The sequence below is a fragment of the Rhinoderma darwinii genome, chromosome 8 (genome assembly GCF_050947455.1).
Source record: "Rhinoderma darwinii isolate aRhiDar2 chromosome 8, aRhiDar2.hap1, whole genome shotgun sequence".
In the NCBI taxonomy this organism is placed as follows: Eukaryota; Metazoa; Chordata; class Amphibia; order Anura; family Rhinodermatidae; genus Rhinoderma; species Rhinoderma darwinii.
In genome coordinates, this window is record NC_134694.1 from 110,511,909 (window position 1) to 110,583,997 (window position 72,089).

A 72,089-nucleotide genomic window follows, 5' to 3' on the forward strand; every position below is an offset into this window, starting at 1 on the left:
TAAAAAAGATTAGAAGTGCTTGCACGGACGTGAAAAACGGATGCCCCACACAAAGCACACTGATGCCATACGCAACGTACACTGACGGCACACGGACATGAAATTCAGGAAATACGTTTTGTTTTTTGCAAAATGGACACGCTCGTGTGAATGTAGTCTTAGGTCTCATGCACACGACCGTGTTCGATCCGTGATATACGGACCGCATGTCACATATGACGCTGCGAGTCACTGCCTCCCGGTGGGAATACTGTCCCGTACTGAAAACATGTTTCAGTACGTGACAGCATTCCTGCGGGGAGGCAGTGACTCACAGCGTCATACATAACTATGATGCTAGGAGTCCGGCTCCCTGAACTGTGTTTGGTCCGGGAAATGGGGTCAACATGCGGTCCGTATATCACAGATCAAACACGGTCGTGTGCATGAGGTCTTAGGAGCCACTGGAAACTGATATGTGTTTGTTTTGTTTTTTTGTTTTTTTATAATATGTGTGATTTTTATTATCCCTCTATACTGCTTGGAGACATTGCTGCTGGTTTCAGAAAAACAACAAAGAAGCAGCTATTCAGACAGAAATTAATTATTTCAGAATGCAAGAATATGTCAAGCAAATATAATCCTAAAATAAATAATTGTACAGAATATGATCAGTCCATTCAATTATCTTTGCCATTTTCCATAGCTTGGAAACATCAGAAAAAGTCTGTGTTATGGCAGTAATACAGTATTAACACTTTTAAATGAGGAAACGTTTTGATCTTTGGGGGACCCCCATCGATCTAAACAAGTGAGCGCTCTGCCGCTTAGTTTCGAAACGGCATTCCTCAGAGAGCCAAGCGAGCGGTGTACGGACTCATAGACTTTCTATTGAGCCCGTACACCGCTCCAAAGAGAGTCGATCAGAAACTAAGTGGCACAGCGCTCACCTGAGTGCTTCTGCTGCTTTGTTTTAGCGATCGGTAGGGGTCTCAGTGCTTGGACCCCCACTGATCAAAACTTCTATGACACTATGACATGTCCAAAGTTTTTCAAAAGTTTAATTCGCCTTTAAATTTTAGTAGGAATTTTGTGGGTTGACCAAAAGGTTTAGTTTCAAACTTAAATTTTCTTGCAATTTTTGAAAAAAAATAAATAAATGATGCAAAGTTGCATGAAGGTGGGTCTTTTAGCTAGCTAGGGAAATAGATGTGTAATATTTTTTTGGTGTTTTTTTTTTAGCTGGAGGGTGTTGTAATTATCATTATTGTACAGTTCACAGTAATCATTTAAAATTAGCTACAGCCGAGCTATGGGGGTGCAGGGGTAACAGTCATAACCGGGATTTGGTGCCTGAGGGGACCTAGAGGCCCCTCTGTCACACAAAAAGACACCAGTATTATAAATGGCACATGGTAGATCTGGGATCTGTTACAGACGTTGCATTGGGGCCCCGGAGATTTCAGCTATGCCTCTGCTTTTGCCCAAGATGTTCTGACAAAAAAATAAAACAAAAAGGCTGGTTCCCCACTCTAATGCAGTTTTAAATGCACGTTGTTACTTTAAAATTCAGTAGGACATCTTGTGTCAGGAAATGTATTGGGGGGAGTCTTTAACCACTGTTTGGGAGTGTAAACCATATTTTTTTATTAGCACTTTATCCAATTCTGCCAGTGCATGTACTTATATGTTATATATGTACACCCCATCCCCACACTATGAGCTGTTTACTTTTGGAATATTTGCAATGGGCACATCTTCGGTTGGATTAGTGTTTATTCACAAACTTAAACTTTTTGGGGTCTTTTTTTTGTTTTTTACGTATATTTTTGTCTAAAATTGATTTATGGTGTAGTGTGGAAAAAGTACATACAAATACCAAATGTACATTTTATCACATGCATGTAAACCAAAAAGTTGAAAAACAAACAAGAACCTTCAACAATGTTTGCTCCAATATTCACAGAACATCTTTTACCTAATGATAAATACAATTTTACAATGAATCCCAATGGTCTTGTTGGATTCTTATTTTATAAACCTCACCGTGATGTCCATGTCTATTAAATGTAAGTAAAAACATAACTGTGAAACCCGCAAGCCGAGGGTCTATAGTTCCATAGTATAAAGCCATAGGGACTCATCGTACCCCTGTACAGGATCCATCCATACACCCCGGCCATATGCATGTGTCCCAACTCAGTGATTTATTTAAATGTACACAAGATACTATTCTATGACAAATGTAGCTCTGCTATGTCTGTATATGCGAAAAACTGTTACTAGAAATATGCGGCGTATGATAATAGAGCAATTACATGAGAATACCTGTTATAGTGTCCTGGCCGTTTCTACATAATACGTCCATCATGTTATTGTCAGTAGTGTATGTGCCTAATTATAATAGGTACCTTATCTGACCTGGATACAGAGCATACGAGGGAATCGGTGGGAAAAATCAGTCAGGATGCTGCACGAGGCTCTGAACATTTATTATCCTTGTGTCAGAGAAAACATATTAATAGTTTGTTTTCCCATCTGGGAATAAGTCCATAGTGGGATCTAACTACAATCTCAACATACACATAGGACTTGAAGCTCTTATCAATTCTACAACAATGAAGCTCTGATAAGACACTGTTCACACCTGTGTAGGTTTAATAGCAGGTTCTCACGAACCACAGCTTAGTCAGGAGGCTTAGTACATAATAAAATACGGAGGTATATATGGAGTTAATGAAGAGGTGCATAGCACCTATGTTCCAGCATACAGTGGCACGGTCTTGCCATGTTGGGCCCACTCGCATCCCTGGAGCGCCTTGGCCGACGCCATGATGCTCTGTATTAGTTGTGATACTCTTTTCTGCACATATATATATTTTTTGTATCTCTTAATTCATAGCTATATACATATTTTACTGTGCGTTCATTTTTTTGTCCAGATATGTTATAAGTGGTATTATCTGCACAATTGGAATTGCTCATACCAAGTCCCGTTTTGACTGTAGAGATGCATTTTCTTTCTTGCCATCTAGTCCACTCTGTTCTACTTACCTTTTTAATTGTCCCTCTTTGATATGATTATTTATATTCAATAAGGGTAATATTGCTATATATTTTGAGCTTTTTGTTCTAGTTTTGGTTAATTTATAGGATGCATTTTGATGCAGATATATGACGGGTCCTTCATGGTTTAGTTGAAGGTAAATGTAGGTTATGTGTGGGAAGAGCAATATAACCTCCGGACGACAGGAACAGTAATGGGGGCAAAATTCACCCCCATTTATGGCAGTCTGTTGGAGAAGACACAAGTCTTAATATTGCCACTAACAAAATTATGGTAGGGTTGTCAAATATAGTTTTAAATGTTATCTGGCTGATTTGAATAAAAAACACATGGCATATAAAACTTACTGGGAACATAAGTAAAAGCAATGTGAACTTGGATTTACCTATATTTGAAAATAATGTACAAAAACATGTAGAAACGAAAAAAAAAAGCAAAATTGTAATAGCTTTATTGAAAGTGGAAGCTACTACCCCCGCCTCCCCCACCATATTATGAATGTCCCCAAAAATCAGTTTCTCTGAATAAAAAAGTATGAGAATTTAGGTCTTTGAACGACAAAGTATAGTTTTGGGTAAAAGATTTGAAGATAAATATTATTCCCAAAAGATAATCTGCACAGCTATAGAGGAGATTAGAAAGGTAGTAAGAGTGGATATGCACTTTTTTGCAGGGTTTTAAAAACGCTAAAATAAAAAAATTCTTTCTATTGAAGAAAAGATAAAAAAAAAAAATATGAGTACAAGAAAGGATTTACTGCAATACAAAAAACCTTGTAGATCTGCTTGAGTTTAGATGTGGATATCGATACGTGGGTCGGACGGGGAGGAAGTTGGAAACTAGATTAAATGAACATCTAAATAATATAAGGAAAGGTTGTCCCATAGTGTGTCTGTCCATTTCCGCGAGAAACATAAATAATCCAAGCAAATTTTTGGCAATGGGAATGTGCCGTGTGGATAAAGTTGGAGAGGTGGTTGACATAATTAGATTTTTATTGCAAAAAGAAATGGCTTGAACAAAGAGTAAGATATTAACTTTTTTATTTAATTGTTGTATATAAAAAAAACAAAAACATTTTACTTGACCTTCAGTGACCTAGAAATACAATGCAGGGATATTTAAATTATGTAACTGGAATCTGGTGGGATGACCCTTAAGGAAGCTGACATGGCGAAACTGGTCAGGAATTATCCACATTTTGCATGAAACTTTCAGATATGATGACGCGCTTTTAAACAAGTTTTTGTCTCATAAATGCAGTAAAAAAAAGGCGTATACAAAGTGATATAGACAAACTGATTTTATTCCTTTTTATATAAACTTCATCAACTTCATCATAACCCAAAGCAGAGGCATAGCTAGGTTCTCCAGGACCCGGGGAAAAGATTCAGTTTGGACCCCCCCCCCCCCGAACCTCTGTCCTGACATCTCCTTCCCCCTCGCCATGTTTGTTTTGTCTACCAATCAATGAGGTGAAATTTTTTCCACATTTGTTTTATGTAACTCGAGCATAAAGCCATTTGTACATTTTCCAAGCAATATAGTTCTATATACAACACCAGAACCAAGCTCACTACATATATACAGCACCAGAACAAAGCTCAGTACATATATACAGCATATATACAGCATCAGAACCAAGATCAGTACATATATACAGTGCCAGAACCAAGCTCAGTACATATATACAGTGACAGAACCAAGCTGAGTACATATATACAGTGCCAGAAAAAAGATCAGTACATATATACAACACCAGAACAAGCTCAATACATATATACAGCACCAGAACCAAGCTCAGTACATAAATACAACCCCAGCACAAATACAGCTCAATTTAGTGCAACCCATGCTGTATAGGTTTGCACTAAATTGTACAGCATATGGCTCCAAGCATGGCCCAAACAATGTTAAGGATATGCTGGGAGTTGCTATTTCACAAAAAAATAAGAAATCATACCACCATCATCTCGCTGCAGATCATAGAGTGACTACAGTGCTGATTAGAGGCACATAAACCTTTACATTAAGTGACTCACAGGGGACCCTCTCTAGTTGTTCTTTTTCTCTTTTCTTCTCGATCCGGTCCAGACATTTGTGACGACTTCTCCCGGCCACAGCCCATTTCTGCAGTTTGCAACTCAGATGTCTTCAGATTCCACTTTTCAAACATTCTCATGGTGCCACACACTGTGCCCTAAATATAATAGCACCATACACTGTACCTCTAATTATAATAGCACCACGTACTATCCCTGATTATAATAGCACCATAAACTATATCTCTGATTATAATAGCGCCATACACTGTGTTGTACACACACAGACACAGACACACACACACACACACACACTCTGTGCTGCCTGTAGTGCCCCCATAGAGCCCCCTGTATATAGTGCCCTACATAGATCCCCCTGTAGTGACCCCCATAGAGCCCCTGCAGACAGTGACCCACATACAGCCCCCTGTAGATAATGTACCACATATAGCTACCCCTGTAGATAGTGCCACATATAGTCACACCTGTAGATAGTGTCCTACATATAGCCCCCTCTGTATATAGTGTCCCACATATAGCCCCCTCTGAGAATAGTGCCCCACATGTAGCCCCTGTAGATAGTGCCCCACATATAGCCTCCCTGTAGATAGTGCTCCACATATAGCCCATCCCTGTATAGTGTCCAACATATAGCCCACCCCTGGATATATTGCCCTACATATATCTCCCCCTATAAATATTGCTCCACATATAGCCCACCACTGTACATAGTGCCTCACATATAGCTCCCCCTATAGTGCTCCATATTTAACCCACCCCTGTAGATATAGCCCACCCCTGTATATATTGTCCAACATATAGCCAACCTCTGTATATAGTGCCTCACATATAGCTCCCCCTATAGTGCTACACATATAGCCCACCCCTGTATACAGCCCCCTGTATATAATGCCTCATGTATAGCTCCCCCTATAGTGCTCCACATATAGCCCACCCCTGTATATAGCCCACCCCTGTATATAGTGCCTCACATATAGTTCCTCCTATAATGCTCCACATATAGCCATCCCTGTAGATAGTGCCCACATATAGCCACCCCTGTTGATAGTGTCCTACATATAGCCCCCTCTGAATATAGTGCCCCACATATAGCCCCCTCTGAAAATAGTGACCCACTCTAGCCCCCTGTAGATAGTGGCCCACATATAGCCCCCCTGTAGATAGTGCTCCACACATAGCCCATCCCTGTAAAGTGTCCAACATATAGCCCACCCCTGTAGATAGTGCCCTACATATATCTCCCCCTATAAATATTTCTCCACATATAGCCCACTCCTGTACATAGTGCCTCACATATAGCTCCCCCTATAGTGATCCATATTTAACCCACCCCTGTATATAGCCCCCCCAATATAGTGTCAAACATATAGCCCACCCCTGTAGATAGTGCCCTGCATATATCTCCCCCTATAAACAGTGCTGCACATATAGCCCACTCCTGTATATTGTGCCTCACATATAGCTCCCCCTATAGTCCACCCCTATATATAGCCCACCCCTGTATATAGTGCCTCACATATAGCTCCCCCTATAGTGCTCCACATATAGCCCACCCCTGTATATAGCCCCCCTGTAGATAGAGCCGACCCCTGTCGCGCAGCTTGAGTCGTTGAAAGGCGCTGAATGGCCGGGCATAGGGCATACCTGGCCATTCAACGCCTATAGTGCAGGAGGGGGTGGCTGGTTTCAGTGGCGCCGCCACCGTCATGGACGATGCGGCCCTGGCGCCCCCCCACCTTCCCTCTTCGTTGCGCTCGGGGCACATGCCCCATCTGCCCCCTGCCTTAAGAGACTAGGAATGTATATGTATTGTACATACTGTACATGAGAAAGTATCTCTGCATTACCAGTTTGCATTGGGAAACCTTCCTACATATAGATGGACTGTTGTTCAAAGGGGTAGGCTCTATTTAATTTCAAAACTAGAAAACAGAATTTTATATATTTCTCTATGCTCATCCAATAATCCAGAGCCACCATCAGGCCCTGCAAATGCCTGATTAATTCCAAAAACCTGAAAAATGTTGCCACTCATACCGGCAAAAAAACAAACAATCCTTCACCAATGTTCACCAATCATCTCCTCCCTCTCTGAGTCTGTTAGGGTATATAATCTTTTAAAAAAACTTTTGACATGTCATATTTAGAAGTATTAATAGGTGGGGGTCCGAGCACTGAGACCACCACGATTGTTAAAATGAAGCGGAAGAAGCTCTGTGCCGCTTCGTTTTGCTTTTCTCTGCTTTCCTCGGAGCGGTGTACGGGCTTAATAGAAAGTATATGAGTTTGTACACCGCTCACTCGGCTTTCCGAGGAAAGCAAATCAGAAACAAAGCAGCAAAGCGCTCACCTGAGCCCTTTTGCCGCTGCGTTTTAGCTATCGGTGGGGATCTCAGTGCTCGGACCCTGAAACGAATAAAACTTCTGACATTTCACTATGACATGTCAAAAGTTTAGTCACCCTTTAAGACTCATTTATCGAACAAACAGCCAGTTATTTGAGAAAACCTGGTTAAGTAAAGTATCCATACAAAGGGAAAAAGGGAGCAATATACCAATCTACAACTCTACCACATTTCTGAATAAAAGGTGAAAAATTGTGCACTCATAAACAATAGGGTTATCACTGTTTTTTCCTATTGCCATTGGGGTACATAGGAAATGAATTAATCTCAAACACACACACAGAAAAGTTTGCCATAACTAGGTAAACTTTGTGCTGGTTTGGCTCATTTCTGTATTAAAATGAACTTTGCATAATGTAGATTTTTAAAGCCTATGTACACCTGAGGGCTTTTTTATTTTTTTAATAAATAGATCAGTCAGTTTGTTTTGTGTAACTTTATAATTAGTTTTTATTAAAAGTTCATTTTAGGCCTCATGGCTCCGGTGTCACCCGTATTCCACCCGTATTTACGGGCACGTTTTTGGCTGCAAAATTCAACTGCACTAATCGGCTGCCCTTCTCTCTACCAGTGCAGGATAGAGAGAACGGACAGCCCTTTCCGTAATAAAAGTAAAAGAAATTCATACTTACCCGGCCGTTGCCTTGGTGACGCGTCCCTCTCTTGACATCCAGCCCGACCTCCCTGGATGACTCGGCAGTCCATGTGACCGCTGCAGCCAGTGATTGACCTGTAATTGGCTGCAGTGGTCACATGGGCTGTAACGTCATGCCAGGAGGCCGGACTGGAGGAAGAAGCAGGGTGTTCTGGGTAAGTATGAACGTCTTTTTTTTTTACAGCTTTATCTATATTGTGATCGGTAGCCACTGTCCAGGGTGCTGAAACAGTTACTGCCGATCGTTTAACTCTTTCAGCACCCTGGACAGTGAGTATTTACTGACGCCGCCTAGCAGCGCTCCCGTAATTACGGGTGCACACACGTAGTCACCCGTAATTACGGGAGCCCCATAGACTTCTATGGGCTGCCAATGCCATAATTACGGCCTGAAATAGGACATGTTCTATCTTTTTCAACGGCACGGGCACCTTCCCGTAAGCATACGGGGAGGTACCCGTGGCCAATAGAAGTCTATGGGCATTACGGGAGTTTTTACAGTCGTGTGCATGGGGCCTTACTTTTTTAGATACAGCTGTTCTATATTCTCTATGCAGAACAGCTGTATCTAGCGCTAAATCCTGTTCCAGTCAGGTCCACGGGACTGACGGGTTCAGTGAGAGAGGGTTCTGCGTGTCGTTTTGAGGGAAGCAATACCGTAGTCGACTTCAATATAGCCCTTTAATGACCGTTTCTTTTTTTGCCGAATCAATAGCGTAGTCGACTGCGCTATTGATTTTCCAAATAAAACGGGAACCTTACAGAGAAAAACAGAAACCATTAGCAACGGAAGCATTACCATTGAAATCAATGGTAATTCAAATGAAAGTTATGGTTTCCGATGTGTTCCTCCGATGGAAAGGTCTGACGGAACCCATTCTACGGAAACCAAACCCTGAAGTGAATAGACCCTAAGCCGAATTTTATTACTATATTCACTATAGAAAACAAGCTAATTAGAGACATTATTACAAAACATTGGCACATTCTTCGTCAAGACCCGGACTTAGTTAAGGTGGTACCTAGAATACCTTAGATCATGTTCAAAAAGCAACCACATATTGGCTCCTAGCCATCTAAAAACTTAGGGAAAGAGTCTCTCAAAATTCCATGTTTCTCAACATTTCGTTGTAATAAAACCAAAGTTGCGGTATTAACCAATACGGACAAAAAAAGTTAACGTCAAATATGAGACTAAAGACATTCACAATCAAATCTTTTATTAACTGTTTGTCTAATTGTGATCTACTTAATGGAAGAGATTAAAAAAAGACACATGTCCATCAAGTTCAACCAAGGGAAGGGAAAAGGGAAGGAAATGCCTTTGTAGACTCCAGTATGTAGGTCGTATGCCACAACAGCTAAGAACAGGGATGAACACCCATAGGTGCAAAATATAATCAGCCTTCTTCCTGAACAGCACATCTCTGTTCTTTTCTGCACATCGTTGACCAGATCCCTCTGTATTAATACTCGCTCCCATAGAACAGATATAGGAACATGGCAACAATTGGTTAGGACTTTTACAAAAATAAAGAACTACTGAGAAAAAAATATCTAAATTTCTGGATTTGAAAGCTTTTAACCTTGACGTCAAATAGGCTAAACGAAATGATTAAAAATGTTTTGTTTTTGTTTTTTAGACCTGCATCTATCTGAGATTTATGGCATATCCTGTGGATCTGTGTAAAGGTTCAGATAGCACCAGATACGTGGAAGGGTGAGGTTTTGCACGGATAGGGGCCGAACCCAAACATAAATATAAAAGAGTATCCGGCACACCAATATAGAAAAAAAGGTATTTTTTTTATTTTGTTTCTAATGCCAGTGGCAGAGTGCGACGTTTCGGTCTATGATACAGCGGCCAGCCGCTATCAGCACCACTAGCGCTCGTCAATTCAGTTGCCCAGCACGGCTCAGTGCCTGATGAAGGTCACCTAGACCGAAACGTCGCACTCTGCCACTGGCATTAGAAACAAAATAAAAAAAATACCTTTTTTTCTATATTGGTGTGCCGGATACTCTTTTATATATCCTGTGGATCATCACAAACAGTAAAGCGTAAAGTCATCTCCTGCTGGGTGGTTGACCAAGTGCTTCAAGCTAATTCTCTGTCTCAGCAGTCATTTAGTGAGATGTTCTTTACATGTCATTATTACATCGAAAATTTCCAAATCTCAAAATATTCACGCACGAATTTATACACCACGAAATAATTTGGAGTCTTTGCGATGCGGTAGTAAAGAAAGTCTCATCCTCCTTCGAAAAGCGGCTTTGACATCTTTATTTTTTAAGCTATAAATCAATGGGTTTAATATGGGTAGAGCAGCCGTGTTAAATAGAGAAATAAGTTTGTTTGAGTCTAAGTTGACCAAGGAATGTGGCCTCATGTACTGAATGGCAAGAGTGGTGTAGAGAAGAAAGACGACTGTGAGGTGTGAGGAACAAGTGTAGAAGGCCTTACGTCTGCCGGTGGTGGAACGGATCTTCAGTATTGTTGCAATAATAAAGACGTAGGAAACAAATGTCATAAGAAAGGGAGAAAATGCTGAAATGATTACTCCAACAGTGAGTATGTAAAGATCCAGAAAATGAGTATCACTGCAGGACAACTTCAGCACTGGCATTATATCACAGAAGAAATGGTTGACCCTGTTTGACTTGTAGCAAGAGAATTTCAATAATTCCCAAAAAATTGGAATACTTTCCACCGTACCCATAACCCAGCATACGATGGCCAGTAGTCCACATATTCTACAATTCATGATCATGTGATAACGCAGAGGGTTACATATAGCAACATATCGATCATAACTCATTGCAGCCAGAATTAAAAGTTCACTACACGTCAAAGACAAAAATATAAAGATCTGTACGATGCATCCGAGAAACGAAACAGTGTTATCCCCCGATACAAAAGATATAAGGACATTATTCAAATTGTTTGTCGAACAAGTGATGTCCAAAATGGACAAGTTACATAGGAAGAAATACATGGGGGTGTGGAGCTGCTGGTCCAAGCAAACCACAAGGAGAATGCTCAAGTTCCCACCAAGAGTGAGGAGATAAATGAGAAGAACCAGGAGGAAAATGATGAAGTGTATCATAGGGACGTCAGAGATTCCCGAAATGATGAAATATTTTACCACACTTATATTTGCGTGATCCATTACTTTGGAATAAAATTATATTGGAAAATGAATATTCTAAATTAAAAAAATTTAATTCATGAAATAATAATAATAAAAAAAAATTAAAGGAATTATCCAAAGGAAACTGAAGTCGACAAAAGAGAAATCCAAAAGAAAAACAATAAACCTGATGTTTACTAGGACACATGTCTAATTCATCTAAGCGCTCTACTCAAGTGAATTGTTAAATACAAGCAGCCAATCTCCTGAGAGAGTTCCCCTTGGGTGTGAAATACTGAAATGTATAAATTTCCATTTACTCAATGCAAAGTATAAACCAATTCATGATTAAATATTGAGATAAAGTTTAAATAATACACATTTTAATAAGTCAGTTTAACCCCTTAAGAAACCTGTAAGCAGTTTTGATGCCTCATAGTGGAGGGGGATATTATTTTAAACGTTAACCTTTGTTCTCCGTCATGCAAGTTTGATCGAGAAACTGACATTCGATTCCTGCGGCGAGGCAGTCACTAGTGCTACTCTCTGCTCTGATTTATGGTTGTATTAAGCTTGCCAAAGTAAGAGCTCCTCTTTGCAGTGGTTCTCTTCTCTGGCAAATAGAGTGGTACCCAGAGCAGGGGATCTCCTCCACTATGATGTCCCTATGCCTTATTTTAGTTATTGCTGTGCTTATTGGTAATAGAGTGCAGGGGCTCCTGGGTTGATATAGCATCACGTCCTTTGGGTTCCTCATTCAGGGGATGGTGGGTTCCAGTTAGCTTCTCCTTCCCTATTGGGCAGAGGTTTATGGAAGAGCTACAGGCTATTTTAATGCGAAGTTAGATCTAACCACATATGATCTTTGTACCTGATTCTCTCCAGTAGGACTGCCATACTCTCCTAAGTCTCTTCCATATCCACTGCATGAGCCAAGGAGATTATAGGTAGTTTTTTTCCAGTATGGAGTGGAACTGCTATCCGGCTAGTGTTAGAGGAATCAATAAAAAGCCGCCATTGCCACTGGCTCTACTTTGTGGCAATGCACTCCCCCTCCCCGGGACTTCAATCCCCCAGCTTGTTTCAAGCTTGGACTGTGTCTGGACTCACAAAGGTTCATCAGTTCTTGACGCAGGTGTCAAATCTTTCCCGCTATTACAAGAAATATATTCCCTTTCTAGTAAAGAGCATTTCCGCTATCTGCAGATCAAGCACTTAAACACTGGACCTACTCCTCTAGCACTTACTCTCTTTGAAATGAGTTGCCGTCAGAGCCCACACTCCCCTGGCACCATCTCTCTTTTAATTACTTTCTTATCTCATCCTAATCTAGCCGTCACCTGACATATGTGCGTAGATGGGAGGCCAATATGGGCATGGAGCTATCTGACCCCAGTGGGCGAACATTTGGTCTTCCAGTTCCAGGGGTCTATGTAATAATCTGAAGCGCGAAACCAATATTAAAATCATCACGAGATGGTACCAGACTCTCTTCTATATTGCTAAAGCTGTCCCAGCTAAGAACAACTAAATTCAATAATTAAGAGCTGTGTCCCAATAGTTTTGTCCATATAGTGTATATACTGTTTTACCGCTATATATAGGATTTTGTTTGTCCTGTAAACCTTCTCCCTTGCATGTATTACCACCACATCTATCTTCTTCTAAGTTCCTGGTGGTCTACTTGCAATCCTTTCTATTTTTTTGTTCTTAATCAGTGTCTGACTTGGGTTCAACAGAGGAAATGATGCGCGTCCATTTATAATTGCTTCGTAAACTTTGCAGTTATCATTGTACTCACAGAATGTATCTTCAATAAGATCTAATATGTTATTTGTGACTCACCCATATGAAATAGACCCAAGTGACTAGTGAATGGCTCCAAAGCCACCACCAAATGTGGTTTTCATCTGCTGGACCTTCGGGTCCCATTATTGTGTCAGGGTGTGGGCCCTCCAGATGATCCTCCAGTACTCTGGTAGGCAAATCTGCATCCCTGATCCATTTTTTTCATTTATTCAAAAACTTCATCACTAATCTTATGCTTTACTACAAAAACTCAAATTCGTTCTTGTTCTTCAATGTTTGGTCATTTAGGAATTCTCAATTGTCTACTAAAAGTTATTTTCCCATAATTTTTTTTTAAGTCCATAGATCAGGTCATTTAACACAGGGACAAGAGCTCGAAAAGGTAACCAAACTTTTAAAAAACTTTTGACATGTCATCGTGATATGTCAGAAGTTTTCATCGGTCAAGGTCCGAGCAATGGGACCCCCACCAATCGCTAAAACGAAGCGGAAGATGCGTGGTGCCGTTTTGTTTCTGATCGGCTTTCCTTGGAAACTAGTTTTGACGGAATCAATAGCGTAGTCGACCACGGTATTGATTCCATCAAAACGACGGAACCCCTGCACAACTGAGACAAACGGAAACCATTGGCACCAGATCCGTCACCATTGAAATCAATGGTGCTGGAAATGGAAACCTTCGGTTTCCGTTTGTGTCAGTCAGGGTCCCGTTCCGACGGAAAGCTCAGACGGAACGGGACCCTAGCGCAGATATGAACGAAGCCCAACAAAGACAATAAACGCTGGGCTGTAAAACCATATAAAAAGTACCAAAATATCAACTATTACTAGAAAATGGTGTACTAACCGCAGAAAAATATGAAATCCATAAAATTGACAGATTATATATATATTTATATTTATATGCTGTATATACAGTATATGGGCTTGTCCATACGTAACAATATTGCTGCTTATTTTCCGACCCGGAATTGCGGACAGAAAATATGCAGCATTATACAGTAGCAGCAAAGCGGGCGTGATTTAACAAATGTCATCCAAACGCTGCAGAAAAATTCTATCCAGAAATTCACCTGCGGTGCCTAATTTTATTCCCGCAGCACGTTAATCATAGCTGCGGAAAGTGGACTGATTTCTTGCGCTTTTTCCACATAGAAATCAATGAGGAACAACAATACTGCAGCAAATTACAATGTACTGCGTAATTTGCTGCGGAAACGCTGCAGAATTTATACATGAGGTGGAAATGACATAACAGGAAGAAGAATTATCACCATCATCATTTATTCAACAGCCCTTAAAAAAACGCACCATAAAAACGCACCAAAAATCGGCACTATTTCCCACAGTAAAATGAAAATCCAGGCTTAATTCTGCAGTAAAGAACGCATAAAATGGTGCGGATGTTACGCAGCGGATTGTCTGCTAGTTAGGCCCCATGCGCACGACCGTAAAAAAATCTCCGTAATTGCGGACCGTAATACGGACCTGTTCAGTTCTATTGGCCTTGGACAACTTTCCGTATCGCTACGGATAGGTGTCCGTGCCGTAGAATTGTGCCGGGAATTATAGAGCATGTCCTGCTTTTCGTATTTTTGCAGGCCGTGTTCCCATACTTTGTATGGGAGAACGGGCTGAAAATGCGGGCTGCGGCCCGTGGCTGTCGGTGGCCGGCCATGCCCGCAATTGCGGGCCATGATTGGGGATACGGCCGTGTGCATGAGGCCTTATGTGTAAATGCTGTGGAAATTTTCTGCAGCAAATCCGTTATGTGTGGACAAGCCCTATGTGTATATTCAAGCTGTTGTACTGCTGTACTGTTGAAGTTTGTTTGTTGCATTCATTTCTGTAAAAAAAAATTATCGCAACAATTGTCTAGTCATTTGTCGCACGTGCATCTTACAAGAGCACAGGCAGGTTTTCCCTAATCTTCAGCAAACTTCGACCCTTGGAGGACATTCTGGCATAGAGATTTGGGGCATCGGTTGAGGGTCCTTCTCCCTTTGGAGTGGTCTTGTGTTACGGACGTTAAAATAACGGCCGTCACACAAATATATGTAATTCAATGGGGCTATTCAGACATGCGTTGTTATTCATGCAGCTTGTGTCCGCTGCGTGAAACTTACTGCAGGTCCTATTTTTGGGTGTTTTTTGTGCACCACGCAGCCCATTGAAGTCAATGGGTGCGTGAAAAAACGCACAGCACACGGACGTCATCCGTGTGCTGTCCGTGATTCACGCAACAGTTGCTAAAGAAATGATGAGGAAAAAAAACACTGCCTTCATGTTTTTTTGCAGATGTAAAAAACACATGACATACGCACGTACAAAACGCAGACGCACACACGGATGCCACACGGAACTGCAACGCAAGAAACACATTTTTGTGTGAATCTAGTCTTACGAGCACTTTTTCTTTTTTGTTTAACTTGGGTGGAGAAAGCAATTTAAAATAAAAAAAATCCTTGCTCATTTGGTATTGCCCCCTCTGGCAGAAACAACCTCCAGCTGGCGGTTCTTATAACAGTCTACCCGTCTCCGACATCGTACGGGAGAAATTTGTCCCCTCTTCTGTGGAGAATTATTTTGGCTGTGCAATGTTTGAGGGATTTGTTGCATGCACAACCTGTTTCTAGTCTTCCACAGCATCCTGATCAGATTTAGACCCGGACTTTGATTTGGCCATTCAAGAAGCCACCATTTTTTAAAGTGACTTTAGGGTCATTGTCATGTTGCAAGGTCTTCCAACTTTCAATGACGGCAGAAGATTTCCTCTGGCAGAGGGGGTCAGGAGGAATGCCCAATATTTCTCTGTATGCAGATAATTGATAAAAGTGATCTAAAGCAGTTCTTCTCAAACTGTGAGGCGGGCTTCAATGGTAGGGCGCCCCCTAGTTGTTGGTGAGCTGCAACTGAAGAGGGAGTTTTGACAGGAGTGATTATATTTTGCACAGGGCGTTCTATAGTTGCCCCATTCTCTGTTTTAGCAACATAACTAACTCCTTGTATGCGTCCTTTAATGTTTTACTGGGTTTAGGAGACCAATAATAAGGTTAATTGAGCTACAGATGTAGCCGTCTTTATCTTGACGTTTAACACATTAAATAAACAATGGCTACATCTCTTATCTTGACTTTTTCAATGACTTTTCAATGGCTTTTGTTGTGTGATATAACGCTGCAGCAAGTTATCAGAATCAAAGATGGCTACATCCGTACAGATGTAGCAATCCTTATCTTGACTTTGATAACTTGCTGTAGTATAACATCTCACTTGTTTTTTAAGCTGTTTTTGGTATTTTTTCTCTGCTTATTCCTTCCTTCCAAAAATTGCAACTTTTGGCCTTTTTGCAACACCCTCGCCATTTTTGTAGAAAAGTAGCGTGGCTTATGGCAAAGGTGCGTGGCCAACCTGGCCCAACAAAGTTGTTATCATTTATGCCAGAAAACTGTGGAAATTTAAACCAGCTCCCAGCTGGCGTAGATGTCCCTTTATGGGGCGTAGCAAGGTAGAATCCCCCCCCCCCATTTGACTAACATCTACCCCCCTAATGGACAATTTAAAAAAAAATAATAATGATTAAAATATAAAAAAATAATTCTCACCTCAGCGCTCTTCTTCTCCCCTCTGGCTGCCTCATCATTCCTGCGCGGCTCATACAGCGTAATTTCGACGGTTAACATCAGGATGCATCGCATATAATGTCCTGACCCTGCTCGGTGTCAGGACCTTGTAGGAGCCACGATGGAATGATGAAGGAGAAGAGGAGCGTTGAGGTGAGTATGTGTGGTTTTTTATTTTATGGGCGACGGGAGGGGAATGTATATGGCACAGATGTTGCGCCACATCTGTGTATGAAACGCACTATCATGTTCACTGCTAACCTGAACTACAACGGTGCCAACATTAAAATCTATAAATGTAATATAAAATATGATTAATAGAAGAAGTAAAAAATTGGAGCCCTCGTACTCTAAAGTAAAGAAAAACTCAGACAAAAGTGTACACTTCCAACTCATAACTACCTACCGGTACCTACCATACATACATACCACTATTGAATATCTTGTACTCTACTTATCTCAAACATAATTTTTTTTATCCCTGGCTATAAAAATGTTGGCCCTGTCTGCATATAAAGCTTATTAAAAACAATATGAAGTTCCTTGTCCTCAGGCACTGTAGCAACATCAACCCGGATGAATGCAAATTTGGCATTTCCATGCACAATTGAATCAGTATTATGCTGGTGTGAAATTGGCCTTAGGGCACAACGTGAAATGAAGAGTAGTATACACTTTCCTGTATGTGACGGCGGTACAACTGTAAGGATCACTCTATTGTGAACCAATCTTCCAGGTTAAAAATTGAGAATAAATCACAGTTTACACTCCCCAGACACCACCACCTATAGAGATCTGGTTGATAGAAACCCAAAATTTATACATATTTTATAGTCTGTATAGACCAGGTATAAGCTGCCCATACAACTACAATAGCGGTTGGCCAATAGCTATTCTTCCTGACTCCCCCATTTGCATGCTTATCTCCCATGGGAATCCAACATGCACGATCCCTTATTCCCCCCAATATCTGCCGTTGGAGGGGGCTTGGGATACACCCAACCACATTAGAGAGTGGGACGGTCTGGCCCAAAATTGGCAGAATCAGACGACTACTCCCCTAATGTGCATCATCACCTTAGCTTTTAAACTTAAAAACTTTGGCCAACATTCATCAAAGTGTTTGCATGAGTTTTCGACAAAAAAATTTGACTTTTAAAAAGTCCCAGAGTTGTAAGGAGGGTAAACCCTTTATTCCCCTTACACTATAGACATATTCTATTAATATGCTGTAGTACATGCTTGTATGTAGTACAATGTGTAGGCATTAGTAGTTGTAACGGCTGCGACCGCCGCCTTCCCTTACCTCCCGAAGGCTGCGACCGCAGACTTCTGACTTCTTGCCAGTGTCTCCCTTTTCGGAGACGGCAGCACACGTGGCCTTACTGCTCTGCAGTGTCCTCTAGGGTGCGAGCGCTCGTCCCCAGCCTTAAAGGGCCAGCGAGTGCACATGCAAAAAGTTACCTAATCAATCCCCAGATCACCCTAAGCTATAAAAAGATCTCTGCCCTTCCACTCCTTGCTGGAGTATTGTTGTTATCTACCCATGTTCGTATTGAAAATGGTCCCTTAGTTGCATCCTGCTCCCAGTGTTCCAGTATCCTGCTTCCCGTTTCCTCTATCCTGTTGCTGTGTTTGTTCCTGAGCCTAAGCCTATTGTTGGAGTCGTGTGTGCCTCATCTGCCACGTCTGCTCTCATCTGCCACGTCTGCTCTCATCTACCACGTCTGGTATCATCTGCCACATCTGGTGCCATCTGCCACGTCAAGCCTCATCTGTGCCATGAACCATGTGTGCCAAAGCATCTGCTACACCTCATGTCTGTCTGGACTCTTACAGGTCTGACAGTAGTGTAGTCACTAATGTTACTGTTGCTATCGACATATATACAGCTGTCTTCCAAAAAGTGGCCAGTCCAGCATTGGATTGGGGTTCGTTGGGCCCACCAGAGGAGATGATTTTGAGGGCCCACCCTCTATCTATTTAGAACATGTCCACTTTTTATTTCATCATAGTCCTTGTTGTTATTATTATACACACCGGACATATTATCAGCAAGGTCTAATATGTAATTTGTGAATCAACTCACGAGAAATAGACCCTAGTGGCAAGTGATTGGCTCCAAAGTCCTCTCCAAATGTTAGAGCCTGGGCCCATCGGAGGATCCTGTGGTTCTCTGGTGGGCCAGTCCAACCCTGGGCCAGTCTGTGGCCAAGCAACATGGTGTGAAGAGGACCCTGTACGGAAAGAGAGACAAGATCTAGGCTGGAGACATAGAGCAGTTCCCTAAGAAGGAGCCTGATAAAATGAGAAATCACAAGGGTCTGGAAGGATGCTGCAGCTGGAGAAGGACATGTCAGAGAGGTAGCGGTTGCTGCCGGATCTTACTCAGAAGATGGGAGGTGATGGCGCACGAAGAGAACTACCATGTGAACAGTGGACTGCAGTCTGAGTGACATACTAAATGTGATTATCTGTGTTGTGAAGGTACAGTCTGGTGTATGCTGCGTGTGTGGGGTGTACATGACGTGCTGTTTGTATAAGTTGTGCATGTTGTGTCATGTGCGCGCCGTTCAGGCAACTTGTGGATCTGGTTGGTGGTGAGAAGGTGGGTCGTTGTACTTGACCCAGTAAAAAAAAAGTCAATGGGTTCAGTCGGGCTATGTTTATGTCCGTCATTCGACGGATCCGGTGCTGTCGCTTTTCAGTTGTTCTGCTCCTGGGACAGAGCAAGAACAAAAAAAGCCTGGCGCTGATGTGAACAGGCCCTTAAGTGTAATTTTGAACACTCGATGGAGCGAGATTGTATCAAACTGTTATTATTACAAATTGTATAACTTAAAGCAATTCAATACTGCCCATGTTTCCCTACATACAATTTAGAAATTAAAAACATATCAGCCTCAATTTGGAACAAAAATAAAGCCACGTGTTCAACAAAAAAAGAGAAAAACATTTGGGTAGACAAAGAAAAATTCACCTTCAGAATGCAGAGTTCCAAAAGGTAAAATAAAGGCCCAAAAAGACTCCGGGTAAAAAAAAACAAAAAAAAAAAACAATCACAATATGGGAAACCTGGAAGGAAATAGTTAACATTCATTCATGAAATACTTATGTGGAAATTTGCTGTGTGTACACATGAAGACCTATTGGTCTATATTACACAATCAAAGGCCAACGTGTGCCATCATATGGTGCCTTCATGGAAGAATACCTCGGTAATACGGCATGTAATAGAGAATCTCATGATTTTGTTTCTCATGAATTCGTTTTGAATCCAAGAGAAAAAAATCTGTGTGGCCTCCATGTAAGATCCGTGGAATTATAGTTTACAGCTCGAATCTCAGCTTTTCCTACTTGTTCAGTGTCTATAGTACAGGAGTAACCACAATGTCAGTATAGGATCTACTTTTTGTGGAACCTGAGTCAGATGATCTACCAAGCGATCAGGCACAGGCACACGTGGTGAAGAAAGGGCACCACCGCAGTTTTGTTTGCATGCTTGTGGTTGACATGAATGACGCTGTTTCTGGAGATGATTTAGTGCCCCATATGGCTATGTTCACACTGAGTTTTTGACAAGTTTTTGAACGTGGAAACCACGCCAAAAAACTTGTCAAAAACGGATTGAAAATGCCTCCCATTGATTTCAATGGGAGGTGGAGGCGTCTTTGGACGTTTACGCCTCTGACCTCCCACTGACTTCAATGGGAGGCAAAGAAAGCGTATTTCGCTGCGTTTTATGCCCACGGCTATCAATGGCCATGGGCGAAAAACTCAGCGGAGAACGCCGCGGAAATCGGCATGCAGGGAGGGGAAAATCTGCCTCAAACTTCCAAACGGAATTTTGAGGCAGAAATTCCGCCTGCAAAAAACTCAGTGTGAACATAGCCTATAAAGGATATTAACCACAGTTACTTATTGCACTTTCTTTCTGTGCCTTCTTTGTACACGACTATGTTTATCCTCTTCTTTGTCCTGCTCTTTAGAAGAGTGTATATGAGCCCTTCGGAACTGTGTGAAACCCTCACAGATTAATAGAACTGGTTGAGACCCTATATGGTTTGTCAATGGGCCTTCCACTAGAAAAGGATGCGAACAGACACACTGAAAAACAAACCTACAAGAAGGCACTTTTCCCACTTCTGTGTTGAAGCCATCAAAGTGCCTTAACATCAAGATCTACAGGTCCCTGCTCTATGGTCCACCACTGGATCACAATTCACTATTTAGTCTCTGTTGCTATACAGCATGACCTTATGAATTGCATTCTGGGAAGTAAAAAATGTATGTCAGGCACCATACAGTAATCTTTTGTAAGAAAAATCTGTCTTGCAGAAAGCACTGCAAATTCTAGGAGCTCAAATAAGATGTTAGGTGTTTGTCGACAAATTGTAGACTGATTCCAGTAGCAACCAGCAGAATTTCGAAATACAGCATCGAGCTCAAGATTTCAAGCTAAGTAGTAAGATTAGAGAAAATGTCTCATTTTTTTTGGTCTGGTATTGTAGTTCAAATAATTGCGTTTGACATGAATGACGTTTCTGGAATAAAGATCCTTTATGCTAAGCGCAACCTTTTTAGCTTTATGTAGGTCTTTATGAATATATAAACTATAAAATCTTGTTCTTCTTTGCAACATTATGTTTACTGACAATGCACTGACACACATACCTGTGGAAGGTTAAGTCGACATTTTAATAGTTTTAGGGTTTCCATTATAGGTTTATGCATTGGGTAACACTACAGCAAACCTTGTTCTTCTCCCTATAGCTGCTTTCACGTCTTTATTTTTTAAGCTGTAGATCATTGGGTTCAGGATAGGGACAGCAGCTGCGTTTAACAAAGAGAAATATTTATTGGAGCCTAAATGAATGGATGAAGTTGGCCTAAGATACTGGAAGACAAGAGATGTATAGAGGCAGACGACAACTGTAAGGTGGGAGGAACAGGTGTAGAAGGCTTTACGTCTACCACCGCTGGAACGTATAGACAAGACGGCGGCAATTATAAAAATGTAGGAGGTGAATGTAAGGGCAAAGGGGGTAAAACCACAAATGGAAACCCCTACAGTGAGAATATAGAGCTGGAGAAAAGATTTGTCACTACATGACAGCTTCAAGACAGGCACAATGTCACAGAAGAAATGATCTATCTTGTTGGACTCATAACACGTTAATTTCAAGAGCCCCAAAAAAGTCGGTATGCCTTCAAGAAAACCACAAACCCAACACACAAAGGACAAAAGGGCACAAAGTTTAAAATTCATTACAGAATGATAATGTAAAGGGTTGCAGATAGCAACATAGCGATCATAACTCATAGCTGTCAAAAGCAAAAGTTCATCACAAGTCAATGACAAAAAGGCAAAAATTTGCACAACGCATTCAAAAACTGGAACAGTGTTAACACCTGATATGAAAGAAATAAGTATTTTATGGAGAGTTATTGTAGAACAACTAATGTCCAAGATAGACAAGTTAGCCAAGAAAAAGTACATGGGTGTATGAAGATGATGATCTAGACAAACGAGAAGGAAGATGGTCACGTTACCTCCAAGACTGACCAAATAAACCAGCAGAACCAGGAGGAAAACAAAAAATTGCCACAAAGGTTCCTCTGAGAACCCGGTAATAATGAAATAGGATGTTGTGCTTACATTTCTATGATCCATTTATATTGTCGTCCTGCTCACATTTCTTTGATGTATTTATAATGTAAAAATATAAGACAACAATGAAGTATAAAAAAAAGTCTATAAAAGACACTTTTTAAAAAAAAAAAAGGAGAACTTGTCTTAATCTCACGAAAGATTACACAAGTACTAGGATTAGAAGGCAAGTATGTAATGTGTAGTAAAATAGACTCGGCATCCATCCCTGCGTTTCATTGTAGTATCAAAGAGAGTCAACTTGCCTCAAGTGAAACATAGATAATAGAGCTAGCAAACTACAGCTACAAGTAGAGCGAACGAAGGGAAAACGTTGGCGTTATTCTTCTCAAATGGATGGAGCAGGTTAGTCACAGAATCTGGGGATTAAATAGACAAATGAGGGTTCCCCTGAGGTCAATAAAAGCCAAAGGGATAAGAAATATCACGTTGAGAAACACAAGAGACACATAAGTTTGGCTTCTAGTTAAAAAGTTTAAATAGTAATAGCGGTTTTCATGTCTTGTTTGAAGTTTCTTATCACTGATAAGTAAAGTGTGATTGGAAGTGGGGAAAAAAACAACAAAAAACGAAATATAAGGGACATTTATTAAATGCACAAGGGCTCTTTTGTCCATTCCACCCACATTTAAATAAAAAATAAAAATAAAAATGGAGTATGATGTAAGCCAAATTTATGGTGTGTTGAATTGCTTACATGAAGCCATATAAACATGCAGCTCAAAGTTTATTTTTTATGGTGCCTTGGTTGTTTCCGGGATCCATAAAGCATGAGAGAGAGAGAGAGAGAGAGAGTGAAGTACATTATATTTAAAAGAAAGGATAAAGCTCTCTTTCGGACTAAAAAATAAATATCAGTAATAACATAAAAAAACCAAGCTTTTTATTTAAACATTTTTACCAAAAGAAAAAAATAATATAGGTTAAATGCTAATGTATAAGTAACAAATGTCACGTAAATAAAGTAAAACCAGTCCCCAAAAAACAAGATCTCATACAGATACGACAACCAAAAACTACAAAAAATGAAGACCCCATGAATGCAAAGCGGCAAACTCAACAATTGTTCATGTCCTTACGGCCAAAATTGGCTTGCTCCTTAAGAGATTAACTTTATGTCAATGCAGTAGTTTAAAGCTTGAAAAAAAAAATGGAGCTCCGACTACTATAAAGATTATAGGAAATTAAGAAATTAATTAGTACAAAATGTAGAAAACCCATTTTTATACATCCTATTAGGGAACTCTGAGTTAATAGAGGGGGGTCTTTTGTTCAGGATCCTCATCTCTTGGCCCGAGTAAAGAGTGGCTTCAAAAAGCTTCTTTCGCTCTGGAGGACCTGTCCTGCCTTACGCAGACAACACATTGTGTAGCGTCCATGGCCGCGAACCGTTAGGTTTACTCACCCCCCGGCTGCCGCAGCCATGGATCTGTGAGCGCTGGCTCGCATCTCCTTCCCAGGAGAAACCAGCGCTCCCTTGCACTCCGCTGTGTCCCATAGGGTGCGCGCACACACTCGTGCCCGGCCTTAAAGGGCCAGCGCATGCACATGGGAATCATCATCAACTAGCCCATGATTCCCTGGACTATAAGAAGGGCCCTGCCCCTATGCTCATTGCCTGAGCGTTGTTAGTATTCCCATGACAGTCTTACAATTGGTCCCTTAGTGTTATACTGTTCCTGTTGTTTACCCATGCGCTGTTACCTGTATCCTGTGTCCCATGCTGTGTTCTTGTTCCTGAGCCTGTTAGTGTTGGAGTCGTGTCCTATTGCACCTGCTGTCATCTGCCACGTCCAGTGTTATCCGCTACGTCTGGCGTAACCTGCTGCACCCACCTCCATCCGTGCTAAAGCCTCAGCCACTGTCTGGACTATTCAGGTACCCTAGAGCGGTACTTTGTATTGATTGGGTGCTCTGTTGCTTTGCCAGCTGCCTCCCCGCTACGGCGGTGCGGCCTAGTGGGTCCACATACCCACAGACCGTGACACATTGATATTAGTGGACACTGTGTAATGCTTAATTTCCGCTGTGGTGGTGCTGCAGGGAAATTCTACGCTTACTGCCAGGTTTCCCTACATATTACAGCTGATCTCTAGGGATCCCAGCATACTTTATGATCAACTTATTGTCAAAGGACCCTTCTAACAAGTAGGGATTGTAGAGAACCCCTTTAAAGTCAGAAATAGAATTAGCCAGAGTTCACACTGCGTTTGTAGTGTCTGTTGGGCGTACACCTCCTCTATTAGGCATTTAGTTACATGCGTCACACATAGGCTCACATTTTTTAATTTTTTAAACTGTACCGCACAGTATACTTTTTTTTGTAGAATTCCCCTGCATTGAAAGCCACTATTCCATACAGTTAAAATAAGTCATACTTTTTTTCCCCCCTTATTAGGTAACTAATTAGCTGGGCTGACATGATTTTGGACACGTTGATGTCTTTTGTGCTGTAATTGTTTTCTATGCATTGTATATATTATAACTGTATTTTTGTAATAAAATTGATACCAAAAAAAAAGGCATACTGAAGGATATTTCCCCATTTTTGTTTTGCCATACTTAGGGCCAATGGGGCCCTAAGGATATATTCCGAGAGCTTTCCTGGTGCATATGCCGAATATAGATGGAAAACATTATGTGAACACAGCCTACACTTAAACCCTATCCTGTCTGTGCTGACTGCCTTCAATATAGTCTAGAAGTCACCTTGACGTAGCAGATAGGGCCACCTGGTGGCACTAATAAGAACAGCATTGAGTTTCGAGGTAAGACATCTTGCCTTTCTATTAGTATCGATGCTCCAGATTTACGTAACTGATAATGAAAATCGACATAGTTGTTGTCCGGAAACAGTTGGTGCATGTTTTGTCTGTGCATTATATGAGCTTTCATGATATTTCCATACACTTGCCTTGTGTCATAAGTTAATGTCATAAAATTTGCTTAATTTTTGGTTCATGGTTATTTCCAGAATAAGGCCACACTTAAATGATTTTAGTGTCATGTCTGCCATCTCCCCTCTAAAATTAAAACAATTTTAAAGATTTCAACAGGATAAGCCACATTTTCCGAGTGATCCGCCAATCCACCAGGGCCAATGCGTACCGCTGAATACTGGGGAGCACTATTGTGTTGTACATACAAGTTACCAGGTGTTTTGTTTAAAGGGTTTTCCACATTTTATAAAAAATAAACTTTGAGCTGCATGTGATTAATATAACGGTCCATGGTCACCCGCTGGTCTGTAGTGTATTTATATTGGCTAATGCTGTGACTGCTATGATTAGTTACATAGTTACATAGTTACATAGTTAGTACGGCTGAAAAAAGACACATGTCCATCAAGTTCAACCAAGGGATGGGAAAAGGGAAGGAAAAATTTCTACACATAGGAGCTAATACTTTTTTGTTCTAGGAAATTATCTAACCCTTTTTTAAAGCCATCTCCTGTCCCTGCTGCGACCAGCTCCTGCGGTAGGCTATTCCATAGATTCACAGTTCTCACTGTAAAGAAGACTTGTCGCCTCTGCAGGTTGAACCTTTTTTTCTCCAGACGGAGGGAGTGCCCCCTTGTTTTTTGAGGGGGTTTTACAAGGAACAGGATTTCACCATATTTTTTGTATGTGCCATTAATATATTTATATAAGTTAATCATGTCCCCCCTTAGTCGTCTTTTTTCAAGACTAAATAGGTTTAATTCTTTTAATCTTTCCTCATAACTTAAATTCTCCATGCCCCTAATTAGCTTCGTTGCTCTTCTTTGTATTTTTTCCAACTCCAGGGCATCCTTTCTATGAACTGGAGCCCAGAACTGAACTGCATATTCTAGATGAGGCCTCACTAATGCTTTGTAAAGTGGCATTATTACATCCCTGTCCCGCGAGTCCATGCCTCTTTTAATACACGACAATATCCTGCTGGCCTTTGAAGCAGCTGATTGACATTGCATGCTGTTATTTAGTTTATGATTTACAAGTACACCCAGATCCTTCTCAACAAGTGAATCCCCCAGTGTGGCTCCCCCTAGGACATATGATGCATGCAGGTTGTTGGTACCCAGATGCATAACTTTACATTTATCTACATTAAACTTCATCTGCCAAGTGGACGCCCAAACACTTAGTTTGTTTAAATCTGCCTGCAATTCATGAACATCTTCCATAGACTGAACTATATTACATAGCTTGGTGTCATCTGCAAAAATAGAAATAGTGCTATTAATCCCATCCTCTATATCATTAATAAATAAGTTGAATAATAGTGGTCCCAGCACTGAACCCTGGGGTCACCACTTATAACCAGGGACCATTCAGAGTAGGAATCATTGACCACAACCCTCTGGATACGGTCCTTGAGCCAATTCTCAATCCAATTACAAACTATACTTTCTAAACCTATAGTCCTTAATTTACCCATTAGGCGTCTATGGGGGACAGTGTCAAATGCCTTTGCAAAGTCCAAAAACACTAAATCCACAGCGGCCCCTCTGTCTAGACTTCTGCTCACCTCTTCATAAAAACAGATTAGGTTAGTTTGACAACTTCTGTCCTTAGTAAAACCGTGCTGGCTGTCACTTATAATACTATTTATTGTCACATAATCCTGTATATAGTCCCTCAATAGCCCCTCAAACATTTTCCCCACGATGGATGTTAAGCTTACTGGTCTATAATTACCCGGGGAAGACCTATAGCCCTTTTTGAAAATAGGCACCACATTTGCGCTGCGCCAGTCCCTTGGCACTATACCAGTCACTAGAGATTCTCTGAATATTATGAAAAGGGGGATAGAAATAACTGAACTAAGCTCTTTAAGAACTCTAGGGTGTAACCCATCTGGTCCCGGGGCCTTGTGTACATTTATTTTATTTAATTTAGCTTGGACCATATCAACATTCATCCAATTCAGTATATCAACTGATATATTAACAGCACTGGCACCGGCTACATCAGCTGCTCCTTCTTCTGTTGTATATACAGAGCTAAAGAACCCATTTAGTAACTCTCTTGATCCCCTGTGACCAACTCCCCATTACCATTATCTAGGGGTCCTACATGTTCAGACCTTGGCTTTTTAGCATTTATATACTTGAAGAATTTTTTGGGATTTGTTTTACTATCCTTGGCCACCTGCCTTTCATTTTGTATTTTTGCTAATTTTATTACATTTTTACAGATTTTATTAAGCTCTTTATATTTTACAAAGGCTACAGCTGTACCCTCGGATTTGTATTTTTTAAATGCCCTTTTTTTGTCGTGTATTGCCCCTTTCACAGAAGGTGTAAGCCATGTGGGGTTTAATTTGAGTCGTTTATACTTGTTACCTGTAGGAATACATTTTGCACTATAATAACTCAAAGTAGATTTGAAAATCTCCCATTTATCATTTGTCCCATTATTTGACATTAGTTCTTCCCAGTCTATATCCTGAATTGCAGCCCTCATCCTGGGGAAATTGGCTTTCTTAAAATTAAATGTTTTTGCCCTCCCAGCCTGCGTTTGTTTTTTACAGTATAGGTAAAATGTAACTATTGTGATCACTGTTACCGAGGTTTTCACGAACATTGACATTCCCAACAAGATCTGCCTTATTAGAAATGACCAGATCCAACAGAGCTTCACCTCTAGTCGGGTCTTCCACAAACTGGCCCATAAAATTTTCCTGCAACAGGTTGAGGAAATGTCTCCCCTTTGCAGTTGAAGCTGAACCATGACACCAATTAATATCCCGGTAATTAAAATCTCCCATTATTACTACAGTACCCGCCTGTGCAGCCCGCTCCATCTGTTTATATAGCCGACCTTCCATCTCCTCAGTTATATTGGGTGGTCTATAGATTACACCAAAAGTAATTTTTTCAGTGTTTACCTCCCTTTCTAGTTCCACCCACAAGGTTTCAACCTCCTCACAGTATTCACCCACTATTGTCTCTTTCACACTCGCCTTCATATCATTTCTCACATACAGACATACACCACCGCCTTTCCTATTTGTCCTGTCTTTCCAAAACAGTGTAAAACCTTGTAGATTTACAGCCCAGCCATGTGAACAGTCCAGCCATGTTTCAGCAACACCAACTATATCTATATTTTCTTCCAGTATCAAGGCCTCCAGCTCCCCCATTTTGCTTGCTAGACTTCTGGCATTTGTGAACATACACTTTAACTTGCCTGTCAGTTTTTCACTTTTATCAGAAATGTGATTTGACATTATTCGGGCATTTTTATTTACACTGCTGTACTGTAACGAAAGGATCTCCTTATCTTGTTGTCTAGTCCTCTCCCCACATTCTGTTTCTCCCCCCACCAATATAGTCTGACCCCTCTCTAACCTGGCTACCCCTTTTTTTTCTACATTGACCTCCCTCCTCAGCCCTAGTTTAAATACTCTACCACCCCAGCTAGAATTCTCTCCCCCAGCACAGCGGACCCCCTTCCATTTAGGTGCAAATCATCTGCAGAATACAGTTTGTACCCCAGAGCAGTCATGTGCCTTTACATCACAGTTTTAGTCAATGTAACCACAGACCGGCGGGGACCATGGTGGCACAGGAGCGGTATGTGGAATAAAAGGTGAGTATTGTTATTTTATTTCTTTATTGAAGGTGTATTCCCAACTCACACATTTATGGCATATCTACAGGAAATGCCATAAATGTGTGATTGGTTTGGGTCCCACTTCTGGGACCCACACATACTGTATGTCAAGAAGGTTGGTCCGCCGCATCCAGACGGAGAATGAATGGTGAGGTGGCTGGGCATATGTATAGTTCTCTCCATTAAGTTCCATGGGAGTTATGGAAAGAGCCCATCTGTAGAGCTCAATGTTTATTTTTCAATAACACCTGGAAAACACCTTTAGGTAATGTTCTAAAAATGTTAACCTTGAAATTATGCATAGTAACATAAAAGTCCAATCAGTGGCGCCACATGGGTCCTGCTCATTAGGGGACTTCTGCTGAGTGTTCCTCCTCCTGTTGTTCATCCTTTGCCGGTTGTTCCTTCTTGGCCCCAAAGTGCAACTACTAGAAGAGGACAGTGGTGAAGAAGTTAATTATTCTATCTGGCACTGTATGTAGGGCATGTGTGGCTGCACTGCGGCACTATGACTGGCACTGTTTATAAAGGACAATGGCTGTCATTGTTAAGAAGCAATTGGCATTGTTTGAGGTCTATTGTAGCTGTCACTGGGGGAAAATGTCTGACACTGCATGCAGGGTTGGATCAAAGATGGTGGGCAAAACATTGGACCAATTTTTTGGAAGAAAGGAAAGAGAGAAAGCAGAGGATAAACTCTCGATGCTGTCTATAGCCATGGCTAATAATTTGAACCAAATTAATTTGCCCTCCCTATAATGGCACTGACACTATTTGCAGAGCACTGTGACTGGAACTCTTTTGGTTGCAATGTGGTTGGCATTGTTCAGGATACATTGAGACTGGCACTGTTTGGGGGAGAATTGTAACTGGCACCGCATGGGGTGCACTATGACCTGTGGCCTTATATTTTTATATGGTCGGAGAATTTCTCAGTAAATAAAATTTACAGTAGTGGGTACTTCAACATACACTATTAACATGTTTTAATAGCTTTCATTGTATTGGTGTTCCCAATGCCAAAAAATTCTAGCCTATTCCCTTCATCTTGTCTACTCCAATTTCCCCAAGGCAACCCTCCCTGGCCTCTGCTTTGGTAATACAACTTTGTCATAAGGATATTGTGTGGCTCCTAATCAGCATTCCCAGCAAAATTCAAGTTTTATCCAACAGGTTGAATGTGGCCATTGATGGAACTTGAATTAAATGTTCACAATGCCCCTATGATAAGACTGAGTTACCAAAGTCCAATGCAGGAAGTGTTGTCTTCAGTTACTTCAGGAATGGATAACTCAGCAAAAAACAAAGGACTTTTAAAATTATACTTCCAGAGTTTCCTACTTTTAATGCAAAAAAATATGATCGTTCTCGATAATCATCATTGTTAACTACGTCTAACATGTATTTTCTCTCGAATGTTCATCTCTGGCTTCATAATAATTGTGTAGCATTTGGGAATAAAAATGCAACCCAGAAGTCCAGAGCTGGATGTCAAGATAGCAAATATCTCAACAGCCACCATGTATTTGCCTTTGGTCCTCAGGTACACTGATATAAAGGTAACCCAAACACTACAGAAGACCAACATGCTGAAAGTTATATGATGAGCCTCATTGTACCGATCCGGCAACTTCCTTATACAAAAGGCAAGTACGAAACTGAAGAATGCCAATACACCGATGTATTCAAGAGCCATGTAGAACGCCATGGTTGACCCTTCATTACATTGTAATATTATCTTTCCTGTTTCGGTATGTGTATCTAGCTCTGGAAAAGGGGGGTACCGAACTAACCAAATAGTACAGATTATAACTTGGCTCAGACAGCTGAGGAATATGATGAGTTTAGGCAATAGGGACTTTGGGCACAATCTTAATTTACTGTCAGGCTTCGTGGATTTAAAGGCCACCAAAACAGCAATATTCTTGGCCAGAGTTGTGGACACAGATACAGTAAACACAATACAAAAAGTTACTTGTCTCGAGATGCATCTTAGAGTAGTTGGTTTGCCGATGAATATCAGAGTGCACAGGAAGGAGGTCATTAGAGGGAAGAGCAGAATGTAGCTTAGGTCTCGGTTACTGGCTTTGACTATAGGAGTGTCTCTATACATTGTAAATATGCATAGTACTACTACTGTAATGGTAAAGCAAATGGCAGCAGACGTTGTAAGTGTTACTCCTAAGGGATCCAAGAATGACAGAAAAATTATGATTTTTGGAATGCATTTATCTCTTCTTATATTAGGCCATTCATCGTCAGGACAGAGGATACAACTTTCCATATCTGAGAAACAAAAGAAAATGTTCTATGACATTTTTAGCGATGTTGGCCCAATTCCCTTTTTTAGGATTTTTGAAGACAAAAATTTAATTACAATAGTTTTGAAAATTGTATATATGATATATGCAGTACACAGTATAATTGCTTTCGCTATACTAGGATTCGATGTTAGGACCCGTATGCAATTAGCTGATTCAGCAGGGATCGGCAGCTGACCCTCAACAATCAGCTGTTACCACAGATGAAAGCTACAACTAGCCAGGTATTTCACCTGCAATTGCCTGTGGTATTACAAAGACCCCATTAAAATGAATGGGAACCCATGTTATGCATGGTTGTTGTTACTCACATCTCCTCAGACCAGCGCCACTCTCCCGCACTCGGCCAACGTCTCCCTGCTCTTAGCTGTTGGCCGCATCAGGTTTCCATGGTTACGGGCCTGCTGTAATCACATTACGACACGAGATCTGGCTGTTCCACCTTTGCTAGTGGATTAAGATGTTTCCTATTTTTAGTGTATTTTGTTTGACCCTGACTCTAATCCTGATTGTGACAATGACCCTAGCTTAGCCTCTGGATTTTGCCTTTGTTTTGCTCTTTCAGATTTGTCACCTGGTACCTGTAGTTTGACCTTCTGGTTTTGACCCCTGGCCCATCTTCTGATTACATATTTGTCATATCTTCTCATTTTTCGCATCCTGCTCGCTCTCCTGGTTATGATCCCTGGGTTCGTTCCTCACTTCTGCTTCTGCTTCAGACATTCCTAGCAGTGCACCCACCACCAAACGGTGACTACTGTGGGAAATGCCACCTAGTTATCCATATGGGAAAGTCCATACATTTATGGAAGAGTTAAGGGTGAAGAACAGGGAGAATCTTCATACTCCACACCTCAGTTTAGCCAGTACCAAACCAATTATGGCACAAGGATTAGCTTCTCTGGTAAGAACTGTAATGGTGCTTAGACTACCATAGTGGGAATAGTATTTTTAGTGGCTTTCGGCCCATACTAATAAAGGAGGGACTCGAGAAGGAAAACCCATTTTTATGACATTCAAAATCTCCGATAAGGCATATGGACAGGGGTCCCCCTACTAAGACAAGCTTTTGTAGTTGGGCTTCATGCCTTAACTGTTTAGTTTCCTGGCTTCTATTCTTCACCGTCGCCCACTCCTGCACTGTCTGGATCACTGTGTGTAAGCTACAGCCTTATTTTCTCCCCCTGATGAGGTCATTGGGTGGCCTCCCTATCACTGGTCATGCATCTATAGCTAATTCCGGGACTTCTGCGTGTTTCCTTTCACTGATAGCAAACAAAGAGCTTGGTGAGGAACTGAAACCTAAAGTATGTTAGAAATGTGTTGAACTTTTATACAAGGATTAAGCTTTAGTTACATAAAACACCTTTAAGTCAAGGTCATCTGGTGGCCTGTATCTACCCACCAGTGGTGTTTGAGATTTCTCCTGCTGAACAAGGAACACAGTCATAGCAGCAGACAGGTGCTCCTTCCCAAACAGATTTTCAAAATCCTAATATACAACTCTCTGTGCATAGTGAGCGGGGAATCTGCAAGGTTAAGACATAAAAGAACATATTGTAAAAACTCTGCTATGAAACATTTTTTGTCTGGATTTCTAAAAACTTTCTGCTCTTCTTAAAAGAGTTGTCCAGGATAAAAAAAAAAGTGTCTACCCCCCCCCCCCAAACAGCACCATATGGGCAGTGTGTATTGCAACTCAGCAAAAATTCAATTGAGAGACAACCTATGGATAGGAATGGCGCTAATTTTGGGGGGAAAAAATCGAGTGTTTAATGAGATAGATTTGCTTTTCTTTTTCCCGCCTTCTATTGACTTCTCCTTTCTCAGTTCCTAATTCGTGATATTCTCTATGGTCCTGTGGGTGACCAATGTTATGATATCTAATGATGCACTATTTTAGTGAGTATATATCTACTGTCCATGGCAGTATTTAAAGTGAAACTCTCATGAACAAGCAGCCACAATTCCCGATGCATTTTGGAAGCAATGCCTGGAGATGCAGCGTTAGGCCGGTCGGTCTGTTTAATGTCAAGAAGGACAGTCTAGCTGCCAAGGCAACTGGAACCGACTGTCTGACTCTGCATCTCGTGCCATTTCTTACGAATTATGCAGAAACATGTGGCTTCTTATTCATGAGAGTATTACTTTACATAAACAAAAATCCATTGATTGCTTTTAAGCAATCAATGTGACGAGCCCACTATATTTATGTGCAGTGTGTTACTACCGCCAATTTAGGGAGAAATATACTGTTGCAAATTAAATGTACTGTATATAAGTGTAGTTGGCTACTAAAATGCAACCTTGGAGATTTTTACAGGATATGTCCACTTATTCTGCATTCAGGAGTAATAGGAGTGCAGGATCAGACTACACACAGGGATTATTTGTAGTCTGTAACCATGGTGACACATAGGTCTGCATGAGAGCTGTATATACAAAACTGTAGGATATTTTTTATCGGTCATTTGTAAAGTTCCTTCTTTATTTTTGCTTAAATGCATTGAAATAATACATAAAAGGTTCCAAAAATGTACATACCCCTTATATAATGATTTGTTTCAAGCAATTAAATTGTAACTTTATGTTTGAACTTACAGTAGATCTGTTCATTGGCCAGTTGATGCTGCTATCATTGAGGTAGATTTGCTCAGATATATAGTCACCAACATGGCTACTTTCCATGGCTTCATTTGGCAATATCAACCAATTTAGGAAATCCAGACGGCCAGGGGTCTCACCATTTTCATCAAAATATATTTTATCTCCAGTGATAGTTTCAAAAGAGACATGTTTTAAATAATGAACCAACTAAAGGAAATAAAATATTACGATTATAATTATTAGCATCGTGCTAAAGACATGGGGATCTTTTCAAACTCCCTGCATCGAAAGGAAAATACAAAGACATGACAGGCTGATCTCATCGGGTCCAGTTTCTCTAACCCACTATTAGTGCTGGGTGAAGCAATGTCTGGCCATAAATGAATAAGCGGGGTACGCCAGAACAGGAGGCCCTAATGTGTGGTGGTCTGACCCCAGTGACTCCCATCCATAAGCAGAAAAAGCACTGCAGCCTCTTCAATGTTTATGCAGTCACAGTAGAGCATGTCTAGAGAGGGGGCAGTAATACATCTCTTTCTAGAGACAGTATTAGTCTATTGACAGTTTTCTGACCATTACCTCCCATTCATTGCAGCCACCATAAAGCACACACACCCTGTTGTACTGTCTTTACAGACAATTCGGGGCTGATGTGTGTGCCCGCAATAAGATAGCCTCAAGGAAAGTTTGGTTTATTTGGTTGAAGACAAAGTTTGGAGACACCCACTTGCCACATTTTGACTTATTTTTATTCAGTTTTTTTTTATTTTTCCAGTTAATTATTTATTTCACATTACCTTTCCAGGATAAGAGAATACAGGAGTTATTTTCTTCTGAAGGTTACAGAGGTACATGCTATGAAGAGCATGGGCCACGGCATACACGGCTAAGTATACACTGTAGGTTAGTCGGAAATTGTTTACATCATATTGCCAGATAGGGATAGAGCTAATGGACAGGTTGCCCTTGCACAATTGTGATTCCAAACAATAGTCCCCTGGTGACGGAACCTCACACATAAAAGTTTGAGTCCATAATAGTTTCATTAGCCGATTTGGATATTTGACCGGATTTGCATTGTAAAGAAATTCCTTAAAGTTTGGAATGTCCCCACTATAGGGTGAGATGACCAAGGAACCATTGAAGACAAATACACACTTTTTAAGAGAAAGATGTTCAATGGATGGAAGATGGGGTAAAATCCAGACCTTTCCAGTAAGTAGATCAAGTTGGTCTAAATGGCCCACCAGAGTCAACAGGTGATCTAGAGGACTAAATACTATGATTATATTAGCTGAAGAGCTCTGGATCACATGAAGAGCCTTTTCAAATGCCTCACTACCCTGCTGGTATATCTTCACTGTGAAGGCCACACAACCATTACTTTTTAATATCAGGGGTATTAGTTCTTCTGATGCTTTTTGATTACTGTCATCAGCTGAGTACACGATTCCAACCCACGTCCATCCAAAGTGCTTCAGTAATTTTACTGTAGCTCTACTCTTAACTTGTTCATTGGGAATAGTGCGAAAGAAGAATGGGAACAGTACTCTATCTGTGAAAATGGGATCTGTGGAGCCATAACTCACCTAGAATTAAAAATAAGGCACATTACGAAAACACACAGTTCTTCATAGTCTAGAAGGTTAGCGAGGCAAAAAGGCGGAAGAGAGTGGTGAGGAATAGGCTTACCTTGAGTGGTATTGCAATAAACCAGCCACAAATGTGTCACCGCTCCACCCCTGGGCAGTCAGACGGCATTGCTGATTGTCAGGAGAACGGAAGAATATTGCGGGGTACATCAGGCGCTGACAGTATCATCAATACTTACTGAATTTCATAGATATAGTTACTGATTCATTAAATAAATAAGCACCACGTTTAGTGACCGATTAAAGTGCCTGTTCAATACTGAAACGCGTTGCTTATTTCTTTATTATGGCTTACGGGGACGTAGCAATGGCATCTAAGGGGTAAAAGGGTTAAGATCAGAGGTTTCTTTGATTCACAGCAATTAGAGCAGGAGCTAGACTTCTAACCATATTATTTGCAAAAAAAAAATCGTTCTGATAATTTGTTAAGAAATTTAAAAAAAAATAAATAAATACAAATTAATTATCTAAGCTTATTGGCTTTAAACCTCTATAATGTGAAAGAGTATAAAATCTAATTTACCTGGGGGTAGCCATAAATTTGAAGAAGGCTTGCAATGGCTTGGGATGATGAAGATAGCAAGTGTCCAATGAAAGCTACCACCCTGTTGTTATTATTATGGCAGTCATAATTGGGACGCAATTCTGTACCGCCAGATAAAATTCTCATGGTTCCTTCTACAGCAGTTTCCTCGAAAAAACAGGAATCAAAAATATCATATCCTAAGGAGATGTTTGGTAAAATATTTGTATTTTTATTAATTTCTTCAACGGCAAAGTCAACAGCAAAGAAGTGCCTTAGAAAACGTGGAGATGCTCTGAAAATAAATATTTCATTAACATAAATAAAAATGTATCCCAGATAAAAAGTAGAATGTTGAAAGGAAAATTAACACTGAATAATAAAATAAAAAAGCAAAATAATATTAAAATTCTTTGACGTCTTATATTTTTCTTGACTACTATGTATAGTGAAAATGATAATCAAAGTTACTGTGTAAATCTGGGAACAAATGCTATAATATTAGGTAAAAATCACCATTGTCATTTTCCTGGTTTTCATAACACAATTGCACACAAAACACACCATACAGTACACACGCACACACATAAATACACACATAGCATACTTACACAAAAATTACCCATACAGCACATGTACAGTATATGTAAACTACGGGTAAAACGCACATATAATACATATACAGTTACATGTGACATCAGTGCTTTATATTCATCTATCCCACATAACAAAGCCATTGTAGCTCTAAGTGATCAACTACACAAATATACCAACTACTCAGATAATCTCAAAGAATACATTCTTAGTGTCACTTTTCATCTTTTAAAACATAATTATTTTTTGTTTGATAATTCCTTTTATTTACAAAGTTGGGATGCTCTATGGGGGCTAAATTTTCCCCTTCATTAGCCAATATCTATGTAACTTTGTGGGAAGAACGCTACATTTACAATAATTCTAATCCATTTTCGAAAGACATTCACTATTACGGACGCTTCATTGATGATATATTGATCATTTGGTCGGGTTCATATACAACAATTGAGGAATTTGTAGTGTATATAAATAACAATGAGGATAACTTAAAGTTTACACACAATAAAAATGTATCTTCGTTATCTTTTCTTGATATTACACTAACGGGTGACTCTACAGAACCTAACATTGTAAGTAGTTTATACCGTAAACCCACTTCTGGGAATTCAATTTTACATGCTTCAAGTGCACATCCAAAGCATGTTATCAATAATCTTCCAATAGGAGAATACACATGTGCAAAAAGAATATGCACCCAGAATTCGGCTTTTCTTGCCGAATGTAACATTATTGATACTAGACTTACAACACGGGGTTATTCAAAACAAACATTACAAGAAGCGAAAAACAAAGTAATAGCTAAACCTAGATCTGAATTGTTGTACCCCACAATAAAAAATACTAAACATAGTCAGCATCAAAGCAAATCTTTAACTTTTTCCACTCCTTACAGCAACGAGTACAACCAAATAATATCCATCATGAAACGATACTTACCCATTCTAGATAAAGACCAGGATCTTAGAAAAATATTAAAACCGGGTTGTAATTTTGTGGCCAGAAATTCAATGACAATAGGCAATAGAATTTCACCTAGTTTTTTCCCTAAAACCTCAGACAAGATAACTACATGGCTGAAATATACAGGTTCCTGTAAATGTGGAGGTAACAAATGTAACATTTGTCAATTCATGATAATCTCAAACAATTTAACATCTTTTTCAACTAATATTTCTTTTCCCATAAAATCTTTTATCAATTGCAGTACTACTCATGTGGTATATGTTATATCTTGCAATACTTGCAATAAACAATATGTAGGATGTACTATAAGACCTTTAAAAAGGAGAATAGCTGAGCATTTAGCAGATATAAAAAATGCAAATAAAATTAACATCTCAGGAGCAGCAAAGCATTTTAGAGAAAAACATCAGGGGAATATTAGTACATTAAATGTTTGTGGCTTGGAAAGAGTATTTTGTCCTAAAAGAGGGGGCAATTGGAGAAAACTCCTACTAAACAGAGAAGCTCTATGGATTTTAAAACTAGATACTCGTTTTCCTACTGGCATGAATTACAGGAATGATTTGATGTATATTTACTAATTAAATCTGGAATACATTCTCATTGGTTGAAATATTATGAAAATTATAGTTTAAATAATTTTTATTATGCCTATAATCTTCAAGCCCATTTTTTATTAACTATTGCCGTTTTTTCATTTAAGAGCATTGCCTTCATAATAAATTCTAGAGTGGAGCTGTCCCTTCAGCACCACGGAGACAGTGGACAAGTGCTTTCACAGATATTTCACATACAGAGTAACCAGAGCTGTCCATTCAGCACCACGGAGATAACATTAATATAACCTATTCACACATGCCGTTTTCTTGTTTAACTCTGTTGTTGTAGTTTCTTTCTCTAGGTTAATCTCAACTAACTTTTTTATTTTCTTCATTAATCCAACGGACTACTCATCTGTCTTTATAATGATTGTTGAGATACAATTAAGGAGCGTCACATACATAATTTCTCAATTTTATGAAAAGTAATAAAATTTACACATACAGAGAAATCTTTATATATAAAACATATTTTATAATAATATAGATTTTAAATTAATTTTGATGCCTGGCACCTTTCATTATCGATAGAAAACAATATGGAATAGTATGTTACACATAATTATATATATATATCTTAGTAACCATTTATGCATGAAATACTTATTCTGTTTAATCAAGTATGACGTCATTACACACCTGGTGTCCAATTAACCATCTTACTAATCCACCAGGTTCCAACCATAGAAATATAATGGAGAGATGTATAGACATTTCTCTAACATATATCTTTAAACAAGAAGTTCGTGTTTCGTAACATCAATTTACTTCTGTGCTTTCTGTGATAACATACATCGTTACAGCAAGAGAATTCTGTGATTTCTGAAATTTAGAGATAACTACGACATAAATTATGTTCATTACTGCATAGGGTTAACATTTTCTAACCCAGCCCTATACAATCATGTGATCGAATGTCTTGACTATATATATGTGAATTTTACTTTTATTCAGTATGCTATGATTAAGGACCCTAGTGGTCTGAAACGCGTAAGCGTGGTCCCGGGATTGTTGTTTTATCCCTATTTTTAATATGACCTAATAAAAATCGAATTTTTTATATATCAGAGTGCTGGATCTGCCTTTCCTACACACCACTTTTGTTATATTTTTCTTGACTACTATGTATAGTGAAAATGATAATCAAAGTTACTGTGTAAATCTGGGAACAAATGCTATAATATTAGGTAAAAATCACCATTGTCATTTTCCTGGTTTTCATAACACAATTGCACACAAAACACACCATACAGTACACACGCACACATAAACACACACATAGCATACTTACACAAAAATTACCCATACAGCACATGTACAGTATATGTAAACTACGGGTAAAACGCACATATAATACATATACAGAACCCAGTTACGGCTGCCAACCTCCATGTGAATAGCAAAGAGGTACAAGGAGGTATAGACCAAAAGTAGGGCCTGTCCCTACAAAAGAGTGACACTTGGGAGTTATGTTAGCACCGTTAAAGGGTTATTTCCATCACAGAATTGTACGGCATATTGCTAGGATATGCATAACATTCTGATCAGTGGGGTCCGACCTCTGTGACCCTTACCAACCCGTGAATGAAGGGACCAATGCGTTTCTACAGAAATATTGTGCACAGCAGGTGGCCAGGAGGGTCATTGTGCAGGAAAACATTGTGAAGGGACCTCAGTGCTTATCTTATCTAATGATCATCGGCGGTCCTAGAAGTCAGACCCCCACGATCAGTTAGTGATGGCATATCTTAGATACATGCCGTCACTTTTTAAGCTGGTAAAAACCCTTGAAGCATAAACTGTAACATAATAATCTCAAGAACCAGCACGAGCTCCCGCCAGCTCGAAATACATTCACGATTGCGTTTAGTTTTTATTATGGCCAAAAGTCCCCTATTTCTTCAGACTTGGGGTGAATTTATGGAGAGACAGACTTCAATGTATGCAGTACAATATTAATGTACGGAGTAAAATTGGCCCACTGACGGTAAAATGGCAGCATGCTGAATTCTTTCTTACTGTCCTGAAATCCATATCAGAGGGTAAATCGAAATTATTCACAATGCATTCACTTACACAGAACAAAGCAGTGAGATGGGAACCATTCGGAGTGGAAATCTTCCATACATAAACTGGAACAGCTGGAACACTCCCCCCAGGATCAGGTCGCCATCCTTCACGTATCGTTTAATGTCTCCTGAAATTCTAAATTTACACATGACTTTCTTACTTTTCACTCTTTGAGCACAGAACGTCCATAGCAAGATCAGGGTCAGAACTATTTTCATTGGCTTCCTCCTATAAAGAGCAGATAATACTCAACAGAAAGTTTATGTATGACATCTACAAAAAAAGTCGAAGATCTTCTAAACCAAAATCCTTCTAACCACAAAAAACAAAAACATCAGCATCATGAAAAATATCCGGGTACCTTTCTGCTATCCTGATGGATGTACTATATGCAAATCTGTCGTTTCTAGTATAGAGATATATGACAATAGATATAGACAATACACAAATGTATTACGCCGTATTAAAGGGATTGTACAACAATTTTTTTTGTTAGTAGGGTCTATCAACGATAAGCTGATCACAGGGTGTCACCCTATTTAGACCCCTCAACCAGCTGTGAACTGAAGGAGAACCCAACAGCAAATCCTCTGAAGCACCACCAAAGGGGAAATGAACCATTACCAGTTCCCACTGACATCAATGGGTTGTCCATGTAATGCATGGCCAAGCTGTGTCCTCCAGAGCAAGGGCAGTATGGTACCGGATTTTGAAAACCAGGATTGAAAGACCCTTTCCATGACCGTTGAGTCAATTTCCCACCCTTTTTGCTTGTTAACAATACCGTTCCTCTGGAGAAGGGAGTCTTGCCCAGGTTCTACCCCCCCCCCAATGCCAAAGGGGAACTGATCAACCAGGCTGCACCTTCTCTGTCTACGGCCTCCTAGTATTAACTATTTCAGAACTAGAGAAAAGCTTTAAGTAAAATAAAACAAAAACACACTGCAATACATTAGCACTTACTTAGCAAAAAGATGTTTAAGAAAAGTTCAGGAAATCTTCTCTACCAGCAGTTATAATTCAGAAGCCGTATCACAAGTGTCGATCCCAGACAGATCCTCACTGATCACTTTCTTCGCTTTGCTTTCACGAACAAAGACAATGCATCTGGAGAGGACGGTTTATATAATCCATCACTGCCTTGAAATTACTATCTAGGTATAAGTAGATCTAGAAAAAAACACTGTGGTCAGTGAACTTTTTATACGCTGATATTTTGGAAGGAGCACTTATAGAGATTGATGAATACAATAAATTATCACGATCACAAATAAACTAAGATGAAGAGAAATTAAAAGAAGACATAACAAATCACAGAGAAGATAAGCTATAGCTGAATATTGTAAAATCTTGAGAACATGTAAGGGGGGTAAACCTCATGTTCAACCCCTCACAATATTTGAGTGTTGTCCTTAAAAATTGGTATTGCCCCATTTGATGTGTCTTCACTGCTGCCTCTACTTTTATTGTATGCCTGTTTTCCCATTTGTTTTGTGGCATCTAGCGGGCTGTTGTCTGCGGCAGTTCCACCAAGTTCTGCCTACAGTATGTCACTGGTAACCAGGAACCATAGTCTCGTGGCGGCCTATTTGCAGAAAGAGGAGTCCAGCGTCAGCATAGGCACACGCAGGATTCCATGCCAACGTTGGCGGGGCATTGTGATGGTTCAGAGCATTGCGCCGTGGCTTTACTGCGTATGCATGGACCGATAGTAATGTTTATAAATGGGAGGAATACGATAGTAACGGCAGTGTTACCTGCTGTGTTTTGTGTGTGCTCAGCAGTAGGCCTGTGTACAGCCCCCGTAAGACAATCCGGTGAGCTGGTGACAGAGGTCAAACAGCCGCCTTGACACAAGCTGATTGGCTAATGGCATAGACTGACAGACTTTGGGGAGTCATTACCTGATCAAGAGTGGGCTGTGAGAGTGCCAGCCCAGAGTTGGAGTATTTAGTGGACCGAAAGAGTCTGGCTGCCTTGAGGCCTACTGAAGAGCATATCCCTCCGAGTGAGTGGACTGGTGGAGCAAAGATAGACAAATTCCAGTCAAGTCATGTGAATTATTTCTCGTCCTGTTTACCAGAGTAGAAGTTCAAGTACTGCACTGTGTTCTGCAAATAATAAGCATCCTATGTTAAAGTTACTATTGAAATGAAGTTGAAATCTATTTTGACGATCCATCAAAGAGACTGTATCCCTTTCAAAAAGGACTGGAGCTGTGTTTGCCTCTCTGTGGCCTAGGGACCGCACTCCTGTGTTGCACAGAGTATTATGTGACACTCGCAGCCGAGTGTAGCCGGGACTCCGCTAAAGTCAGTGGCATAGCGGCAACGAGGACCCGTGGAGGCGCAGAGCAACTACCATCCAAAGTGACTGGTGCAACCCTGCAAATTGTGTATTGGTGTTGGAGACTGGGGTAGAGAGTAGGCTCTCATAGATGTATAGCAGCATGTAGCGCCGGTGGCCGCTGACCGCCGATGTTCCATCCCTGCTGGCGATCACGGTCCGCCAGCTCAACTGTTCTTGCTGGCGCCTGCCTCCTCCGGGACACCGGCAAGCCCTCGGTCATGTGATCAGGGAAGGCTCTGCCTGTAGGGTGCACGTGCACATGCTTACCTCCTCTTAAAGGGCCAACACATGCACCAGTAAAGTTTTACCAGCCTATCCCTGCACTTCCAGGACTATAATAGGAAGTCTGCCCAGTGTTCCAGTGCCCGAGCAATGTTGTACTTCAAATTTTTTTTTTGCAGAGGTCCAGTATCCTGAGTCTAGTATCCAGCGTACCACACCCTGCGTACCATATCCAGCTAGCTCAGAAAACAATTATGACCCTGGGTAGTCGGCAGGTACAATAAATATGATCAATAGGAGGAATGCCTGCAGGCAAACAGAACCCTCTTTCCCGACCACCCAATCATAGTATAGGATAAAGTTTAAATTTTTATTAGGCTACGTGTAGCAAAGAGACAGACCACATATATGAATTTAAAACTGTCACTGCCTAAAGCCAGAGTGGAAAGTGGTACGCTGAGAGATCCAGCAGAGTATTAAATCACCCAGAGATAGCTGCTGGCCGACACACAAGGAGTCAGTTACAGCCAGCAAGTACCATATGACTTATAAAGAGGTGAATTCGGCCAAGGCAGGAAATTAAAAAACATAGAGCCCCCTCCCCGACATGTTTCGCTAACTAGTAGCGTCCGCAGGGGTACACGGGGCTAATGGCTTTATCCTATACTATGATTGGGTGGTCGGGAAAGAGGGTTCTGTTTGCCTGCAGGCATTCCTCCTATTGATCATATCCAGCTAGCTGACACAGCCTGCTTCCAGTAATCCGGCACAGTCTGCTTCCAGTAATCCGGCAAAACCTGCTTCAGCCTGCACCCAGTTACTTCCAAGGTACCATCTGTCAGTGACTGTTTAGCTACTGTTTGGCCAGCAGGTACTACGCCAATCTGGCAGAGTAGCCTAGAGGGTCCACTCAACCCACTGGTTATAACACAGTAGGTCAGGTCCCCAGCCCCAATTTAAGGTTATCTCCGAAAAGATGTGCCACTGTTATGAAAATAAAGTTATCTGTACAACTGCAATTGTATCGTCTGTGTCAGTCAGGGGAGACCCTCTTACAAACTGGCTATACCAGTTGAGTGTGACTGTAAAATCTAGTTTGCCCTAAAAGGGGTTTTCAAGAATACACATTCATGACCGATTTTTAGGATAATCCATCAATGTGTGATCAAGATGTACTTGAGCACCAAGACACCCACTGATCAGCACGTAGAGATGCCCCACTGTGCTTGGATGAACATTAACCCATTATCGCACTTGGACGTAACTGCACGTCCTGGCGCGGGGGTTGAAGTATGAAGTCAGCTTTACAGCTGACACCATGCACTAAAGGCCAGGAAAAGAGATTGCTCTGATCCGGGCCATTTAACCATTTAGATGCCACGGTCAATAGCAACTGCAGCATCTAAGCCAGGGGTCTCAAACTTGGCCGGGTAAGTGGGCCACATATAGAAAAAATGGGAAGTTGATGATCAAATTTGATACATTACAAAATTATTGTTAATCAATTAGTTATTTGATCTACTATAATAATGCTCTATTACTATAATACTACATTACTATAATATTACCGCTAGGTTTAAAATTTTAGATATTTCTCCACGTGCTTATTTCAACAATCCAGTTTTCCAGTTTAAGTTTTGCTAAATACAGGATCAGTTAGCAGTGTTTGGCAGACACACAAATCTCAAGATTGGGCAGCCCCTTTTTAGATAGTGCCACAGTGCCCTCTGTGGATGCTGCCACAGTGCCCTCTGTGGATGCTGCCACAGTGCCCTCTGTAGATTTTGCCACAGTGCCCTCTGTAGATAATGCAACACACCCATAGATAATACCACAGTGTCTTCTGTACATACTGCCACAGTGCCCTCTGTAGATGCTGCCACAGTGCCGTCTGTAGATGCTGCCACAGTGCCCTCTGCAGATAATGACACACACCCCAAGTAGATAGCTCCATTGGGGCTCCCTCTAGGAGTGGAATACCCAGCCAGAGCGTTGCCGACACTTTGGCTGGGGATTCCTCTACTGTTGGAGCCCCTGACGTCACTGTCCATACACAGTGACGTCAGAGGATCCTCCTGGACCGGAATGTGATATCAGGGGCAACCCCAGAGCTGGAGTCCCTGAGCAGAGCACTAGTATAAGCTCTGCACTGAAACTCTGGGGAAGCCATTAACATCAGTGTCCATATATGGACAGTGATGTCAGGGGCTTGCCCAGAGCTGGAGTCCAGGAGCAGAGCCGCTTCTAGCAGTCTGCCTGTGATTCCAGCTCTGCTCCTGACATCACTGTCCATATATAGACATGGATGTCAGGGGCAATCCCAGAGCTGGAGTCCCGGGCAGAGCGCTAGTAGACTCTTCCTGGGACTCCAGCTGTGCTCCTGACATCCCTGGGACTCCTGCTCTGGGGAAGCCCCTAACATCACTGCCGATGTATGAACAGCAATGTCAGAGGCTTCCCCAGAGTAGAGCCTATACTAGCGCTCTGTCCGGGACTCTAGCTCTGGGGAAGCCCTAGACATCACTGTCCATATGTGGACAGCAATGTCAGAAGATTCCACAGAGTCCCGGAGCAGAGCCTATACTCGCGCGCTGCCCGTGACTCCGCTCTATGGAAGACCCTGACAACACTGTCCATATATGGACAGTGATGTCAGGGAATTCCACAGAGTCCCGGAGCAGAGCCAATACTAGCACTCTGCCAGGGACTCCGCTCTGGGGAAGACCCTGACACACTGTCCATATATGGACAGCGATGTCAGGGAATTCCAGAGTCACGGGGCAGAGCCGATACTAGCGCTCTGGCCGGCACTCCGCTCTGGGGAAAACCCTGACACCAGTGGCGCAACTACCGCTGTAGCAGCCGTATCGGCTGCTACGGGGCCTGCATCATGAGGGGGCCCGTGCCGCCCGCAGGCACGGGCCCCCCTCCCATGGCCGGAGGCTCCGCTAGCAGCCGCTACGGCTGCTACAGCGCGACACCACTGAAGGGGTTGTTCCTACAAAAGACATGCATCCCCTATCCACAGGATAGGGGATACATGTGGGATCGCTGGGACGCCCAGCGATAAGGAGACTGGGGGACCGAAAGTCCCCCGAAGTTCTCCATGACAAACCTCGGACTTCCGGGGTCTGTCGGCGGCTCGCGGGCCGCGTGCTTGAGACCCCTGATCTAAGCCATTAGAAAGAGTATGGTGGTCCCCTTTGACAGCGATCGCGGGTGCTGATGGTTGTAATGGCAGCCCATGGGCCTAATGAAGGCCCCCAGGTATGCCTTTTTCTGCTCCTGTTAAGCGCTGCCTCTAGCAGGGCTTAACAGGAACCTGTAAAAATGACAATATACTCACGATTGCTGTTTCAAATCCCCTAAGTGGACTAATAAAAAAAATAAAAAAAGTTTTCAGTAGTGTACAAAAAATAAAAAAATATTAAAAGTTCTAAAACATTTTCCCACTCATTGGAGCACCGCAACCTCTTTGTCGTACCAATTACACAATGATTGTCTATCCTGGGATGATCCTATGATGGCGATCTAAGCCAAATGCATTAGGTCAGATCCCTTGTAACCCTACTGCATATTCACTCCCTGATGTCCAAATTGTATGTTATTCAAAAAAAGGGTCAACTAGTAGTGTACTTTGTGTCCAATTCAAAGAGGACATTGTATAGTATAGTATAGTATAGTATAGTAGAGTATAGTATACTATATATTGCATTGTATGCAATTCTTTGTGACACTAATGGTACAGAGCTGGTCACTAATTCACTGTTCCTCACGATGCAATTGTATAGGTTCCAGTACCTGGTAACACAGTGTCAGAAACTGTGGCAACACAGGCGTAGCTATAGGGGTCGCAGTCGCACCCAGGACCTGGAGCATTAAGGGGTCTAAAAACCCCTCAGCTGTATATAATACGCTAGTATTATAAAGAATATATGGTAAGTGGGGGCCCTGTTAAAGATTTTCCATTGCCTCTGTGTGGCATTGGTGACAAGCTAGCTTACATCTGGGATATAAGTGCTATTTCCAAGAAAAAAACCTTACATTTCTGAAGTTACTCCATTTTTAGCTCCTGAGACTGCCTCCCCTCTCTTACTACAGTCTGAATTTTAGTTCCACCAACAACCTATATCTAGGCCTCCAGCTACAGTAGAAGTAACTTTAGCTAGGTCTGTTATTTGGGTGGTTGGTCGGCAGTAGAGATCTGGACTTTAAACATGAGGCCAATGCTATCTTTCTGTTCTGTTTTCGCAACAGGGATTTTTCAGTGAGTACAGTGTTTTAGGAATGATATTGCGAAACTCCAATCTGCTCAGCCCAACATTCCAGTTTGGAATAAATGCCAGACATCCTATATATTTCAGATTTCGAGTTTACAAATGTCAATATCAAAGTAAGGAAAATTATTTGTACGAACAAAAACAAATGGCAGCAATGGAAGCTGCAGGTGCGCTCACACAATAGGTTGTCCTGGGATCTGTAGTTCCTCAGTTGGAGTGCAGTCGGAAGAAGGGGTCTTGCAGGCAGGCAAGGATCCAATAAATAGAAGAGTTTTTGAAAGAAAATCCTCAGCACATCCACATTTAGAAAAATATAAAAATAGCTTTATTTCGGCATAGAATAAAAGTCCATCGGACACAGGTGGGACGTGTTTTGAACTGAGTGTTCTTACTCATAGCATGAGTAAGAACACTCCGTTCGAAACGCGTTAGCAGTAACACGTCCCACCTGTGTCCGATGTACTTTTATTCTATGCCGAAATAAAGCTCTTTCTATATTTTTCTAAATGTGGATGTGGTGAGGATTTTCTTTCAAAAACTCAAAATTATTTGTACATATTTTTGTATTCATCATTAAGAAATAGTATATTTGCTGGAAAGACTCTGGAGATCATTACAAAAATATTTGTGTGTCCTTAGAGAAACGTCCCAGGACAATTGTGACCACTATGTATTGCTCTGTTCTTACCACAGACAATTATACAGAGGATGATTCCCCTCACAATCAGGTTGGTGGAAAATCTTATTCAAACAACAATGCCCTAAAAAGTTTTCGAGATTCAGTCACCTAGTTCATTATTTTGGGATGGGTCATCACATCTAATGCGAGGTCAATTTTTTGTCTAGAGTTTTCATTTGAACGTATATTTTAAAAGAGATGTCTTTGGCTCAGAGAGGGGTGTCCCTTGCAAGGGATCACCCTCTATGACTTCCATATATTCTAAAAGAGCTTATGGACAGGGATTGTCTTGATGTGAAAACCCCTTTAAGTTTTTCTTCAATGTTTTTGAGAAATCCTTTGATATAAATTGCTTATTACAAGATGATTTGGACACAATAGAGAATGTTTTTGAAATACCTTTTTCTCTATATACGTTTCTTTAAATAATGGTCATTCAGAAAAATGTATGAAAACAGCGAAATCATAGGAACACGTGAATCTCAATTGACTGCTAAATTATATGGAAACATTTAACTATTGCAACTGTTGGTTGAATGGAATGTTCTCATTTATTCACATTTTTCAAAAATATTGTCGGTATTGTATAATTAAGTAATATAAGAGGTACAATTCTGTTTTGCTGGTGCTTCCTGACTGCAGGAGCTAAGAAGTTAGCAGGGGTGGTCTCATCTGAATAGCTTATAGATCCAGCAAAAGTAGGCTAGGGGCTCTGGGGATCACTTCCTTGCCTGCCCATCTTACCCTTTTTTTGGATGGATGTGGGTTACAGCTATTTATTACTAAGGGCTTCTGCACACGACCGTGTGCGCTGCCCGAGTCCCGTTTGTGATCCGTGGAAAGATAGGACATGTTCTATCTTTCCACGGATTGGAGAGTCGGGTCCATTTTCACGGACCCGATTCACCCACAAAAGTGAATGGGCCCGTGAAAACTATCGGGTGTTACAGAGATGCCATGAAAAACGGCCCGAGTGGCACTCGTTCATGTACAAGAGCCCTTACTCAACACAAATAATAATTATCATATAATTTTAGTACCACTGGCATCGTATGCCGAGAACCGGTTGCCCACCCGCATGTTGACATCCACTGACCCAAAATGTGTACTGTACCCACCGCCAACTGTGATTATAAGATCCCATAAGGAAATACCACTCTAAATTATTCTAATAGTGCAGCTGCGAGTCTGTGTAAAAATGTTTTCCTTTTCAGAACTTTTTTATTTGTACGTCAACATAATTGTTTGAGGCAGTGTTTTTGTAAAACCAATTGCACTTTCTTCAAGTCCCATTTTTGGTGTATATACTGTACATTAGAATGTAATTTATGTTAATGTTTATTTTGGGAAAATGCAGAGAAAAAGCAATTCCACCAGATTTGTATTTTATTTTTTTAATTATCATCATAAATGATATTATACATTTATTGTTATGTTTTTAACATTACCTTTCAATTTATTGATTATTTAAACTTAACTGTATTTGCTGTATTTTTTATATTTATATTTATCTATACTATTGAGGGCTACATGTGATGTTTTATTGCTCTTTATCAGTATACAATGCAATATATCTACTGTATATGCCAGCAAATAGGCTTGTGTACTATTGTACAAAGGCTGTTGTTAAAGGGGTTGTCCAGTCCCAAAAAATTGATGGCCTATCCTCAGGATAGGACATCAATATCTGTTTGGTTGAGGTCCGACTCTCGACACTCCCGCCGATCAGATGTTTTGAAGGGGCCACGGCGCTCGTATGAGCGTTTCTTCGGTTTTATTTTCTTTACTGTTCACACTGAGAATCGCCAACACACTTGCTGCGGCAGTTCACAGTATTACAGCTTTCTCCTATTGAAGTGTAATGGAGAGGGCTGTACCATTTTGAACCGCCGCTACAAGTGAGTCAGCCATTCACAGTGTGAGCAGTAAATTAAATGAAGGGGAAGCAGCACTCGTACTTGCGCTGCGGCCCCTTCTATACTGCTGATCGTGGGGGTTTCGGAAGTTGGACCTCGACCGGTCAGATATTGATGGCCTATCCCCATGATAGGCCATCAATTTTTGGCGACTGTACAACCCCTTTCAAAATGCCCTAACAGCGGCAATATGGCTGGATAGCCGTGACATTCTTCAATGGAGCCTGGGCTGTCTGCTGATATATTTTTTGTGCACTGTTTTCATCACAGGGATTATCTGTGACATAATGATCTCTGCTGTTGGAGTGTGTTGGGGCCACGGCTATGTATTACAGAGATTGCCCTAATCTTGATTGTCATGATGCCTACTGCCATAATCCTCAACAGGTTAAGCAATCACTCACTTTTCCACTTACAAATATGATTTTCCTATTTTAAAGTTGAAGGTATTTTTGTAATTTTGTTTTTAGGTATTTCTTTGACAACTCGGTTATTCTATTCTCAAATTTTAATAGATATTTCTTATTTTCACAACAGGTAACCACAAGGAAATGATAGAAAAAAATCAGACCCTTGTGGCGTACTTCATTCTTAAAGGAATTTCAGATGCTCCGGAGCTTCAGACCATCATTTTTTTCTTAGTTCTTCTTATGTATCTTCTGACCCTTGGTGGTAACATGATCCTACTTCTCCTGGTCCTCCTGGATCATAAGCTTCACACCCCTATGTACTTCTTCTTGGCCAACCTGTCTGTCTTGGATATGTTCTCTGCCACCGTCACTCTTCATAATATCCCTATCATGTTTCTAACGGGGGATAAAGCCGTCTCCTATGCTAGGTGTATTTGTGAAATGTACTTTTTTGGGTTTCTGATATGTGATGAGCTTCTGCTCCTGACTGCTATGAGCTACGATCGCTATGTTGCCATCTGTAATCCTTTGAAATACCACATGGTCATGAACCGCAGACTCTGCACTGTACTATCAATTTCCTGTTGGCTGTTGGGCATGATAGAAGTGATACCCTATATTATTTTGCTCTTGGGCTTTACTTGTTACAAATCAAATGTAATAAATCACTTCTTCTGTGATCTTGTGCCTCTCATGATACTGTCCTGCAGCGACACGTCAACTCTAGAGATCTTAAGCTTGACAGAGGGTCTTCTCCTCATTACTTTCACCCCCTTTATGCTAAAGTTCATATCTTACATCTTCATCATTTCCACTATATTGAAGATCAATTCCAGCACTGGAAGACGTAAAGCCTTCTACACCTGCTCCTCACACCTCACAGTGGTCATACTTCTTTACTCAACCCTCTTCTTCCAATACTTGAGGCCTACATCACTAGATACTTCAAAGTCCAACAAGTTCTTCTCCCTGTTTAACACGGCCGCTATCCCTATCTTAAATCCCCTTATCTACAGCTTAAAAAATAAAGATGTTAAGTCGGCAATGATACAAAAATTAAGATTACTTACATTTTTTAGGACATTGGCGTGAAAATTGTTTTTATATCATTAACCCCTTCCCGACATTTGACGTATCCATACGTCAAAGTCGGGTGGGGGAAGTATGGAACGGGCTCACGGAGTGAACCCGCTCCATACGATGCCAGTGTCGGCTGTTTGTTACAGTCGACACTTCAGAGTCATGAGCGGCATCGCGCTCGAGCGCGATCCCACTTGTTTAACTCGTTAAATGCTGCGGTCAATAGCGATCGCAGTAATTAAGTTTTTTTTTTCTGTAAAAAAAAAATTAAAAGATTAAAAGTTAAAAAAAAAAACTTTTCCCATTTCCCCCCTAGAGCATAGTAAAAAAATTAATAAATAAACATAATTGGTATTGCCACGTCCGTAAAAGTCTGAACTATTACAATATATCATTATTTAATTCGCACGGTGAACGCCGTAAAATAAAAAAATTGTAAACGCCAGAATCTCTATTTTTTGGTCACCTAATCTCCCACAAATAATGAAATAAAAAGTGATCAAACCATTGCATGTACACCAAAATAGTATTATTAAAAATGACAGCTTATCCCGCAAAAAATAAGCCCTCATACCACTTAATCGACGGAAAAATAAAAAAGTTCTGGCTCTCGGAATTTGGCGACACAAAATAAAATTTATTTTTAACACTAAGGTTTTTACTTGTAAAAGTAGTAAAATATAGAAAAAACGATATATATTTGGTATCTCCGTAATCGTATTAACCCAGAGAATAAAGTTAACAGGTTGTTTTAATTACACAGTGAATTACGTAAAAACGGCTCGCAAAAAAACAATGGAGGAATCGCTGTTTTTTTCATTTTCTACCCCACAAATATATATATTTTTTCCTGTTTCCTAGTACATTATATGGCAAAATAAATGGTGCTACGAAAAACTACAACTTGTCCCGCAAAAATCAAGCCCTCATAGTACTATATCGACGGAAAAATAAAGACGTTATGGTTTTGGAAGGTGGGGAGCAAAAAACGAAAATGAAAATCTGAAAAAGGGCTGCGGCGGGAAGGGGTTAATTCTGAATGATCTTGATACTATATTCTGATATTATTAAACGTCCCATCCTATATGGAATAGAAAAATCATATGACCTTGACAATTTCTATAATTATGGAGATTTCAGTTGTCCCAGAATTGAAGATTCTTCTCTTCATTCTTTGTTTTACCTTTTATCTCAAGATCGTTGGTAGTAATGTTACAATTCCAGTCCTAGTTTGTCTAGATCATCATCTTCTTTCTGGGGAAACTTTCCATAGCAGACATGTCTTCTACAATGGCTAATCTTCAGAAATTCCTGCTCGTCTTTAGAACTGGAAATAAAATGAGCTTTTACGCTGGATACATATCACATGTTTATATTTTGGTTGGTTTTTCAGTGATGAAACCTTCAATAAATCACGAGAAACTCATTGCACTTTTCTCCTTTTTGGATTTTTGAGTTTTCTCTTTAAGTTATACATACAGTTTTGACGTTTCAAAGCAGTAAAACATTTTGTAGTTTTCAAAAAGTTCGGGTTTATGATAATCTCCCCTGATCGTTCTACAATGCTCTCAGACATGGACATGGTGCGACGTTTAGGGAGTCTTCCCCCTTCCTCAAGCGTGATAACCCATTGGAGGAACCATCTTTTATACATATTCAGTAAATACATTATTACTCTAACTCCTTCCAAGACTAACCATCTCAGATCTGACACCTTATGTTTTTTTTTTGCAAAAAAAGTTTGGCTACTAATGTTTCACCAAATGTTGTATAGCTGTTCTTTTCCATTATTATACTTTTTCCATCCCTCTCTTTTTTCCATCTTTTCATAGTTTCTTATAGCATATCTAGGTTCATTTAATATTCTTTTAACAGATCTTGACATTAATCCAACATATGCATCCCTACAGGGACATTTTATAAAATATATAACATTCTTAGTGTTACATGTAAAAAAGCATTTTAGGCAAACACACATGGTTTTTCAAGATGCACTTGTATACAGGAAAACGCATATAAATTATTAACACGCTGGTATAAGACCCCTGTCCTGTTGCATGCTATGGACAAAAATATATCAGAACTAAGCTGGAGATGCAATGGTTCTCCAAGTTCGCTCTTGCATATCTGGTGGGATTGCCCACTTATCAAGTCCTTCTGGTAACATGTGGAAAGGAGGATTAACCAAATCTGTTCTGTGGACATCCAACTAAAGGCCCTATTAAACCGTCAGATTTTGGCCGATGCAGTGAGCGCCGATCAACGAGACAGCTTGTTGATCGGCGCTTGTCTGCTCCTGTCACAAGGAGCTATGTTTGGGGATTTTACTCAGATCACGCGTTCCCATACATTATCATCATGTCTGCAGCGCGTCTCCTTGTTTACACAGGGCGATGTGCTGCCGACAACGATAATATTTTACGATACGATCAGCAGATGATTGTGGGTTTGCTCGTTCATCTGCTGATCGCTGCATGGTTTACACAGGACAATCATCAGCAACGAACGTTCTACGAACTATCGTTTGCCCGATAAGTGTCCATTGTAAAACCCCCTTTACACCTAAACTAATACTGCTATGGAAACCAAGCCCAGATCTAACTTCGAAGAGACATTGCCGAATGGAGGAATTGGCCTACTGGGACTTAATGACCAGACCAAATTATTTACAGATCCGGTCTGCCTGGACTCACCACATAGACCGTCCTGCTTCACAAATTACCAACTTCTAATAATCCACGTCTCAATGCATTATTGGAACAGGTTTACCCTTACTGAAAAATCTTTAAGGATACTACAACTTATTGACCCTTAGACCTCTTAATGTTCTCATTCAGATATTTACCTACACCTTGCAATGTAGCTTCGATAATTCTCATTATTTGACTGGATACTGGACCCCTCCCCTCCTCTCCCTTCTACCCTTCCCTCCTCTCCCTTCTACCCTTCCCTCATTACCTATTCCCCATTTTTCCCATCCCCCTCTTCCCTTTCTCCTACCTTCCCCATTCCAACCTACTAATTTATTTTTATTTTCTCGTTACTCATTTCATTTTCTGTATCATTGGCACTGTAGCTGTATTATTGCATATGGCTTGCACTTTACCTGTTATGCCTCTTGATATTGGCATATTGTTGTCTGATATGTTTTATGTGTTTTTTAATAAAAACTTTTGAAATAAATAAAAAAGCCTATTATCAGGATTTTTATGCCTTTTTGGTACACTACATCACTTTTTGATTATTAAATTACAATTGCGGCAGCTGAGACATGAAAATGTTCCTTTCTATTCTGACAAACGTGTAGTTTGACTTTCTTTTGATTATGATATCTGCTCTAATCAATCTATTTGCAATGATGTCGAAAAAAAAAAAAATGGCCATATTTTCCATCCTTTTTCAATATTCCCCAATATTTTAACATTATGTATGGATGTGTCTCAATTTGCAGCTCAGTCTCATTTACTTCAAGCGAATAGGGCCGAGCTGCAATACCAGACACAGTCCATGGACAAGGGTGGTGATGTTTTGGGGCACAAAAAAAACCTCACACAACGCTTTTAAATCCTCATTTGGTAGTCTTAGCATCATTTGTATATTCTTGAATGGTCCACAAGATTTCTAGACTACTCTGTAAAGACCTGTGTGTTTTTGCTTACAGGCGCATACGTTTTGTATAAGGATTCTATGGACAAACTACACATGTACACAGTCCCCTATAAAGTCCATTTATGGCCATACATACAAAAATTCATACAGAATGGTCTTGAGATTTCGGCTCAGGGTTGCATTGACAAGGAGAGTAAATTAAGGGATTACTGTATGAATCTAAAGAGACAATAGACACAAAGATCATATTGCAACAAATATTCTGTACTTATTACTGGTACATATGGTTATACACAACAACCATACAAAGCAATAAGGAACGTTTGGAAACATCACCAATATATTTTCAAATTGGTTGAACAGATTATTGGTCCCAGTGGTAAAATGTTCAGCACCCCTCTTGCCAACAATGTAATGTACCAAACAGCCAAATAATTTTTTACGTCTTTTATGTAATGTGTACCCAATCATGCTTTGGTATCCATCCTGTTGTACGGGAGTTACGGAAACAGCCGAGCAGCGCTTGCTCGGCTATTTCCGTAACTCCCATTGTACAGAATGAAGCACGTGTGCGCAGCCCTCTCTCCACTAGACCCCACCTTGAATCGCGGCCATTGGCCGACGCACAAGGCGAGGTGGGGGTCGGTTGACCCTCGTTCTCAATATGGATGCGTGCCCCAAAGCTTTAAATGTCTAACTTGGGAAAATAGAGATTTTCCTCCGAGATCTTGCTTGCCTGCAATGAAGACATTTCTGGTTTATATAATGTAAGAGCACATTTTATAAACAGGTGGCAGGTCATGAGGGTAAATAAAAAAATCCAGTCTAAAATGAATGTTGCAGCAGATTCTTACAGATTATGAACATAACACAACATGCATGAGCTTTGACTGCTTTGAATCTAATAAAATATAAAGGTAGGCCTAGATATAAAAAATCCACACCGAGATCAAGAACAAATTCATATTTATTTTATATCAGATTAGGAAAGTCGTTAAAATTGGGTTTTATGGTTTTAGGCGGAGAACGAGGCATTAGCGTTGGAGCGGGGGGGGGGATTCAGCGAGTGAGTATCTGCTAGTTTATTGTTTTATACCATCCCTTGCTCTGCTGCTGAATTTTAAAACTCCCGGATAACTCAGTTCAGTTTTGCTAATTTGTGACAGATAATTATGGTACGAGTTTTACTTATAATTAGGGTGACATATTAGTTATGATGAACAGCTGTCAGAAGAACTGGTCCTGTGAGACTGCCTCATTCATGATTCACTGTGTTATAAAAGCTCTGTTCTCCGATGAGACTGTAATAATGCGCAGATGGATAGCAAACTGGTAGGTAAAGACCTAAACAAATATCATTATTTGACCCACATCATAAAGGTTGCCGGGTCCTCCGCTCCGAATATGCTTATTCTGTTGCGGAACATTACTTTGGGTTGTATCGTCCCTACTGGCTAAATAAAACCAGAAAAAAAATCTTGTGTTTTAACCGTATTATGTTCTTTAGCGTGGAAAATGTACTAAGAAGCAAATGGGTTAAAGTATGCATGACTAAATAACAGTTCTTGATGTACTGTTTAGTTCCTGATTCTGGTAACAGCAGCACAGGTGGTCATATGTGGAACAGCAAAAAAAATTAAGAATCATCAGAAAAACTTCAATAGTAGTGTCATTCTAGTAGAGTAAGGCTCAGTTCACACCCTAACGGAGCCTCTGTTTTTCACTGAAGAGCTATCAGAGCATGTAGCACCATTTTTCCCATAAAAACGATGGACGCCCCGGCTGAACCCAACAGGTCTCATTATAAGTCAATGGTGATCCGTCAAGGACTGCTGATGTCCGTCTTGCAACTGATCTGTCACAGAATTGTGGCTTCGTTATCAATAGAAGCCAAAATGGACATTTAAATAGAGCCTTAGGGCAGGTTCACACCTGCGTTGGTCTTTCCGTTGTTCTGCTTTGTCAGAAGATTTACTTTAATGGGTTCTGTTACGTTTTCATCGGGATGTCTGTGGTTTTACCGGAAACAATACCACAGCATGCTGCGTTATTGTGTAAGGTATTTTCGGCTGGATTTGCTTCGGCGGGCCGTAAAGGAGCCTCCAATGCAGGTTCTTAGTTGTATAATTAACTATCAATATTATATTTATATTTCACACCGAAGTCTTGTATTTTTTCCAAAGTACTATCCTTTATTAGATAAGATCAGATGGAGCAACTAAATCAGACGATGGTAACATTTTTCATCATCAAAGGGATCTCAGATGCTCCGGAGCTTCAACTTCCCATCTTTCTCCTGGTCCTCTTCATTTATCTCATGACTCTTGGAGGAAACATGACCATTCTTCTTCTGGTCTGCCTGGACCATCCTCTCCATACTCCTATGTACTTCTTCCTGGCCAACTTGTCCATTGTTGACATGTGTTCTGCCACAGTTACTCTACACACCATGCTTCTCATAGGAATAACGGGAAACAGAACCATCTCATATCTAAGTTGCATAGCCCAGATATATTTCTTTGGATGTTTTATCAGTGAGGAACTTCTGTTTTTAACGGTCATGAGTTATGACCGATATGTGGCCGTCTGTAACCCTTTGAGATACAGGATGATCATGAACCAAAGAGTTTGTGCTATGTTGGCCTCTGTTTGTTGGATACTTGGTTTTTTAGAGATAATACCCTTTGTTGTTTTGGTCACAGGGTTTTCTTGTTACAACTCCAACGTAATCAACCATTTCTTCTGTGATCTTGTGCCTTTGATAAAACTCTCCTGCAGTGACACGTCTGTGTTGGAGACCTTGTTCATTGTGGAGGCAGCAGTAATCTTGTCACTTGCTCCTTTCCTTCTTACGGTCATGTCATATATCTTTATTATAACTACCATACTCCGTATCCGTTCCAGCAATGGGAGACGAAAAGCCTTCTACACATGTTCCTCACACCTTACAGTGGTCATCCTGCTCTACACCACTCTAATCTATCAATATCTAAAGCCTATATCTCCCGAGAGCCTGGAGTACAATAAGTTAATTTCTCTGTTTAACTCAGGTGCCGTTCCAGTATTAAACCCCATTATATACAGTTTAAAGAATAAAGATGTCAAGGCTGCTTTCCGGAGAAAAGTTAATTCTTTCAGAGTGACATAGGTAAAGTCTAATTCTACTCAAGAACTTGAAATTTGAGTGTGACTACAGTATGCCCCAATAACCCATCCAACCATATGTCATTCTCACATAGGTTCAGGCAACTGAGATCTGGGCTGCTGTTTGGCAGGGACCTGACAATGTACAGATAACCTCTTTCTTCTTTAAAGTTGCAGATTGGTGCCAAGTAATGATGTTGTACTCTACAGTAGAAGACAGACGTGTCTACTGCGAGCAATATGGCAGCCAGAAGTTGGTTTTGAATATTCAAAAAAATGTGTTACTAACTAAAGTTGCTAATAAATGACAAGAATGTTGTAAGTTTTATTTATTCAGCATTGTAATATCAGTAAAATCTTAAACATTATCAATTAATTATTACCTTAGGCTCTCTACAATCACCATAGGCCCTAACACAAGTATTACAATAGGCTCTCACACTACTATCACCATAAGCCCTCAAACTACTAAAACCATAAGCCCTCACATTACTATAACCTTAGGCCCTCACACTACTATAACCAAAGACATTCACACTACTATAACCATAAGCCCCCACACTACTATAGCTATAGGCCCTCACACTACTATAACCAAAGTCATTCACACTACTCTAACCATAAGCCCCCACACTACTATAGCTATAGGCCCTCACACTACTATAACCAAAGACATTGACACTACTATAACCATAAGCCCCCACACTACTATAGCTATAGACCCTCACACTACTATAACCATAGGCCCCCAATTTACTAACACCATAAGCCCTCACATTACTATAACCATAGACCCACACACTACTATCACTATAATCCCTCACACTGCTATAACCATAGACCCTCACACTACTATCACCATAATCCCTCACACTACTATAACCATAGGCCCTCACACTACTATAACAATAGCCCCTCCCAGTACTATAACCATAGGTCCTCACACTACTATAACCATAGTCCCTCACACTACTAGAACCATAGGCCCTTACACTACTATCACCATAAGCCCTCACACTGCTATAACCATAGGCCCTCACACTACTATAACAATAGCCCCTCCCAGTACTATAACCATAGGTCTTCACACTACTATAACCATAGTCCCTCACACTACTAGAACCATAGGCCCTTACACTACTATCACCATAAGCCCTCACACTGCTATAAACACAAGCCCTCACACTACTATCACCATAGCCCCTCACACTACTATAACCATAGCCCCTCACACTACTATAATCATAGCCCCTCACAGTACTATAACCATAGGCCCTCACACTACTATAACCAAAGACATTCACACTACTATAACCATAAGCCCCCACACTACTATAGCTATAGGCCCTCACACTACTATAACCAAAGACATTCACACTACTATAACCATAAGCCCCCACACTACTATAGCTATAGACCCTCACACTACTATAACCATAGGCCCCCAATTTACTAACACCATAAGCCCTCACATTACTATAACCATAGACCCACACACTACTATCACTATAATCCCTCACACTGCTATAACCATAGACCCTCACACTACTATCACCATAATCCCTCACACTACTATAACCATAGGCCCTCACACTACTATCACCATAATCCCTCACACTGCTATAACCATAGACCCTCACACTACTATCACCATAATCCCTCACACTACTATAACAATAGCCCCTGCCAGTACTATAACCATAGGTCCTCACACTACTATAACCGTAGCCCCTCACACTACTAGAACCATAGGCCCTTACACTACTATCACCATAAGCCCTCACACTGCTATAAACACAAGCCCTCACACTACTATCACCATAGGCCCTCACACTACTATAACCATAGGCCCTCACACTACTATAATCATAGCCCCTCACAGTACTATAACCATAGGCCCTCACAGTACTATAATCATAGCCCCTCACAGTACTATAACCATAGCCCCTCACACTACTATAATCATAGCCCCTCACAGTACTATAACCATAGGCCACCACTTTACTATCACCATAAGCCCTCACACTACTATAACCATAGCCCCTCACAGTACTATAACTATAGGCCCCCACTTTACTATCACCATAAGCCCTCACATTAGTATAACCATAGCCCCTCACAGTACTATAACTATAGGCTCCCACTTTACTATCACCATAAGCCCTCACATTACTATAACCTCGGGCCCTCACATTACTAAAACCAAAAGTGCTAGAACTAGTATCACCATAGACCCTCAAACTTTGCGGTTATTTTGCGACTTAATCAAATAAAGATTTATGAAAAATTGAATGCGATATCCACGGATACTATGTAGAGATTTCGGAAAGTATGGCAACCCTGGATATCCTCCTCCCATTTTCCTGTCATGTTGTATCATATTACTCTGTGATATAATCTAGATGCTGTAATGTTTAATCACCACGGGTGTTGACTCCTCTCATCTTTCCCTCCGCACAGTTGACACGTCTTCTCAAACTGTCCTGTGAGATGCTCCCTGATATGCCGCTGTCTGATTATCAGCCGTAGATCATACTTTTATTGTTTGTGCTTTATGTTTTTATTTTATGTTTAGCTGCATATTTGCTATGTAACTTTCTACTGCTTTACCTCTGTGTATTGAGTCCCTCAATGTTTTCTACTTTATTCTTGAAAGCAATAATTCAATAAATACTTTTGAAACATAAAATCCATCTGCCATGGTTCTACCCATTCTGCCACCTTATCTAGGTCTTTCTGGATTATTTTACAATCAAGCTTTGAGTTTTAAGTATCCTACAAAGTTTAGCAACATCAGCAAAAACTGACACCTTACTATCAATCCCATCGAAAAGGTCATTAATAAATACAGCGAGTGCAAACCTCTTTGTACCTTCGTGTAAAATAAGTGGCACATGGAGGTACAGTGTGGACAGATAGAATTCTATGGGCACCGTGTTATGTATCCATACAACACAGATCCATATTCGTGCCATGTGCATGAGCTTAATACATAATAATGAAGTCAACAGGACGATGGGTGAAAAAACATTTGGGGCCGATATCAGTTGACTTCTGCCACATCAATTTTTCATACATCATTCCATTGACTGAATTTGTTTTCCTGTCCATCCCCATGGATGACATTGCATTGTGAGATCATTTTGAAGTCTATGTGGTCAGTTGTGCCATTTGATGGAAGTGCATTGACATTTATGGATTTATCTATTTTATTTAACAAGAATAACTACTATTAATAACATGTAGCATGTGTTGAATTTTACAGACATCCATGTATGAGTTAACCACAGATACATTGGACCTAATTAAGAAATTATCACTCGTTGTATTCCTCCAGACAGTTTTCCATGTTGTCCAATTAACCTGTTGTCTCTACAGACGATTATGTATGTCAGTTATATGTGACAACAGACCAATTAACGCTTTACTTTGTCTATAACTTTGGATTGACTTGTAGGTAATTCCTAAGAGTCTCATTATTGAGGGCATGTTTGTAAACTATTCCTTACTCTTAGGAGAAAATTCCATAGAAGATACTAACACTAAACCAACATATTATGTCATTCTACTGGTTGCGAATCAGTCCATTTGACAAGTGCTTGACAGACACACACAGTATCACTAAGCTTCTGCTACACTTCCCGGGATGCAAATCACTAGAGAAAAACTCAGAAACCTGGATGAGACTATGCTACATACTTATAAATTCTATACATTCCACTATATATCAATTATAATGGGACCAGGCTGATTTTGAAGTTAGGTAAAGGTCTATAATTCCCCCTTAAAAGAAGTCTGGCTTGGTAGTCTGGCTGTGTCATCTAGACCTCCCCCTATAACAGCAGCTTATTTGTATAGTCTGGCTATGAAGTCTGGAGTGCCCCTATAACAGCAGTCTGGCTGTGTAATCTAGAGCTCCCCCTGTAGCAGCAGTGTCTCTATAGTTTAGCGTTTCCCCAAAATCAGTTGTGTAGTCTAGAGCACCCCCTATGACCGCAGTCTAGTTGTGTAAACAGAAGTATCTCCAATAACAACAGTCTGGCTGTGCAGTCAGGAGCCCCCTCTATAACAGCAGTCTAGTTGGGTATACTGGACCTCCCCCTATAACAGCAGTCTAACCATTCAGTCTTGGGCGCCCCCTATAACAGAAGTCTAGTGTGTAGTCTGGACCTCCCCTACAACAGCTGTCTGAACATGCAGTCTTGGGTGTCCCCTATAACAACAGTCTAGTGTGTAGTCTGGACCTCCCCCTATAACAGCTGTCTGACCATGCAGTCTTGGGTGCCCCCTATAACAGCAGTCTAGTGTGTAGTCTGGACCTCCCCCTATAACAGCTGTCTGACCATGCAGTCTTGGGCGCCCCATATAACAGCAGTCAGTCTGAAAAGTTTAGATCTTAAAGGGGTTTACACATGTTAAACATTTATGGAATATCCACAGGATATGCCATAACTTTCTGATAGATGTCTGACAGCTCTAGGACCCACACCTGTATAGAGAACGCGGGGTCAACTGAAACCTATTTCTGCCAATGTGACGGCCACTGGCCGCCAAATCCAGGCAGTGTCTGGTAAAGAATGGATCGTGCGTGCTCCTGGCTCTCTCCATTCTGAGCTAGGGACCCTCTCTCCACAAGTAACCGCTAGGATTTTGCAGCCAATGGCTGCCACACCAGTCAAGATGGGGGTCAAGAGATCCGCATTCTTGATATAGGTGCGGGTCCCAGAGCTGGGACTCACATCCATCAGACATTTATGGCATATCCTGTGGATATGCCATAAATGTCTTAGATGGAAAAACCTCTTTCACTTATAGCCGGAGTTTGGCTGTGCAGTCTAGAGTGCCCCCCCCCCCATAACAGCTGTCTGGTTATGTATTCTGGAGCGCCCCCTTTGTCAGCAGTCTGGCTGTTCAATGTGGACCCCATTATAACAGCAATCTGGCAGTGTAATGTGTTTCCCTATAAGTGCAGTATGGCTGTGAATTCTGGGGCACCCCCTATTACAGAAGTCTCGCTGTGCAGTCTGGAGCTCTGTTCGATCTGTTTATTAAAGGGGTTGTCCCGTCTTTTTAGAATGTAGCCACCCTGGTGAGGAAGCTGGATGTCGTTGAGGAAGGGGAAATGTAGTGTTACATGGCATCCCCCACTATGTATACATATGCCCAATGTGGTTGTCCGTCCGAAGAGGTTGTCTAGATAGATCATTTTAAAGAATAAACCATACACTGTATGTCAGAGGACAGCAAATATTTTTCTCTGCAATGTTAAAATCTACCAGGCAATCTCTTCTCCCAGCTGACTCTGTATCTACATTACAAATCCCATCTGCCTCTGTACAAACAATATTCACTCAAACATTTAGAAATTCCCTTCAGAGACGCCGTGAAGCCAAAATAAGATCATCCATGTTTGTCAACCAAGGGACTTGTTATGTATAGTAATAATTACAATCAACTCCAAGTTTTTATTAGAAGTTTCAGGAGAGGACCCTGGGCACACTAGGGATTGCCGTTGCTGCATCTTCACATTTAATTACATAGATTGCTTGCGCTAGGGGGTTCATTACTTCTGGCTTAATTGGCACATGTAAAGAGCTGCCAATATCTCCTGCTACTATGAGTGTTCAGGATAGGCAACTATTACAAGAAGGTTACATATCATGTAACTAAACATAGTGGTGTGTAATTTATCTGATTCAACGCCATGTAATGTAATACATCAATGCATTTCACCCTGTATACCACCAGTGTCTGACTGAGGTACGTTGGGCTCCCCAGGAAAGTATTTTGGAAGCCATCAGCCATTTTCAGATCATCAATAAAATCTAATAGGTTGTTCGTGTATCTGTCCATAATAAAAAGACTCTAGTGGCGAATGATCTGCTCCAGTCAACTCCAAATGGGGTTGTCTTCTACTGGATCTTTGTGGACCATTATCGTGTCAGAGTCCAACCCTGGATAACACATATATTATGTAGCTGGCCACTCAACATTATGTCAATATCAAGAACACAAGGTCAGTTGTTCCTGATTTTTTCTTATAAAGACACTTAAAGGGGTTGTCTAATCTAGACGACCCCATTTTAAAATGAAGATGACCTGGCAATCAGCTGATCATCATGGGTCTGACTCTAATCCTCTGCAGTGCCCATCCCAATAAATGGACGACCATGTAATAAATGGTCCCATCATGCCTTTTGGATCGGGGGTTGCTCTTTGGAGTGGCCAACCTATCTGGTTAATTAAAGGTCCAAGCAGGAAACCTCTATCTATGACATCCATACGCCCCAATTGGGCATAGGGAAGGGGCTAACCATATGTCTCCGAGGATTTGCCCATTTTTTGACCAGATAAGCTTAGAGTGTTGCAGGTTTCTAAATGAGGGCCCATTCACATTAGCTTTTTTTGTTAGCGTAACTAATCCATAGAGATTGGACAACTAATGTATCAAATGATATCAGTTTGGATTTGGTTGTATTTTCAGGGCTAAAAACGTATCACGGCTCTGTCCACACTGGCATTTTTGTATACAATTTTTTGATAATTTTTGTTCCTAAATAGAAAAATATATCTGTTAATGGTAAACAGTAGCAGTCCTTTGGCGCTTCTTCTACATGGGACTACATGAATTGTAACCCATTGAGGTGGTTAGAGGCATACCATGTGGCTACCATGGGACCCTTAGATAAAGGGGGCCCAGGATCTGGTTGGTCCTATCCTATTTTCTATTGGGTGTCAAGAACCTGTGTATGACTCCCCTGTACAGAGGAACTGCAGTGAATAATTAGGCAATCAGCCCAGGAGTCATGGAATATAGAGGGGGTAACAAACACTCTATCATAAACCATCACCATAATGAGGTCCTGTTTGATCTTTACTTAGGGATCCCTCATTCTATATTTATTTTGGTTTAGTTACTTGTAGTTTATAATCATTGTGTCATGGAACTCGTGTCTTAAAGAAGTGACTTCCGGGTGAGCTTGTGCTTAAACACAGAAGTCAATCTGAGCATACAGAGCTGCAGTGTCGAGCATAAAATAGGGAGAAAGAAGCTATGTGAGCTTGAAAAATCATCAGAAAAGATACACTTAGTAGATTTCAGACTCCAGTTCACTCCAAAGATCAGCCAAAACCTGAAAATAGCAGGAAAACATTGTAAGACCATACTTGCCAACAGTCTCGATTTTCGTGTGTCAGCCCTGCGAACCATACCGCAAAAGTAGCTGGGTTTATGCTAATTATATTTAAAAAATGCGTGCTTCTTGGCATTTCTAGGTGGAATTGGGGCGTCTTAAAATTCCCTATAATTTAGAATGACTAAGACTAACTTTTGATAAATGAAGCTTATAAACTCAACAATATAGTACTACTATACATAATCCTAATCTCTGCTTTGTGCATTGTCAGGAGCACAAAGAAGGGAGGCCAGACTCAGGGTGGCCAACATGACGGAGTTTGTAGTGAGCGAAATGGTGCCAATGCAATTAAATGGGTGGGTTTTAGTGAGGTCATAGGGTTAAATTGTAGCTAAACATTTGACAAACTTCTGACATGCCATAGTGACATGTCAGAAGTTTGGATTGGTGGGGGTCCGAGAACTGAGATTCCGACCAATCGCTAGAATGAAGCAGCTGAAGCGCTCATGTGAGAGCTCAGCCGCTTCGTGTCTGTTCGGCTTTTTCCGGAAAGCCGATGTATCGGAGTACAGGCTCATAGACTTTCAATTGAGTCCGTACACCAATACATTTATTTCCAGAAAAAGTTGAACAGACACGAAGCGGCTGAGGACTCACACGAGAACTTCAGCTGCTTCGTTCTAGCGATTGGTGGGGGTCTCAGTGCTCGGACCCCCACCAATCCAAACTTCTGACATGTCACTATGACATGTCAGTAGTTTGTCAAACGTTTAGCTACACCTTAAGGGATAAAAGAGTGGAGAGTAGGAAGGTATGGAGCCATTTAGTGGCATCAGAGCCACAGAGAGGAAGTTCCTGGCCAACCCTATTATTTGTCTCAGTTAAAGGTCGTTTAGGCATTAGAGTGCGGGTGGTGATCCTTATGGGAATGGCCTGGATTGACTGACAGTGGGGGGGTTCTTTTATGCTATTGTCACGGCAGCTGGGGTGTTGATGTTGGGGGGTACTCCAAGTTGGAAAGGAAAATTATAATTTGGAGGTTGACGGAGGGAGCCAATAAGGTTTTGGACTCCCTGTGGTGGCGTTTGGGTTTGAATCTTGCAGAGGTCAGGGTCCCTGCACATGGGCCTAATGGTCTACCGAGGAGGTGATAAAGTGGTAGGACACAAGGTCGTGCACTAGGTGACTTTGAGTCTGAGATTATCGAGTGAAAATAATTTGACTGAGTGTGGGATTGAATTTACCGCCAGTGGTGTGGGCTTTGTGGATGCCCCTCATGGAGTAGAGGTCATGTGTTAATTACTTAATAAAATGGCAGCATTGGCCAATTCATTCCATTCAGTGGTTGTGTTGTTATATTATAAGGGGTATAGGAAACGGCAATGGGGAATCGATAATACCCAATTCATGTAATTTCAAGCTCTGCAGCAATGCAAAATCACAATGGCTTTTCACAGGTTGCGGTTTTGTTGCAGCTTTTTTCTCTCCACTTATTTTCACCTCCACTATTTCTTTTTACTGGTTGCTTAAGTTTTTTGCTATGTTTCAAAAACCATTACACACAATTTATTTTTTCCAAAGTCAAGATCATTTTGTTGCGTTTTGCGGCAAAAAACATGACCTGGGAAAGGAGATGGCGGCTTAATACGAGGCTTCGCCCAGCCCATGGGCCCCATAGCAGCTGCGTGGTCCGCATCCATTGGAGGTACACCACTGTCTCTCACTCAGGAGATTTTGACGCATCCATAGAATAGAGAGAAAATCCATTGCGCTAAATGAGCACGATGTAATGCTTAATTTTGCCTGTGGGAGCGCTGCAGGGAAATTGACTTTGTAACACCAGCGCTCTGTGCTCGCTGGCGTACTATATCTTCCAGTAGGCACAGCTGGCGGGTTAACTTTGCTACACGCTGTACAGTACCTGCGTCTCCACACTGCCATGCACATGCACTTCCTTCTGCTGCTGATACCGCTTTGTCTGCCCATAGGGCGGGCGTGCGCTCACTTCCTGCATCTGAAAGGACCAGGGCACATACCCGAAACTATATCTCCCAGGAGGCACAGCTGCCAGGTTAGCTTTGCTACATGCAGCACAGTTCCTGCATTTCCCCACTGCCATGTACATGCACTTCCTATTCTTATAGGGCCAGTGCGCACATCCTTCTCCAGCCAATCCCTGTCAATCACCAGGTATGTTAGTCTGCTTCACTGAACACACGGACTAAGGATTTTTGGTGCAACCTAGTTGTGACCTGCAAAGTTTCCGGTTTGCACCCTAATTCCAATCTGCACCGGTTATCTGTTATCTGCCTGTATCCAGCTATCTGCCACCAGCCTCTATTCAGCTCTCTGTAATCAGTCTGTCTACAGATGTCCGCTGCCAGCTTGTCTCCAGCTGTCTGCTGCCAGCCTGTCTCCAGCTGTCCACTGCCAGCCTGTCTCCTGCTGTCTGTTTCCAGCTGTTCTCCGGCTGTCCGCTACCAGCTTGTCTCCAGCTGTCCGCTGCCAGCCTGTCTCCTGCTGTCTGTTTCCAGCTGTTCTCCAGCTGTCCTCTACCAGCATGTCTCCAGCTGTTCGCTGCCAGTTTGTCCCCAGCTGTCCGCTGCCAGTCTCGTTAGCTGTCCGCTGCCAGTCTGTCGTTAGCTGTCCGCTGCCAGTCTGTCGTTAGCTGTCCGCTGCCAGTCTGTCGTTAGCTGTCCGCTGCGATAATTGCTTTGTGTAAACAAAATGTAGAAAATTAGGGCCTCTGCTGTATTTGCAGCCTTCTAGAAATCCATGTGGACAAATGCCTCCAGTACAAAAATAACCTCTAGTAATTGTATTCATTTCTCACTGACCCGTTGTAATGGGAAATGGTAGCCATGGCACAGTACTAATTATAAGCCATTATTTCTCTTGATCTTGATGATCCACCTAGAGAATTTCTCCTGTGTTTGATGAATCTATAAATACTAATCGGTGGCAGCTGGCAGCACATTAGTGCTGAGTTACATCGTGCTGTCACTTAGGCTTATACTAGTGATGACTGTGATCTGTTCAGATCGGACTTTACAACATAACTAAACTTTATGCAGCATTTATTTAGACAGATAAGCGTAGGATATATCTGGTTATTTTTATGCTTCTGTTTGAAACAAACATTCGGCAATCTTACAGATGATACTATATGGAAGTATTTCTACTGAGTAAGTTAATTTTGCACACATCCCATATATATTTTGACAGGGTAATGTGGTATGTCGTATACTGATTTGTCTCACATAAACATCATATTGTTATAATAACCCTGGGATTTTTTTCTTGCAAGGTAAGTGGATTTTGTTGGGTAGGCTGCATAAATCTGATAATATGTAGGACTTTCAAAGTGTTCATGTTCATCATAGACACAGCAAAATGCAATCCCATCAGACAACTTTGCCAACTTTCCACATGTACTCAGGGCTGCCACCAGGGCCGTATAGATGCCACTAATATCTGGGGCCCAGGCAAATGAGTGCCCCCTACTCACCTGTGGACTACCACACATCTGATTTCCGCCAATTGCTCCATTGGAGCTTCATTTCACAAAATAATTGGACCCTATTTGATAGACGATGATGGGCAAACCTGGTTCCAACATGGTACCTGTAACTCATTTCATACTCGATGGGTCACTGTGACCTTAAGAGAAAAAGTAAAGAAGCCTTCGTCATGGTGGTTTAATAGTGGTAATATTCCTCGTGATATCCCTGATAGTCTAGGTTAAATTAGTCTTTTTTTGCTTAATATCTAGTATATCTGGTTCTCTAGGGCGGGTGAAGGTGTTAAAATATCCACAATGGTCTAGAATAGTTATGGAAAAATGGGGTAACACTGAATATTCCAGCTAGTTTAGGGTAGTGAAAGGGTTAATGATATTATCCTTGGGCAGTAATGGGTTAATAGGTACATCCCCTGTGGTGAGGAGGTTAATGATTTTATCTCTGATTGTCTAGGGTGGGTAAGTGGTTAATGAGTACTTCTCTGGTGGTCTCCAGCGCTTCCCTTTACACAGTCATTGAGTTAAAATGTTTGTCTCATCATAGACATTGATGGGATATCATTAGGATATTCTACCAATCTTCAATCGGCAGGGGTCCGACCTCTGTGACCACAAGGATCACTTTTCTGGCTCGCCGTGCAGAGCCAACAGAAGACGAATAGGCACTGCGCTCTACTATGCTGCCACGTTGTTCGAGAGGTCGCTAACGTCACAGTGGTCGGACCCCTAACAATTAGGTGGCATATCCTAGTGACGTGCCATCAATGTCCATGATGAAGAAACCCCTTGAGGACTTATTCGCGAGTGTGTCCGATTTGCAAAATAATGAACAGTTTTCGTCTGGTTTCCATGTTATCCGTTTTTCTCCTCTGCAAGCACTTCCTGGTGTCAGTTTTTTTCTGCATTTCTTTACCGAGATCCATGAAAAACGGACAACGTGCGGATGTCGTCCGTGTTCTATCCGGTTTTTTTCCGTGCATTCCTAGACATCAATAAGCAAGTCTGGACCACAAAAACAGACCAGAATAGTATATAATGTGAGTTTGGCAACGGACACATGCTCTGTGAATACAAACAGATGTGTGAATAACCCCCATTAAATTGCATTTATCAGTGTGCTATAGGTTGTTAAAACGGACAGCACACTGACGAGAAATATGTTTGTGTGAATAAGGTCTTATTCAGACGGCCGTGTTTGGTCTGTGATATACGGACCATTGTCGGCATTATTTCCCGGAACGACTAGAGTTCAGGGAGCCGGGCTCCTAGCATCATAGGTATCTATGATGCTAGGAGTCTCTGCCTCCCTGCGGTAATACTGTCCCGTAGTGTAATCATGTTTCCAGTATGGGGCAGTATTCCTGCTGGAAGGCAGGGACATCCTAGCATTATAGATAACTATGATGCTAGGAGCACGGCTCCCTGAACTGTGGTCGGTCCGGGAAACACGCGGTCCATATATCACGGACCAAACATGGCCGCCTGAATAAGACCTTGGGTCTTAAATTACACATTCCATTCTGTATTGTTAGAAAAACAGATTGGTATTCATTACAGTTTTCTAACAATGTGATCTGTTGAAGGGTAAATAAACGTTCAACAAACTTCAGACGTGTCATAATAACATGTCAGAAGTTTTGTTTGGTGGGGGCCCGAGCACTGAGACCCCCACCAATCGCTAAAACGAAGCGTCAAAATTGCTCCTGTGAGCACTGAGCCAATTTGTTTCCGGAAATCAGTGTAGTGGTGTATGGACCCAATAGAAAGTCTCTGAGCCTGCACACCGTTACATCGGCTTTCTGGAAAAAGCCGAACAGAAAATAAGCGGCTCAGCGCTCACTCAAGTGCTTCTGCCGCTTCGTTTTAGCGATTGGTGGGGGACTCAGTGCTTGGACCCCCACCAATCAAAACTTCTGACATGTCACTATGGCATTCCAGAAGTTTGTTGAACCTTTAAGGACAGAATGTATAAAAAATTAGCAAAATACATCAATTTTGTTTCACTAAAATAGCGTGCACTACAGTTTTTTAGCTCTTGGGTCAACTTGACCAAAGAAAAACTAGGTATAGGATATGTGTAGATATAAGGCAAGCAGCTTTCTAGAAGGAACCTATCGTTTATGACATATAGTGACAGGTGAAAAGCTCATATAGGTGGGGGTCTGAGATCCCCAATGATTACGACAAAATCACAAAATAGTCTTTGTCTCCCATTGCCCTTTTTTCTGGCTCTACTAAGAGGACTACACAGGTTATATATACACGTTACAGTGGTCCCTCAGGTTACAATATTTTTAACATACAATAGTATTTCCTGGGCCATTGTAACTTGAAACCACATTCAACATACAATGCCACAAAATGGATCTCGGGCACGTATGATTGGCTGGAAGATTAGTTGCTCCACCAGGATCAGTTGCTCCTTTGGACACTAGATCAGGACGGCTCCATTTTTTTTTTCTTTACAGGCTCCTGAAGTAGTTCCTGACCTCATCGTAGAAAATGATTGACAGAATCCAGCAGCTACAGTATTTCTGACTTTTAGGGTATGTGCACACACACTAATTACGTCCGTAATTGACGGACGTATTTCGGCCGCAAGTAGTGGACCGAACACAGTGCAGGGAGCCGGGCTCCTAGCATCATACTTATGTACGATGCTAGGAGTCCCTGCCTCTCCGTGGAACTACTGTCCCGTACTGAAAACATGATTACAGTACGGGACAGTTGTCCTGCAGAGAGGCAGGGACTCCTAGCGTCATACATAACTATGATGCTAGGAGCCCGGCTCCCTGCACTGTGTTCGGTCCGGGACTTGCGGCCGAAATACGTCCGTCAATTACGGACGTAATTAGTGTGTGTGCACATACCCTTATATGTGAGAACTTGCTTTATCTGTATTAGTTATGTGCTAAATCATCATTTTTTCTTATCTGTGGTTGACATTTTGGGGGCTTTGCAACCAGTTCCCAGTTTTGCATAAAGTTATGGTCTCAAGTTACAATATTTTCAACTTACAATCATCGCAGCGGAACCAATTAATATTGTAACTTGTGGGACCACTGTGTATATATATATATATATATTTTATAGCCTGTCAACCTCGGAGAGACGAGAACAGATGCTAAAAAAAGCTGAAGGCACTACCTCCCCTTTGATCATGCCGGGGTATCAGCGCCTGGAACGCCATCGACACAAACTTGAATGTATGTGTTCATAATATACTTGGGATGATGAAAGATCTTTCTGTCCTCAATCTACAGTTCTAAGAACAGTCATACAGATGTATAATGCACAAATATGTCAAATGATGGATCTACTGACGCAGTGCCCAAATAATTGGCCTTAGAGTATTATACTAACACTGGGCAAAACCTATACTCTATGTTATGTCTAGTTAAGGGCCTGAG

At 41.1% G+C, this 72,089-nt stretch overlaps 5 protein-coding genes across 5 annotated transcripts; 2 read left to right on the forward strand and 3 right to left on the reverse strand.

Annotated features, from left to right (window-relative positions):
- Positions 1–10,367: 10,367 nt before the first annotated feature.
- Positions 10,368–11,339, reverse strand: LOC142660023 (olfactory receptor 5AR1-like). Its single transcript, XM_075836673.1, has one exon. The coding sequence runs from the start codon at positions 11,337–11,339 to the stop codon at positions 10,368–10,370; it is 972 nt and encodes a 323-aa protein (XP_075692788.1).
- Positions 11,340–21,458: 10,119 nt separating this feature from the next.
- Positions 21,459–22,406, reverse strand: LOC142660024 (olfactory receptor 6C1-like). The gene has a single exon (XM_075836674.1). It carries the CDS (start codon positions 22,404–22,406, stop codon positions 21,459–21,461), a length of 948 nt encoding a protein of 315 aa, XP_075692789.1.
- Positions 22,407–30,386: 7,980 nt separating this feature from the next.
- Positions 30,387–49,909, reverse strand: LOC142660025 (vomeronasal type-2 receptor 26-like). The gene is given in 7 exon segments (XM_075836675.1): positions 30,387–31,288; positions 32,729–32,852; positions 33,925–34,137; positions 34,728–35,519; positions 36,106–36,400; positions 40,495–40,562; positions 49,823–49,909. Coding segments are annotated over 7 exon segments (2,481 nt in total).
- A 422-nt stretch (positions 49,910–50,331) lies between these two features.
- LOC142660026 (olfactory receptor 5V1-like) lies at positions 50,332–51,282 on the forward strand. The gene has a single exon (XM_075836677.1). The coding sequence runs from the start codon at positions 50,332–50,334 to the stop codon at positions 51,280–51,282; it is 951 nt and encodes a 316-aa protein (XP_075692792.1).
- Positions 51,283–57,088: 5,806 nt separating this feature from the next.
- LOC142660027 (olfactory receptor 5V1-like) lies at positions 57,089–58,027 on the forward strand. Its single transcript, XM_075836678.1, has one exon. It carries the CDS (start codon positions 57,089–57,091, stop codon positions 58,025–58,027), a length of 939 nt encoding a protein of 312 aa, XP_075692793.1.
- The last annotated feature ends 14,062 nt before the right edge of the window (positions 58,028–72,089 follow it).

What these genes read in the sequence shown, in the direction of transcription:
- LOC142660023 (XM_075836673.1), bottom strand. Translation starts at nt 11,339, where the DNA reads ATGGATCACGCAAATATAAGTGTGGTAAAATATTTCATCATTTCGGGA.
- LOC142660024 (XM_075836674.1), bottom strand. Translation starts at nt 22,406, where the DNA reads ATGGATCATAGAAATGTAAGCACAACATCCTATTTCATTATTACCGGG.
- LOC142660026 (XM_075836677.1), top strand. Translation starts at nt 50,332, where the DNA reads ATGATAGAAAAAAATCAGACCCTTGTGGCGTACTTCATTCTTAAAGGA.
- LOC142660027 (XM_075836678.1), top strand. Translation starts at nt 57,089, where the DNA reads ATGGAGCAACTAAATCAGACGATGGTAACATTTTTCATCATCAAAGGG.